The following is a 72089-nucleotide window of genomic DNA, read 5'->3' as shown; positions in this document are numbered from 1 at the left end:
CAAAATATAATATAAATTATTAGAAAGTGTGTATTCTACATCTACATCTACATTGATTCTCCGCAAGCCACCGAACGGTGTGTGGTGGAGGGCACTTTACGTGCCACTGTCATTACCTCCCTTTCCTGTTCCAGTCGCGTATGGTTCGGGGGAAGAACGACTGTCTGAAAGCCTCCGTGCGCGCTCTAATCTCTCTAATTTTACATTCGTGATCTCCTCGGGAGGTATAAGTAGGGGGAAGCAATATATTCGATACCTCATCCAGAAACGCACCCTCTCGAAACCTGGCGAGCAAGCTACACCGCGATGCAGAGCGCCTCTCTTGCAGAGTCTGCCACTTGAGTTTATTAAACATCTCCGTAACGCTATCACGGTTACCAAATAACCCTGTGACGAAACGCGCCGCTCTTCTTTGGATCTTCTCTATCTCCTCCGTCAGACCGATCTCGTACGGATCCCACACTGATGAGCAATACTCAAGTATAGGTCGAACGAGTGTTTTGTAAGCCACCTCCTTTGTTGATGGACTACATTTTCTAAGCACTCTCCCAATGAATCTCAACCTCGTACCCGCCTTACCAACAATTAATTTTATATGGTCATTCCACTTCAAATCGTTCCGCACGCATACTCCCAGATATTTTACAGAAGTAACTGCTACCAGTGTTTGTTCCGCTATCATATAATCATACAATAAAGGATCCTTCTTTCTATGTATTCGCAATACATTACATTTGTCTATGTTAAGGGACAGTTGCCACTCCCTGCACCAAGTGCCTATCCGCTGCAGATCTCCCTGCATTTCGCTACAATTTTCTAATGCTGCAACTTCTCTGTATACTACAGCATCATCCGCGAAAAGCCGCATGGAACTTCCGACACTATCTACTAAGTCATTTATATATATTGTGAAAAGCAATGGTCCCAGAACACTCCCCTGTGGCACGCCAGAGGTTACTTTAACGTCCGTAGACGTCTCTCCATTGATAACAACATGCTGTGTTCTGTTTGCTAAAAACTCTTCAATCCAGCCACACAGCTGGTCTGATATTCCGTAGGCTCTTACTTTGTTTATCAGGCGACAGTGCGGAACTGTATCGAACGCCTTCCGGAAGTCAAGAAAAATAGCATCTACCTGGGAGCCTGTATCTAATATTTTCTGGGTCTCATGAACAAATAAGGCGAGTTGGGTCTCACACGATCGCTGTTTCCGGAATCCATGTTGATTCCTACATAGTAGATTCTGGGTTTCCAGAAATGACATGATACGCGAGCAAAAAACATGTTCTAAAATTCTACAAGAGATCGACGTCAGAGATATAGGTCTATAGTTTTGCGCATCTGCTCGACGACCCTTCTTGAAGACTGGGACTATCTGTGCTCTTTTCCAATCATTTGGAACCCTCCGTTCCTCTAGAGACTTGCGGTACACGGCTGTTAGAAGGGGGGCAAGTTCTTTTGCGTACTCTGTGTAGAATCGAATTGGTATCCCGTCAGGTCCAGTGGACTTTCCTCTATTGAGTGATTCCAGTTGCTTTTCTATTCCTTGGACACTTATTTCGATGTCAGCCATTTTTTCGTTTGTGCGAGGATTTAGAGAAGGAACTGCAGTGCGGTCTTCCTCTGTGAAACAGCTTTGGAAAAAGGTGTTTAGTATTTCAGCTTTACGCGTGTCATCCTCTGTTTCAATGCCATCATCATCCCGTAGTGTCTGGATGTGCTGTTTCGAGCCAGTTACTGATTTAACGTAAGACCAGAACTTCCTAGGATTTTCTGTCAAGTCGGTACATAGAATTTTACTTTCGAATTCAGTGAACGCTTCACGCATAGCCCTCCTTACGCTAACTTTGACATCGTTTAGCTTCTGTTTGTCTGAGAGGTTTTGGCTGCGTTTAAACTTGGAGTGGAGCTCTCTTTGCTTTCGCAGTAGTTTCCTAACTTTGTTGTTGTACCACGGTGGGTTTTTCCCGTCCCTCACAGTTTTACTCGGCACGTACCTGTCTAAAACGCATTTTACGATTGCCTTGAACTTTTTCCATAAACACTCAACATTGTCAGTGTCGGAACAGAAATTTTCGTTTTGATCTGTTAGGTAGTCTGGAATGTGCCTTCTATTACTCTTGCTAAACAGATAAACCTTCCTCCCTTTTTTTATATTCCTATTAACTTCCATATTCAGGGATGCTGCAACGGCCTTATGATCACTGATTCCCTGTTCTGTACATACAGAGTCGAAAAGTTCGGGTCTGTTTGTTATCAGTAGGTCCAAGATGTTATCTCCACGAGTCGGTTCTCTGTTTAATTGCTCGAGGTAATTTTCGGATACTGCACTCAGTATAATGTCACTCGATGCTCTGTCCCTACCACCCGTCCTAAACATCTGAATGTCCCAGTCTATATCTGGTAAATTGAAATCTCCACCTAAGACTATAACATGCTGAGAAAATTTGTGTGAAATGTATTCCAAATTTTCTCTCAGTTGTTCTGCCACTAATGCTGCTGAGTCGGGAGGTCGGTAAAAGGAGCCAATTATTAACCTAGTTCGGTTGTTTAGTGTAACCTCCACCCATAATAATTCACAGGAACTATCCACTTCTACTTCACTACAGGATACACTACTACTAACAGCGACGAACACTCCACCACCGGTTGCATGCAATCTATCCTTTCTAAACACCGTCTGTACCTTTGTAAAAATTTCGGCAGAATTTATCTCTGGCTTAAGCCAGCTTTCTGTACCTATAACGATTTCAGCTTCGGTGCTTTCTATCAGCGCTTGAAGTTCCGGTACTTTACCAACGCAGCTTCGACAGTTGACAATTACAATACCGATTGCTGCTTGGTCCCCGCATGCCCTGACTTTGCCCCGCACCCGTTGAGGCTGTTGCCCTTTCTGTACTTGCCCAAGGCCATCTAACCTAAAAAACCGCCCAGCCCACGCCACACAACCCCTGCTACCCGTGTAGCCGCTTGTTGCGTGTAGTGGACTCCTGATCTATCCAGCGGAACCCGAAACCCCACCACCCTATGGCGCATGTCGAGGAATCTGCAGCCCACACGGTCGCAGAACCGTCTCAGCCTCTGATTCAGACCCTCAACTCGGCTCTGTACCAAAGGTCCGCAGTCAGTCCTGTCGACGATGCTGCAGATGGTGAGCTCTGCTTTCATCCCGCTAGCGAGACTGGCAGTCTTCACCAAATCAGATAGCCGCCGGAAGCCAGAGAGGATTTCCTCCGATCCATAGCGACACACATCATTGGTGCCGACATGAGCGACCACCTGCAGATGGGTGCACCCTGTACCCTTCATGGCATCTGGAAGGACCCTTTCCACATCTGGAATGACTCCCCCCGGTATGCACACGGAGTGCACATTGGTTTTCTTCCCCTCTCTTGCTGCCATTTCCCTAAGGGGCCCCATTACGCGCCTGACGTTGGAGCTCCCAACTACCAGTAAGCCCACCCTCTGCAACTGCCCGGATCTTGCAGACTGAGGGGCAACCTCTGGAACAGGACAAGCAGCCGTGTCAGGCCGAAGATCAGTATCAGCCTGAGACAGAGCCTGAAACCGGTTCGTCAGACAAACTGGAGAGGCTTTCCGTTCAGCCCTCCGGAATGTCTTTCGCCCCCCTGCCACACCTTGAAACGACCTCCCACTCTACCACAGGAGAGGGATCAGCCTCAATGCGGGCAGTATCCCGGGCAACCACAGTCGTAGTCCGACGAGGGGATGCGTGGGACGAGCTGGCCGTCCCCGACAAACCCCCATCCGGACCCCCACAGTGATGCCCATTGGCAACAGCCTCAAGCTGTGTGACCGAAGCCAACACTGCCTGAAGCTGGGAGCGAAGGGATGCCAACTCAGCCTGCATCCGAACACAGCAGTTGCAGTATTATAGGCTTCGTTGTCACCTCTCATCAATAACCAAGTTCTTTCGGAAGATCGGGTTGCAGGGAGCTGTTCTTCTCTAGCAGCATTTGGTCGGCCATTACGCTGACGATCTTTTATAATTAATAATCCATATTATAATATTAAATGGAAATGCGAGAGACTTCTCAATTTTGATCTTTCATTGATTTCAAAGTTAAAGAGTAGCGATGGATTTCATTTACTAAAATTTACAGCACTGAATGAGTTCAGTATGTTTTATTTTGGCCGCTTAACGGCAGATGAGATTCTCTCCAGTTTTGCCTTGCAAATAATGAATAAGAAATATTGCAAATCATTCCATTGATTAAGCTCCGCTATATCTCAGTTAATCTTTGTGAAATTTGGTACATAAATAAGCAGTAGCCCCTGAGACCCATATTAATAATTACAGTTTGAGTAAGAATAGGAATACTTTATTTTCTATATAGCAGCGCTCACAAAAACTATTTATTAGAAGGCGGTGAGTCGCCCGATGTGTTTCAAATGGTTCAAATGGCTGAGAGCACTATGAGACTAAACTTCTGGGGTCATCAGTCCCCTAGAACTTAGAACTACACTACTGGCCATTAAAATTGCTACACCACGAAGATGACGTGCCACAGACGCGAAAATTAACCGACACGAAGAAGATGCTGTGATATGCAAATGCTTAGCTTTTCAGAGAACTCACACAAGGTTGGCGCCGGTGGCGACACCTACAACGTGCTGACGTGAGGAAAGTTACCAACCGATTTCTCATACACAAACAGTAGTTGACCGACGCTGCCTGCTGAAACGTTGTTGTGATGCCTCGTGTAAGGAGGAGAAATGCGTACCATCACGTTTCCGACTTTGAAAAGGTCGGATTGCAGCCTATCGCGATTGCGGTTTATCGTATCGCGACATTGCTGCTCGCGTTGGTCGAGATCCAGTGACTGTTAGCAGAATATGGAATCGGTGGGTTCAGGAGGGTAATACAGAACGACGTGCTGGATCCCAACGGCCTCGTATCACTAGCAGTCGAGATGACAGGTATCTTATCCGCGTGGCTGTAACGGATCGTGCAGCCACGTCTCGATCCCTGAGTCAACAGATGAGGACGTTTGCAAGACAACAACCATCTGCACAAACAGTTCGACGACGTTTGCAGCAGCACGTACTATCAGCTCGGAGACCACGGCTGCAGTTACCGTTGACGCTGCATCGGAGACAGGAGCGCCTGCGATGGTGTACTCGACCTCGAACCTGGGTGCACGAATGGTAAAACGTAATTTTTTCGGATGAATCCAGGTTCTGTTTGTAGCATCATGATGGTCCCATCAGTGTTTGGCGACATCGCGGTAAACGCACATTGGAAGCGTGTATTCGTGATCGCCATACTGGCGTATCACCCGGCGTGATGGTATGGGGGTGCCATTGGTTACACGTCTCGGTCACCTCTTGTTCGCATTGACGGCACTTTGAACAGTGGACGTTACATTTCAGATGTGTTACGACCAGTGGCTCTACCCTTCATTCAATCCCCGCGAAACCCTACATTTCAGCAGGATAATGCACGACCGCATGTTGCAGGTCCTGTACGGGCCTTTCTGGATACAGAAAATGTTCGACTGCTGCCCTGACCAGCACATTCTCCAGATCTCTCACCAATTGAAAACGTATGATCGACGGTGGACGAGCAACTGGTTCGTCACAATACGCCAGTCACTACTCTTGATGAACTGTGGTATCGTGTCGAAGCTGCATGGGCAGCTGTCTCTGTACACGCCATTCAAGCTCTGTTTGACTCAATGCCCAGGCGTATCAAGGCCGTTATTACGGCCATAGGTGGTCGTTCTAGGTACTGATTTCTCAGGATCTATGCACCCAAATTGCGTGAAAATGTCAGTTATAGTATGATATATTTGTCCAATGAATACCCGTTTATCATCTGCCTATCTTCTTGGTGTAGCTATTTTAATGGCCAGTAGTGTACTTATATAGACATCCTAGAGCTGGTTAAGTAATTTACCTTCATCACAGGTAGTGGCGTAACCTGACGCTGCCACCTGTCCACTGTCAAATGCCGTAGCTCTCCACTCTGCCTTCTTAAGTGAGGGCACGTGTCCCTCTTGATTATGCAGACTGTGCGCCAGATGCCGACATTAATGCTGAAGGGCACTCCACGCCGAGGGTGAGCTGTATTGCTGATAACTCCTGCCAGAGTACAGTCACTGCCTTCGCGTACAAAAGAGCCAGCACTCACGCACGAAGCCGAGCACACCACCAACGCACAGTATTCTAAAACATGCACTGACTCGCTCACTGTTTGTCACAAAATAATAGGCAGGAAAGTGACGCTTAAATTATTATTGAGACAATCTGTATACAAATGATATGTTTTTGGGGTTCCGTGCCTTGATCGGTAAAAACGGAACCATTATATGATCGTTTTCTTGACAGTGTGTCTGTCTGCCTGTCTATTTGTCCGACTGTTGAAAACCCTTTTTATCACGAATGGGTTGGTGTATCAAGTTGAAATTTATGTCGTATACTTAGACCTATGGTCCCTTGACCGTGTTCAAAATTGAAGCCTCTAAGTCAATGCAGTCAAAAAATATGACCATTTATTTCACACATTTTGAGACTCGCAAACTCACTCTTCAAAACCTATATGGCACTTCCCAATAACCTAGAAACATGAAGTTTGGCAAGGAGCAGGGTTTAACATTACAACTAAGACAAAAAGTTCAAAATTGTAAATCTGTTAGTACACTCATGCTCATAAATTAAGGATAATACTGATACATGGTGAAACAACGCTCTGGTGGGCGGTTTGCTGGTTTAATTCACCTCGGGGTATGACCATGCGGTGCATTTAACCTGCGGTCGTCGCACGGTGGCGCTGGCAGCAGTCCACATACGCAGAGGTGTTTTGGCGCATGTCGGAGTACGGTGCAGGGAGTACGTGTGCAGACGTTTTCAGACGTGCTAATGATGACTGTGTGTTGAAAATGGCTCAAACAATACTGATAACGTTATGAGGGGTAGAATACTAGGGCGACTGGAGGCTGGTCAAACACAGCAGGTCGTAGCACGGGCCCTCCGTGTGCCACAAAGTGTGATCTCAAGATTATGGCAACGTTTCCAGCAGACAGGAAACATGTACAGGCGCTACAGTACGGGATGTCCACAGTGTACAACATCACAAGAAGACCGAATCTTACCATCAGTGCCCGCAGACGGCCACGGAGTGCCTTGCTCGGGACCTTACCGCAACCACTGGAACAGTTGTTTCCAGACACACAGTCTACAGAGGACTGAACAGACATGCTTTATTCTTCTGGAGCACTGCAAGGTGCATTCCACTGACCCCTGGTCACAGGAGAGCCTGTAAAGCCTGATGTCAGGAACACAGTACATGGTCATTGGAACAGCGGTCCTAGGTTATGTTCACGGACGAGTCCAGGTATAGTCTGAACAGTGATTCTCGCCGGGTTTTCATCTGGCGTGAACCAGGAAGCAGATACCAACCCCTTAATGTCCTTGAAAGGGACCTGTATGGGGGTCGTGGTTTGATAGTGTGGGGTGGTATTATGATTGGTGCACGTACACCGCTGCATTGACTTCTGCCCGACTGTTTGGGATCCTGACTAAAAAAAATTCAAGTAATTTACAATTCAATGGTGCGCTGTCTGTATTCTGGCATACTTTTAACTCTTCTAATTCATCAGTAAGAGAATCGTTCATGGATGCTAAAAAAATCTACATGCCAATAGTATTATTGTTGGTGCACGTACAACCCTGCATGTCTTAGAGGAACTGTAACAGGTCAGGTGCATCGGGACGTCATTTTGCACCAGAATGTCTGCCTTTTCAGGGGTGCAGTGGGTCCCACCTTCCTCCTGATGGATGATAACGCACGGCCCCACCGAGTTGCTATCGTGGAGGAGCACCTTGAAACAGAAGATATCAGATGAATGGAGTGGCCTGTTCGTTCTCTAGATCTATACCCCATCAAGCACGTCTGGAATTCTCTCGGTCGACGTCTGTACACCCCTACGACACCTCAGGAGCTCCGACAGGCACTGGTGCAAGAATGGGAGGCTATACCCCAGCAGCTGCTCGACTACCTGATCCAGAGTATGCCAACCCATTGTGCAGCCTGTGTACTTGTGCATGGTGATCATATCCCATATTGATGTCGGAGTACATGCGCAGGAAACAGATCTGTGACGTGTGTGTTCCCTATGTGCCTATGCTGTTAGCGCCAGTTTTGTGTAGTGCCACGTTGTGTGGCACCACTTTCTGCAATTATCCTTAATTTATGAACATGAGTGTATATAAAACGAAAAAAGTAATTTCTGACACTTGTTTTCTGACTGTCTGTCCGACCGTCCGACCCCCGAATGTATCAAGTTGATATTTATGTCACATACTGAGGCCTACGGTCCAAAACTGAAGCCTTTTAAGTCAATACAATCGAAACATACCGCCATTTATGTCACACATTTTCATATCCATTCATTTTCGTATTCACTCATAAATCTTATAGGGTACTTCTCATTGGCTAGAATCATGACGTTTGCCAGGAAGAAAGCTGAAGTAAAAGGGGAAAAGCTCACAGGAAAAAAGGTTTTTCTCATTTATTATCCGACTTTCTCTGTGTGTTCTTCGGTTAACATACATTTTTCTCAGGAAGAGGTAGACGTATAAAGACGAAATTTGTCACATACTAAGGCCTATTATCCCTCGGTGGTGTATAAACGTTAAGATTCTAAGTCAATGTAATCAAAAGATACGGTCATTTATGTCACATACTTCGACAATAGCAAATTTACTCGTCAAAATCTATAGGGTGCTCCCTGCTGATCAAAAATAATGAAATTCGGCAGGCAACAAGGTTCCACAGTCCAAGTAAAGGAAAAAGAAATCAGAAAATTGCTTATTGTTAATGAAACCGAACGAAAAAATTTTGTTTTGTCATTTGTTATCCTACATAAAACTTAAAATTGAAGTATTTCCGGGACCGATATCCTGCCAGTATCAATGTCGATGATAAAAATCGTCGAGGTTTTCGACTCTCGGTATGGATGAACTGTCTGTATACGTAGTTAAGTATGTACTGAACACTCAGTGTGTGTGACCTATTCTTTTTAATGCTAGTGCGCGTTGGGAAGATATGCATTGTGTCAGACTGTGTTGTAAAAAATAACTGCAGTCTGAAGGCCGCCAAAAACATATTTGTAGAAATGAAGCAATTATACATGCTTTGATAAAAAATTAAGGGAAGTTTTCAGTTTTGTAGGATGTATTAGACCATTTCCGGCGATTTTTTTTCAATTCACGTTTGAAAGTGGCTGTGAGGAATTAGCCACAGTAGATACTTAATCTCTTGTTAGCTGTCAAACAGCGTAGATGTGTTTTGGTACTATCGGTGACGAAGCAGATAATTTGTATTAAATTTTGCTGCAGGAGGATCCATACCATACCTAGTACCAAAGTCACGCTGAACAGTTATTACTGACCCGCAGTACGCAAAACGTAGAACAAAAAACTGTTTTTGTTTTCCGGATAGCATTTTTACTAGAACTGAAGTGGGCGCACACTGCTGCCATCTAGCGGGGACCATGTAAAACTCGAGAGTTCGCTCTTTCCAACAGTATGTTATTCACGTACATATCTCAAATAACATAATAGTTACGATTTTTTTAAAAAAATCGGGCGGTTCTTTTTGATACAGCCGTTATTTTGATCACAACCTATTTACTTTTCTATTGAACTTTTAACAAGAAACGCCAAAAAATGTGTTTTCTACTCACAGTTTCGACAGTCTTATTTTTGATATCGGGCAACCGCAGCCAAAATTCCACATGCTGAATACAGTTTTTCACACTCGCTGTTAAAATACTTCCTTGCCGCGCCATAACTTTTTAAAAAACTGTCACTTGAAGATGCATCCCTGCTGATGCGAAAAAGGATGTGAATTTTTATTAAAAGTTTTTTAACAGCCAGTGCGGAAGATTTTTAACAGCTTTCAGTCAGTCTTTTCTTTAAAACACTCGCAATACAAAAGAGGGTGGCGGGGGTACTTTGTGCCCACTTTTTGAAAATATTGTAATCTAGGCAGTTTCTTTATATTTTAAAATTAAAAAGAAATATTTTTAATGAATCTTTCGGCCAGATGTGTTTAGACTTTTTAGTTAAATTTAACCTACAAGTTTAAGTTTTGGTAGTTTTCACATTTTGCGGTGAAGATCGTATTCAATATTTCCTGGTTCAGGGCCTTAGTTACACATTAGAATTCCTTTAAATTTATGTTTTGGGGGGGGGGGGGGGGGGGAAATCAATCTACAATAAAAAATGAATTTTTGAAGTTTTTTAAGATAATCATAAAGTCGGTGATACACGTTATTGTTAGGGCATTCTTATTGCAGAGAGCGTGGTAAAGGGTATTTCAGACTCTGGATCCGGAATACACATTTTTAAAAATTATTTCAGGCTGGGCAGAAGGTACCCTCCCTTCCCCCACCCTTGGTAATGCTCGTTATGAAAAATGCTTTGGTGTTTCTAGACTTGTTCGTCACAAGCGCAGCGGCAACCTTTCCCTTGTTTGCTCTATTTTCGATCTATTGCCTGGCCTTACTGACAAGGGAACCTTCCATCGCACCCCCCTCAGATTACTTATAAGTTGGCACAGTGGATAGGCCTTGAAAAACTGAACACAGATCAATCGAGAAAACAGGAAGAAGTTGTGTGGAACTATGAGAAAAATAAAATATATAAGCTGAGTAGTCCATGAGCGAGATAGGCAACATCAAGGACAATGTGAGCTCAGGAGCACCGTGGTCCCGTTTTTATCATGAACAGCTACGCAACGAGAGGTCCTTGGTTCAAGTCTTCCCTCGATTGAAAGGTTTAATTTTTTATTTGCAGACCATTATTATCTGACGTGTTTTCCTGTGAAGGAATCGGTTGACCTGTGACCTTGCGATCAAATGTTTTCGCTTCCCATTGGAGAGGCACGTCCTTCCGTCTACTAATCGCATGGTTTTGCGGTGCGGTCGCAAAACACAGACACTAAAGTTATCACAGTGAACAGAGACGTCAATGAACGAACGGACAGATCATAACTCTGCGAAATTAAAGAAAGTAAACTTTTCACTCGAGGGAAGACTTGAACCAAGGACCACGGCTCTCCTGAGCTCATACTGTCCTAGATGTTCCCTATCTTGCGCATGGACTACTCAGTTTGTATATTTTGCTTATTTTTTTCATAGTTCCACACAACTTCTTCCTGTTTTCTCGATTGATATGTGTTCAGTTTTTCAAGGCCTATCCACTGTGCCAACTTATAACTAAATCTGAGGAGGTTGCGGTGGGGAGGTTCCCTTGTGAACAACTCTTCACTAAAGATTAGCTCCACGTCCGGTTTTCGTAATTTGAAGTCATTCTAAATCAAAACGTACCCTTGAGACGCCAAAAAAAAAAACACGCTATACGGTACAAATTATCAGTTGTGCCCTATGGAGAGATGATCAGTTTAGCCAACTCCCGGGAACGGAGACTGAACTCTCATTGGGACAGCGCAGTCTTTGGTATATTTACCCCACATCTAAAATTGTCATTATATTTGCGTAATATTTATTTACTTAGATCCAATTTTTTTTAAAAAAGAAGAAAAAGAAGTACACAAATTTCTACATAAATTGTGCTAAAATTATTATTGCGCCTGCGAAATCTCCATCGCACTGAAGCATCGAACTGTTGTCTTAAGTAGTTCGTCAGCACCAGGTCCACCTTTCGATGAACTCGTAATTTTTTCCAGTTCTTTTTGCAATGAATTTAACGTCTTTAACAACTAAAGCTTATCGACAGCAACTGATCGTACTTCTCCGTTTTCTTTTGGCGATTCCTACATTCGTTTCATTTAACAAACCACAAGACTGGGAAACTTCTAAATATTTCCACTAATTCTCAAACGAAAAGCCCGTTCAGCTGTTTTCGAACCCATTCCTACTCCACAACACAGCAAATTGCGCAAAATAAACACTTTAGAGGGCGAGCCAGAGGTGACCAAGATATGCGATATTAGTCAGAGACTATGAAATCCAAGGACTTTGCACAATAAAATCTAATTTCAGTTGTTGTTGTTGTGGTCTTCAGTCCAGAGACTGGTTTGATGCAGCTCTCCATGCTACTCTATCCTGTGCGTAGATCCGTCAAATTGCACAACCTTCAATATTATCTACAGACGGCCAGTAATGTTGCACAATATGAAATACTACGCAATATTATTGACAGTTAGGATTCACAGGGACAAATATTTTCAGTTTTACTCAGATAAACGTTTTAGTCGGGGCTAGCATCTTAACTGGCCATTGTGCGGTCACTGCTGATTTGTTTTAGACCCCTACTGCTGGAGACAGCATCTGGACTGAAATTAATATTCTTTGAGCTTCCAGGATTGGGATGTCTATAAATTAGACGGACGGTACAATACATCATTCAGTAATCGTCCCCCGATGCGCCGACCACCACAATATGTGTTTCGTACTGTTTTGCCTAGTTGTGCAAGCTCCTAATGTGCAAGATGTGCGTTTCCTGGTAGACCTACCACGGTTGTATCACGTGAATGTTCACATTTATCAACTGGCGTCTCAGTTACCTCAGTACAGATTTTACTTCACTGTTATCTAATCTCATGCCTCGTATAATAATGATAACAGCAATAGACTACAGATTCCGGTGCTGCGACAGATATAAATAGTGGGTCCGAAGTACAGACAAGACAGCCCAAGTGCATTCTCCTTTAGTCACTGGCCTAGCACGAACTCAAGGCAAGGAAGCCATGGACGGCAAACTGCAGTACATCACCTTCTACAATGGTCAGAAGATGCCCATTGTAGGCCTGGGTACTTGGCAGGTATGTTAATCTACAGTGTCACGCACACAGGGTAGCAAAGTGTCCGAGGGGTATTCTAGGGGATTACGGGAATCAACGGTTAAAAAGAATTATCCCGTATCGAACAAATACGGGACGCCAAAAACAGTATTTAGTATTTTTCCGATACTTTCTCTCTTCCGTGTGTCGAAATTATATCAATGTTAGGCCCATATATCCGAACTCAACATAGTGAAATATGAATTTTTCTTACAATACTTTTGTCACACTAAAGATGCAATACATCACGTTACTTATTTGTTATTGGATCATACATTTGACTTATTTAACTGTAGCCTAATTTAATTAATTCAGTCTATCTATTCCTGGAAAACATGCTCTAAGAAGAAGCAAGAAAAACGACGCAACACGATTTATACGAATGGGGCGGAAATCAATAGACGTGATTTACATGTACACATAAAACAAATGATTATAATTTCAGGAAAAAATTGGATGGTTTATACAACAGAAAGGGCTTCACAAATTGAGCAAGTCGATAACGCACTAGTTATGGAAGCCGTTATCCGGCTTGGTATTGATTGATGGAGTTTTTGCATGTCATCCTGAGCGATATCGTGCCAAATTCTGTCCAACTGGTACGTCAGATTGTCAGATCCAAACTGGTTGCAGGACACTGCCCATAATGCTCAAAACGATGTCACCTGGGCAGAGACACAGCGACCTAGCTGACCAAGGTACGGTTTGGCAAGCGAGAACACAAGCAGTAGAAACTCTTGCCGTGTGGGGACGTGCGTTATCTTGCTGAAATGTAAGTGCAGGATGGACTGCCACAAAGGGTAACAGAACGGCGCGTAGAGCATCGTCGACGTAACGCTGTGGTGTCAAGCAAAACGGAGTAGCTGCTTACACAAGGGCCAGATGTGGACGAACGCATTATTGACTTGCTCAATTTGTAGAACACTTTTTCTTGAATAGATCATGCAGTTTTTTTGAAGTTTTAACCTTTTGTTTGTCTGTACATGTAAATCACGTCTATCGGTTTTGTCCGGTTCAGATAATTCCTTTATAGTGCGTCGTTGTTTTTGTCATACAGTGTACGCCGAAAATCTGATACATTGCTTCATTTATACAAGTGAATGCTGCGGACCCGAATGGATGCCAACCACATGCAGACCAAAGACGTCAGTCATCGACCGTCTACGCTTGAATGTCTAGCGAATACGATTAACATCGAATAATAATGTCTAATTTACCTCCGAAGCGGGTTAAGTGACTACATAGTTGTTTGAAAGATGGGTAAATTAATACTGTGTTTTAGACAACATTGATTAGCATTAACTTTTCTATTCATTTCATTGCGTATGTCCTTCCATTAATAAAATAACAGCCGATCGGTGTAAAAGTTTGGAGATGTAATTGACGTCTGCTATTGGGGTGTTACAGAAGTTAGTAAGCCTACACACACATGCTGACCATCACACATTCCCTCTGAACGTGTAGGTGTCTCTCTAAACAGTGTGTTTTATGTTTGGGATCACAGTTACTATGAAACTCATCAAAAAATCCTTTTTCTACATGAGACTATCTCCTACTTGAAATAAAAAATTATCTACGTCCGAAGAGGCCTCTAAATCCCAGCGGTGCTGACTAACAGTCCTGTCTTCCTCAACCGATAGGCATCGCTGGATGTGGATATGGAGGGGTTTATTGCCAGCACAGCATTTCTTGACTGTTGTCGGTACACTGTGGCAAGGCCGTTGACGTTTGAAATAAAGTTATTTTTTTCATTTCGTCGCTTATTAGTTAATTTCATTCGCTTGTGAAATATCAAGCCGTCTGGTAGCAAGAATAACAACAAACGTTTTTTGCAGCTTCATGCAGAAAAGACATAATACTGGAAAGAGCTTATATTCTTGTTAAATGTTTCCCCAATTATTTACTTTTGCCATCTGGGTTTAGGGTTCTTTGACCCATTGCTTAGTATTTCGTTAAGAAAATATAAAAAAAAGTGTTCTTTCTTTCTCCAAATAATGTTCCGCCAGCTACTGTCAGTAAAATCAACAGAAAAAGTAAATATAAAAATGCGTAGAATTTAGTTAAAAAGTCTTTAAAGTGGCACTTTTATGTGATTTAACAAACCGACCCATATAATTTTCTAAGGTTTTATTCGGGGCGTGACTTGCTTGTAGCAAATAACAAGATATAAAGATATTATTTAAAAAGAAAAACAATATCACGCAGGAAACTGGCCTATTTCAAAGTCTCCCCAATTTCCTCCTCCAACAAAATATGCAGACCACAAGACGACCCCAATGTGAACAAATGTGCACTGCTCCAGGTGTAAATAAGTATTCTATAAAACATTGTATGTGAGAAAACTAAATACATTAGATTTCAAAAATTTCCACCTCATGTAAGGTGTACCTAGGTATCGTTTCCTATTGTTGAGCAAAGCTGATGGTTAGACGGCCCTGTGTTGCACAAGTTAACAGTGCCGTGATTTATAACTTTAAGCTTCATGAAATGCAAAATTTCAAATAAAGAAAATGAATCTGATTAAATGCCAGAGGAAAGAAACTGTGTGCTGAACGGAAACTATAACTCTGTACTGAAGAACATAATGAGAGGTCCGTGGTATGAAATGCAATGTAGAACTGAAATAACCATGAAAAATCAATTACTATACAACCTGCCAGCAAATAACTCTTTGGAATGACCAATACTGTTCACTGAAAATAAGGCCGACGCGTGACAATCTTCACTACATACAGTTTGCTCAGGAAGGCTAGGTGAGATCTGCCCTGGAATAAAAGTGACTTACTTCTTGCTCAGCAGGCTGTGTTTGTGTCTGGAGTACTGACGTTCTAGAAAGGAAATACAAATCCGCAGACGCATCAGCTAAAGATAAATAATCTTCTCAAAATTTTTTTGCTTCAAAGAAACAATCTGTCACTCCGCGTGGTGTAGGTGCAATGCACACAGGACACAATATTTAAAGCTTTACTATGAAAATTGAGAGGTGGATTTACTTTAAAGAAAATCGTTTTTGAGAAATCAAACTGATTATTGACAAAAAGACTGCACAGCATAAGAAGACTCTAACAATTACACATCATTACAAAGATAGCACAAACATCTGAATCAGTTGAGTTAATTGTAACATAATGAAAAACAAAGGCATGGAATTAACATTGATCATGAAACTTATTAGTTGTCTTCAGTTAATGGTTTTGAAAAACAAACCTTTCATTCTTGCGCCTGTCTTCATTACCTTTAAAATTCCTTCAAAGTCTTCCAAGTCGATACAAAAAACGAGACCGTTTTTTAACTGCGTTTTCATCTTCGTGATAAGGTGCTCCAGATATTTGCTCCCAAGCCGGCCGTTGTGGGCGAGCAGTTCTAGGCGCAACAGTCCGGAACCGCTCTGTTGCTACGGTCGGAGGTTCGAATCCTGCCTCGGGCATGGATGTGTGTGATGTCCTTAGGTTAGTTAGGTTGAAGTAGTTCTAAGTTCTAGGGGACTGATGACCTCAGATGTTAAGTCCCATAGTGCTTAGAGCCATTTGAACCATTTGAAAGAAATATTTCACTGAAGTATCAGCATCAACATTCTTCCAGGTAAAATTCTAAGCCCGAAACTGAAAGTGTACGGGAGGGGAAGGCTCAAGTTTTTCCTACAATTATTAGTATTTGCTGCCACTCAGTTATGAGGTTACAGTGATGGATTTTAATAGGAAACTGATCATCCAAAATAATACTGAAATGATTAAATTCAGATATAGAAGACCGACAGCTCCAGGAGCTAACAGAACAATCTTTTATTTTACTACACAAGAATAATTTCGCTATATCTACACTATGTGATCTAAAGTATCCAGACAGCCCCAGAAACATACGTTTTTAATATTAGGTGCACTGTGCTGACACCTACTGCCAGGTACCCCATATCAGCGACCTCAGTAGTCATTAGACATAGTGAGTGAGCAGAATGGGGCGCTCCGCGGAACTCAAGGACTTCGAACGTGGTCAGGTGACTGGGTGTCACTTGTGTCATACGTCTGTACGCGTGATATCCACACTCCTAAACATCCCTAGGTCCATTGTTTCCGATGTGATAGTGAGGTGGAAACGTGAAGGGACACGTACAGTACAAAAGCGTACAGGCTGACCTCGTCTGTTGACTGACAGAGAGCGCCGGCAGTTGAGGAGGGTCGTAATGTGTAATAGGCAGACATACATCCAGACCATCACACAGGAATTCCAAACTGCATCAGGATCGAAACCTCCTGGCAGTTAAAACTGTGTGCCGGACCGAGACTCGAATTCGGGACCTTTGTTTTTCGCGGGCAAGTGCTCTACCGATTGGGCTACCCAAGCACGAGTCACGCCCCGTCCTCACAGCTTCACTTCTGCCAGAAGCTGTGAGGACGGGGCGTGAGTCGTGCTTGGGTAGCTCACTCGGTAGAGCACTTGCCCGCGAAAGTCAAAGGTCCCGAGTTCGAGTCTCGGTCCGGCACACAGTTATAATCTGCCAGGAAGTTTCATATCAGCGCACATTCCGCTGCAGAGTGAAAATTTCATTCTGGATGCATCAGGATCCACTGCAAGTACTAAGACAGATAGGTGGGAGATGAGAAAACTAGGATTTCATGGTTGAGCGGCTGCTCATAAGCCGCACATCATGCCGGTAAATGCCAAACGACGCCTCGCTTGGTGTAAGGAGCGTAAACATTGGACGATTGACCAGTGGAAAAATGTTGTGCGGAGTGACGAATCACGGTACACAAAGTGGCGATCGGATGGCAGGGTGTGGGTATGGCGAATGCCCGGTGAACGTCATCTGCCAGCGTGTGTAGTGCCAATAGTAAAATTCGGAGGCGGTGGTTTTATGGTGTCGTCGTGTTTTCCATGGAGGGGCTTTGCATCCCTTGTTGTTTTGCGTGGCGCTATCACAGCACATGCCTACATAGATGTTTTAAGCACCATCTTGCTTCCTGTTGTTGAAGAACAACTCGGGGATGGCGATTGCATCTTTCAACACGATCGAGAACCTGTTCATAATGCCCGGCTTGTGGCGGAGTGGTTACTCGATAATAACATCGCTGTAATAGACTGGCCTGCACAGAGTGCTGACTTGAATCATATAGAACACATTTGGGATGTTTTGGAACGCCGAGTTCGTGCCAGGCCTCACCGACCGACGTGGACACCTCTCCTCAGTGCAGCAGTCCGTGAAGAATGGACTGCCATTCCCAAGAAACCTTCCAGCTCCTTATTGAACGTATGCCTGCGAGAGTGTAAGCTGTAGTGAAGCGTTAAGTGTAGGCCAGCACCAGACTGAATTCCGGTATTACCGATGGAAGGCGCCACCAACTTTTCAGCCAGGTGTCCGGATACTTTTGATCACATGGTGTATTTTCTGTTGTAAAGATTGTGTTACAGAATTCATAACTTGTATGCAGGGTCCCCAAAAACAGTCTGGAAAGCGTTTCGCAGGGGGTTATGCTGAGAAAAAATTGTTAATAAAAAAATTCGATACGTTGCACCGTTTCCGAACTAATTAGCCTAGAAGTTAGCCAATCAGGCGTGCGAATTCAATCGATTTTACATTTTTGTACAGCTTTCTTGTTTGATTTTAGGCGAGGCCGTTTCTGACGGGCTGCTTGAATTTGCTAACATTACTGTCTGACAGTCTAACTTCGGTGCTAATTAACTCTGAAACGGCTAGAAGTATGAAGTTTTTTCTTAACAATTTTTTCTCATCACACAACACATGCAATACCTTCACAGCCTTTTCAGACCGTCTCTGACCACCCCGTATAGCACTGAAATAATCAGGCAAAAACAATAAAGAGACCTGGGTTCGAATCCCGACCTTGACACAAATTTCCATTTGCCGCTTCAGACTGCATATACAGAGTGTTTCCGCAAGAGCGTTTAAAAATTTAATATGGTGTAGGAGAAGCTCCACTGAAAAATTCGGGGTAGGGAACCTGCAGAAGTCAGCTTAAGGAGATAATAGGAATAAAATCACATTACTGTGTATTTTTTTGTTTTCGTTAGTTAACTGCTAATACCATCATTGACCATTTGTACGGTATCTTACAAAACGTGCTGAAACTGACGACTGTCAGCCTCAATGTAAGCATGACATCGACTAACAAGATTCTGACGCACCCTGAAAAATATCCCTGGCGTGTTTCGAATCACATCACAGACAGCTACATTTCTGGCAACTAATTACATCTCGGTATCCACTGGGATACACAAGTGAGACCGCTGCCGCGCAGCTCCTCTGAGCTCGCATGGTCATTGCCGCTCCCTTCATTTAAAAAATGACGGTATATTGGACGTGAATGGTGGGGAGTGGCTACAGGGCAATGCTCAACGTTACCATGTTATAAATAGCATATATTGCCAAAGGACGGACCGATAAGTGGTGCGAAACCGGTCGCAGATTTAATAAAAATCATTGATACAGCCAGTGCGGAATTTTCTTTGAGGCAATAAACATTCCTGTATTGACCGACCACGTGTGGCAGGCATGCAACACCATAGCACAAACGAACATTCGGCACCTGTACATCACGAAGCATCTATGTTTGCATGCTTTCTTTCAACATTCTGGAGTTAGCACCGGTTATTAATGTACCAGCGTTTCACGTTTGCAATGCCCTCTCTCGTGCTTATAATAACCTGTGACGATGCAATGTTACTTACTTAAATATGTTATCTAGACAAATGTATTTCCGAAATTCCATTTGTCTACGTTCATTATTTTTTGGTATTGCTATTTTTTCTGCCAATGTATATATTAATTATATCATACGTTTCACGAATTTTATATTTAAATGACCTAAGTATTCGAAAAAGAAACGAAAAAATTAGTTACCGAAGCGAGACTCGCTCCAGCGATTACCAGTCTCGTGCGCAAACGCTTTTTCCCACATTGCTCGACGTAAATGCTCGCTGAACATCATCCTTTGTTAAAAAAAAATTTGAACTGGTGACAATCGACCCAGGGTCCCGGATAGGGCGGCGAGACCGCTTAAAATCGACCTTATTTTACTGCATTAAAGGTGGTTCAAATGGCTCTGAGTACTATGGGACTTAACATCTGTAGTCATCAGTCCCCTAGAACTTAGAACTACTTAAACTTAACTAACCTAAGGACATCACACACATCCATACCCGAGGCAGGATTCGAACCCGCGACCGTAGCGGCCACGCGCATTAAATGTGGTTGGAAAAGTTAAAAGACGATTCCCTCGAGAATTTCTGAGAGTTGCATCTACCCGATTTTGCTGATCGATATGTAAGTTCTAAACTTCATGTACCATGAACATACAAAGTTACAGTGTTGCGATTGGCCTTGTACGAGGGCTATCCACAAAGTACATTACGTTTTGCAATTAAAAATAAATAAAGTATTGGATTCTTTTTTTATTATATACAGATAAAAGCCACACTTAAATACTACTTTCCTACATAGTTGCCATTTAAATTAAGGCACTTAGCGATGGACGAGCTTGGAAATTCCTTCGTCGTAAAATTCGGTCGCCTGTGCCTTCAACCACGTGGTTACCTCTTCTTGAAGCTGTGCGTCGTCATCAAAACGCTGCATAGCCAACCACTTCTTCATTGCTGGGAATAGGTGGAAGTCGCTCGGTGCCAGATCGAGACTGTACGGCGGATGAGGAAACAACTCTCACTTAAAAGATTCGAGAACTTCATCAGTGGCATTTGCCGTGTGGGCCCGGGCGTTGTCGTGAATCAGCAAGATCTTTGAACCCAACTTTCCCCTGCGCTTGTTTTGTATTGCTCTTCTGAGGTTGTGCAGAGTTTGGCAATACCTTTGAGAGTTTATTTTGGTGCCTCTTTCCAGGAAATCCACAAAAATCACACCTTTTCTGTCCCAAAAGACAGTCGCCAAGTGGTTGAAGGCGCAGGCGGCCGAATTTTACGACGAAGGCATTTCCAAGCTCGTCCATCGCTACGATATGTGCCTTAATTTAAATGGAAACTATGTAGGAAAGTAGTATTTAAGTGTGGCTTTCATCTGTATATAATAAAAAAATTCCAATACTTTATTTATTTATAATTCCAAAGCGTAATATACTTTGTGGATAGCCCTCGTAGTTTCCTTCAAAGAGACTATCTTGCGGCATGGAAACAATTACATGTTGCAGGAGGCCTTGCAGGGGCAGCAAAAATGACTTTCAATCAGTCAATATATCTGTCTATCGCTTGAGCCTTGTCCCGCAGCTACGCAGGGTCAGCCATCGTTAACCGGATTTGGCATGTTAATGGTAAAGTGGTGGCCGGATGCCCTTCCTGCCGCCACCCCGTACCCCCCGGGACGGAATTAGTGTACCCCAGCTGTCTGCGTCGAGTGTAATCCATGGAATAGTGGGAAAGTGATCAGATGTCTGCAAGACGTGTAACTGAGGCGAAACAGGGGGAACCATCCCGGTATTCACCTAGCGGGATGTGGAAAATCGCCTAAAATCCACATCCAGGCTGGCCAGCACATCGGCCCTCGTCGTTAATCCGCCAGGCGGATTCGATCCGGAGCCAGCGCACCTACCCGAGTCCAGGAAGCAACGCATTAGTGCTCTCGGCTACCCTGGCGGGTAAACAAAAATAATTTTCAATATTTCATATAAATATTGACTGAATTTAAAAATAGAAAATGCTGTCATAATCCACTGACTACGTGGCACAAGTTATGTAAAAGACTGAAGACTATCAGTCATTTATTATAAAGCCGGCCAGTGTGGCCGAGCGGTTCTAGGCGCTTCAGTCTGGAACCGCGCGACCGCTATTCTAAGAAACATGTTCTTACTGACTACTACCCTTCCCAACAAAATAATAAAAGGAAAAAAAGTTTATCGCTTACTACATTTTCGTTGTTCATGGAATAAAACTTCACCACCGGGAAAGACGTTTCAATTTGTTACTTCTTCGTTACCAAATCTTGTTGCGACGGATTCTGCAGACACTAGCAACATATGCCACCGAAAATACCCGCAAAATTATTTCTTTCTCCGCCACACGTACAGCCGTGACAAAAGTCGTGGGACGCACTTATACAGATGGCAGCAGTATCGCGTACACATGATACACTCCTGGAAATGGAAAAAAGAACACATTGACACCGGTGTGTCAGACCCACCATACTTGCTCCGGACACTGCGAGAGGGCTGTACAAGCAATGATCACACGCACGGCACAGCGGACACACCAGGAACCGCGGTGTTGGCCGTCGAATGGCGCTAGCTGCGCAGCATTTGTGCACCGCCGCCGTCAGTGTCAGCCAGTTTGCCGTGGCATACGGAGCTCCATCGCAGTCTTTAACACTGGTAGCATGCCGCGACAGCGTGGACGTGAACCGTATGTGCAGTTGACGGACTTTGAGCGAGGGCGTATAGTGGGCATGCGGGAGGCCGGGTGGACGTACCGCCGAATTGCTCAACACGTGGGGCGTGAGGTCTCCACAGTACATCGATGTTGTCGCCAGTGGTCGGCGGAAGGTGCACGTGCCCGTCGACCTGGGACCGGACCGCAGCGACGCACGGATGCACGCCAAGACCGTAGGATCCTACGCAGTGCCGTAGGGGACCGCACCGCCACTTCCCAGCAAATTAGGGACACTGTTGCTCCTGGGGTATCGGCGAGGACCATTCGCAACCGTCTCCATGAAGCTGGGCTACGGTCCCGCACACCGTTAGGCCGTCTTCCGCTCACGCCCCAACATCGTGCAGCCCGCCTCCAGTGGTGTCGCGACAGGCGTGAATGGAGGGACGAATGGAGACGTGTCGTCTTCAGCGATGAGAGTCGCTTCTGCCTTGGTGCCAATGATGGTCGTATGCGTGTTTGGCGCCGTGCAGGTGAGCGCCACAATCAGGATGCATACGACCGAGGCACACAGGGCCAACACCCGGCATCATGGTGTGGGGAGCGATCTCCTATACTGGCCGTACACCACTGGTGATCGTCGAGGGGACACTGAATAGTGCACGGTACATACAAACCGTCATCGAACCCATCGTTCTACCATTCCTAGACCGGCAAGGTAACTTACTGTTCCAACAGGACAATGCACGTCCGCATGTATCCCGTGCCACCCAACGTGCTCTAGAAGGTGTAAGTCAACTACCCTGGCCAGCAAGATCTCCGGATCTGTCCCCCATTGAGCATGTTTGGGACTGGATGAAGCGTCGTCTCACGCGGTCTGCACGTCCAGCACGAACGCTGGTCCAACTGAGGCGCCAGGTGGAAATGGCATGGCAAGCCGTTCCACAGGACTACATCCAGCATCTCCACGATCGTCTCCATGGGAGAATAGCAGCCTGCATTGCTGCGAAAGGTGGATATACACTGTACTAGTGCCGACATCGTGCATGCTCTGTTGCCTGTGTCTATGTGCCTGTGGTTCTGTCAGTGTGATATTGTGATGTATCTGACCCCAGGAATGTGTCAATAAAGTTTCCCATTCCTGGGACAATGAATTCACGGTGTTCTTATTTCAATTTCCAGGAGTGTATAAAAGGGCAGTAGATTGGCGGAGCTGTCACTTGTAATTAGGTGAGTCATGTGAAAAGCTTTCCGGCGTGATTGACTGCACGCCAGTAATTAACAGACTTTGAACGCGAAATCGTAGTTCGAGGTAGACACATGGGACATTTCGTTTCGGAAATCACTAGGTAATGCAGTATCCCGAGATCCACAGTATCTAGAGAACACCAAATTTCAGGCATTACCTCTCACCTCGAACAACACAGTGGCCGTCGGCCTTTGCCAAGCAACCGACGGCAGCGGCGTTGGCATAAAAGTTGTAAATGCTAACAGACAATCAAAACCGCGTGAAATAACCGCAGAAATCAATGTGGGACGTATGACGAACCTATCCGTTAGGACCATGCGACGAAATTTGGCGTTAATGGGCTATGGCAGCAGACGACATCGCCTGCAGTGCTTCTCCTAGGCTCGTGACCATATCGGTTGGACCCTAGACGACTGGAAAACCGTGGCCTGGTCAGGTGGGTCCCAGTTTCAGTTGGTACGAGATGATGCTAGGGTTCGAGTGTGGGACAGACCCTACGAAGACCTGGACGCAAGTTGTCAACGAGACGTTGTGCAGGCTGGTGGTGGCTCAGTAATGGTGTAATCTGTGCATACATGGAATGGACTGGGTCCTGTGATCCAACCCAACTGATCATTGATTGAAAATGATTATTTTCGGCTACTTGGAGAGCATTCGTGGACTTCAAGTCAAAATTTTTATGGATGACAATGCGCCATGTCACCGTGACTCAGTTGTTCACGATTGACTTAAAGAACTTTCTCAACAACTCGTGCGAATGATTTGGCCATCAAGACCGACCAACTTGAATCACATCGAACATTCATGACATATAATCGAAAGCTCAATTGTGCACAAAATGCTGCACCAGGAACACTTCAGCAATTATGGACAGCTATAGAGGCAGCGTGGCTCAATACTTCTGCAGGGGACGAGTTGTAGAGTCCATGCAACATCGCCTTGCACCACCACTCCAGGCAAAACCAGGTCCGACACGACATTAGGAGGTATCGCGTGAATTTCCACTACTGGCCATTAAAATTGCTACACCGCGAAGAAATACAGATGATTAACGGGTATTCATTGGACAAATATATTATACTAGAACTGACATGTGATTACATTTTCACGTAATTTGGATGCATACATCCTGAGAAATCAGTACCCAGAACAACCACCTCTGGCCGTAATAATGGCCTTGATACGCCTGGGCATTGAGTCAAAAGAGCTTCGATGGCGTGTACAGGTAGAGCTGCCCACGCAGCTTCAACATGATACCACGGTTCATCAAGAGTGGTGACTGGCGTATTGTGACGAGCCAGTTGCACAGCCACCACTGACCAGACGTTTTCAATAGGTGAGGGATCTGGAGAATGTGCTGGCCAGGGCAGCAGTCGAACATTTTCTGTAACCCGAAAGGCCCGTACAGGACCTGTAACATATGGTCGTGCATTATCCTGCTGAAATGTAGGGTTTCGCAGGGATTGAATGAAGGGTAGAGACACCGGTCGGTAACACATCTGAAATGTAACGTCCACTGTTCAAAGTGCTGTCAATGCGAACAAGAGATGACTGAGACGTGTAACTAATGGCACCCCATACCATCACGCCGGGTGATACGCCAGTACGGCGGTGACGAATACTCGCTTCCAATGTGCCTTCACCGCGATGTCACCAAACACGGATGCGACCATCATGATGCTGTAAATATAACCTGGATTCATCCGAAAAAGAGTTTTTGCCTTTCGTGCACCTTGGTTTGTTGTCGAGTACACCATCACAGACCCTCCTGTCTGTGATGCAGCGCCAAGGGTAACCGCAGCCATGGTCTTCGATCTGATAGTCCATGCTGCTGTAAACGACGTCGAACTGTTCGTGCAGATGGTTGTTGTCTTGCAAACGTCCCCATCTGTTGATTCAGGGATCAAGATGTGGCTGCACGATCCGTTAGAGCCATGTGGATAAGATGCCTGTCATCGCGACTTCTAGGGATACGAGGCTGTTGGGATCCAGCACGGCGTTCCGTAATACCGTCCTGAACCCACCGATTCCATATTCTGCTAACAATCATTGGATCTCGACCGATGTCGCGATACAATAAACTGCAATCGCGATAGGCTACAATCCGACCTTTATCAAAGTCGGAAACGTGGTGGTACCCATTTCTCCTCCTTACACGGGGTTAGGTTAGGTTAGTGTTGTTTAACTCCCGTCGACAACGAGGTCATTAGAGACGGAGCGCTAGCTCGGGTTAGGGAAGGATGGGGAAGGAAATCGGCCGTGCCCTTTGAAAGGAACCATCCCGGCATTTGCCGTAAACGATTTAGGGAAATCACGGAAAACCTAAATCAGGATGGCTGGAGACGGGATTGAACCGTCGTCCTCCCGAATGCGAGTCCAGTATGCTAACCACTGCGTTACACGGGGTATCACAACAACGTTTCACCAGGCAACTACGGCCAACTTATGTTTGTGTATGAGAAATCGGTTGGAAATGTTCATGTCAGCACGTTGTAGCTGTCGCCATCGGCGCCAACCTTGTGTGAATGCTCTCAAGGAGCTAATCATTTGCATATCACAGCATCTTCTTGGTGTCGGTCAAATTTCGCGTCTGTAGCACGTCATCTTCGTGATGTAGCAATTTTAATGGCCTCATAAACACTGAGTTGCGTGCAGAGTGAACTTTACAGCTACAAACTCTGTTTACTTGTCTGTCTTGAGCGGAATACTGGGAACATATTCTTCCAGTATTTGAGGATGGGATCACTTTTGATCTGCAAAAAACTTTATCTATAATTTCAAAATTTCACGAAATTTTTTTCTCTGTGAAACCACCCAGAAAGCGATGAAAGGGAAAAAAAAAAAGTTTATCATGCCCTGTGACTTCGCAGGCAGTAGAACCATCGCATCAGGGAAGATGTTTTAATTTATTTCTTCTTTATTACTGACTATATTCGCAGTATATTTTGCAGACAGCGTCCACATACAGCAGTGAACATACCTGCAGAATTATGTCACTGTACGACACATTCGTTCACGAGATTTGGCGTCATTTGGATTGAGAGACGTCAAAAATATAGCTTTTGCTTATAAAGGAGCATAAATTTCCGATAATATTCTCATTCAGTGTTTGATAATGAGAGCACTTAGTGTGTAATGTTATGTATGCTTCACTGCGTTTTTTAACTAATCTGCGTCTGATTTTATTCTGAGAAGCTCAGTAATGTATGTAAATACCACAAATGTAAATGTGATTCAAAAAGTACTTGAAGTGAAGTGCAGCTGGACAGCAAGATACCCTTTAGCGCGCAGTCTTTAATCTTTGAGTATGGACTCTAAAAAAAAAGACAATTGATTTATTAAAAAAAGAAAGAGGACTCTTGATATGTATCTTGTGGAAAGAGGACGTGTTGCTAGGCCGTCGCTCAGAACGTATTGTTACATTTAATGAAAAATTGATATTTTAGTGATAAATACAGTCTGGAACCGCGCGACCGCTACGGTCACTGTTTCGAATCCTGCCTCGTGCATGGATGTGTGTGATGTCCTTAGGTCAGTTAGGTTTAAGTAGTTCTAAGTTTTAGGGGACTGATGACCTCAGAAGGTAAGTCCCATAGTGCTCAGAGCCATTTGAACCATTTTAATGATAAAACCGAGTAAAGTAGGCGTAAGAGTTTCCAAACATTTATGTAATTTTCTGGAAGTGAAGACTAGAAATATTTTGCTTTTGGAAAAGGAGGCGAACTTCATTGTCGCCGCCGTCTGTCAATCGACAGAATTGTAAGTGTACAAAGTTCACTAAATACAGGAAAAGAAAGGCATTATCTATAGTTTTCATTAAATACCTAACAACCTCTCACAATTTCTTAATTACTGTAATTGGATTACGTTCTTGTACAATAGTATGGTGCTGAACTCCACTGACCAATATTGATGTAGCAGGACGTGTAGTTTGAACAAGTTTGTGTGCTAAGCAATCTCCTTTTCTCACGAAAACCAGATTGCTGTTTGATATTATTTACTTACAACAGTGGTCCCTTAGGGATGAAAAGCTACGAAAACTGGTGCTCAAAGCTATCCGCAATACGGCCAAGTAACCAACAGAGTCATATTTTAAGCCTTAAAGAACAATAACTTCCCCCAAATTATAATACACTACTGGCCATTAAAATTGCTACAGCAAGAAGAAATGCAGATGATAAACGGGTATTCATTGGACAAATATATTATACTAGAAATGACATGTGATCACATTTTCACGCAATTTGGGTGCATAGATCCTGAGAAATCAGTACCGGAACAACCATCTCTGGCCGTAACAACGGCCTTGATACGCCTGGGCATTGAGTCAAACAGAGCTTCGATGGCGTGTACGGGTGCAGCTGCCCATGCACCTTCAACACTATACCACAGTTCATCAACAGTAGTGACTGGCGTATTGTGACGAGCCAGTTGCTCGGCCACCATCGCAAAGACGTTAACAGTTGGTGAGAGATCTGGAGAATGTGCAGGCCAGGGCAGCAGTCGAACATTTTCTGTATCCAGAAAGGCCCGTACAGGACCTGCAACATGCGGTCGTGCATTATCCTGCTGAAATGTAGGGTTTCGCAGGGATTGAATGAAGGGTAGAGCCACGGGCCGTAACAATTCTCAAATGTAACGTCCACTGTTCAAAGTGCCGTCAATGCGAACAAGAGGTGACCGAGACGTGTAACCACTGGCACCCCCATACCATCACACCGGGATGCTGTAATCAGAACCTGGATTCATACGAAAAAATGACGTTTTGCAATTCGTGCACCCAGGTTCGTCGATGAGTACACCATCGCAGGCGCTCCTGTCTCTGTTTCAGCGTCGAGGGTAACCGCAGCCATCGTCTCAGAGCTGATAGTCCATGCTGCTGCAAACGTCGTCGAACTGTTCGTGCAGATGGTTGTTGTCTTGCAAACGTCCTCATGTGTTGATTCAGGGATCAAGACGTGGCTGCACGATCCATTACAGCCTGTCATCTCGACTGCTAGTGATACGAGGCCGTTGGGATCCAGCACGGCGTTCCGTATTACCCTCCTGAAGCCACCGATTCCATACTCTGCCAACAATCATTGGATCTCGATCAACGCGTGAAGCAATGTCGCGATACGATAAGCCGCAATCGCGATAGACTACAATCCGACCTTTATCAAAGTCGGAAACGTGATGATGCGCATTTCTGCTCCTTACACGAGGCATAACAACAACGTTTCACTAGGCAACGCCGGTCAACTGCTGTTTGTGTATGAGAAATCGGTTGGAAACTTTCCTCATGTCAGCATGTTGTAGGTGTCGCCACCCGCGCCAACCTTGTGTGAATTCTCTGGAAAGCTAATCATTTGCATATCACAGCATCTTCTTCCTGTCAGTTAAATTTCGCGTCTGTAGCATTCATCTTCGTGGTGTAGCAATTTTAATGGCAAGTAGTGTACGTCACCTACTGGTGCAGAAGCTGATCATTCAAGGAGGCAGCGACCAAAATTCGGGTACCAGTTACGACTTAAAGACAAAGTCTCAATCAAAAGTCATTCTCTCTCTCTCCAAGCACATACGTAAATATTCATATCATTAAGATAAAAGTCATTTTATAAGTGACTTCTGAAAATGTTTAAATATAATTTGGAACGTTTTCTAGACTGTTTCTTATTGTAAGTTATGTAACACATTAACTAATCTGTAAAGTAAGGAGAGATTTTGAGCTGTTTAATGGAAGAGAGTGCCATTCTTTAAAGAATCAGGACTTTACTGGTTGTCACAATTTCAGGCCAAGGTGGGAGAAGTGGGGAAAGCTGTGGACGCGGCGCTGGCGGCCGGCTACAGGCACATCGACACCGCCTTCTCCTACCGCAACGAGAAGGAAATAGGCGAAGTGCTGAAGAAGTGGTTCGACTCTGGGAAGCTGAAGAGAGAAGACATCTTCATCGTCACCAAGGTAGGAAGCTAACTAACATATACCCGCGAACTAATGCGGTTCGTATTTTATCTTCACGGTTCACCTGGCCATCCTGTGCTAATAAATCATTCCACTGCTATTCACCTTGCCCCGTAGTGACTTTACACTTCGTTTTAGTTGTAGTCCAAAGCTTGGTTTGGCGCAGCTCTCCACATTACTCTGTCCTGTGCAAGACTCTCCATCTCTGCGTAACTATCGCAACATTCATCCGTTTAATCCACCTTACTGCCGCCCCGGCAGTAGACAACATTCCATTAGAACTACTGACAGCCTTGGGAGAGCCAGTCCTGACAAAACTCTACCATCTAGTGAGCAAGATGTATGAGACAGGCGAAATACCCTCAGACTTCAACAAGAATACAATAATTCCAATCCCAAAGAAAGCAGTCTTGACAGATGTGAAAATTACCGAACTATCAGTTTAATAAGCCACGGCTGTAAAATACTAACACGAATTCTTTACAGACTAATGGAAAAACTGGTAGTAGCCGACCTCGGGGAAGAACAGTTTGGATTCCGTAGAAATGTTGGAACACGTGAGGCAATACTAACCCTACGACTTATCTTAGAAAATAGAGTAAGGAAAGGCAAACCTACGTTTCTAGCATTTGTAGACAGAGAAAGCTTTTGACACTGTTGACTGGTATACCCTCTTTCAAATTCTGAAAGTGGCAGGGGTAAAATACAGGGAGCGAAAGGCTATTTACAATTTTTACAGAAACCAGATGGCAGTTATGAGTCGAGGGGCATGAAAGGGAAGCAGTGTTTACGAAGGGAGTGAGACAGGGTTGTAGCCTATCCCCGATGTTATTGGTATATTGAGCAAGCAGTAAAGGAAACAAAAGAAAAATTCGGAGTAGGAATTAAAATCCGTTGAGAAGAAATAAAAACTTTGAGGTTCGCCGATGACATTGTAATTCTGTCAGAGACAGCAAAGGACTTGGAAGAGCAGTTGCCGGCCGGTGTGGCCGTGAGGTACTAGGCGCTTCAGTCTGGATCCGCGTGACCACTACGGTCGCAGGTTCGAATCCTGCTTCGGGCATGGATGTGTGTGATGTCCTTAGGATAGTTAGGTTTAAGTAGTTCTATGTTCTAGAGGACTGATGACCACAGATGTTAAGTCACATAGTGCTCAGAGCCATTTGAACCATTTACCATTTTGAAGAACAGTTGAACGGAATGGACAGTGTCTTGAAAGGAGGATATAAGATGAACATCAACAAAAGCAAAACGAGGATAATGGAATGTAGTCGAATTAAGTCGAGCGATGCTGAGGGAATTAGATGAGGAAATGACACTTAAAGTAGTAAAGGAGTTTTGCTATTTGGGGAGTAAAATAACTGATGATTGTCGAAGTAGAGAGGATATAAAATGTAGACTGGCAATGGCAAGGAAAGCGTTTCTGACGAAGAGGAATCTGTTAACATCGAGTATAGATTTAAGCGTCAGGAGGTCGTTTCTGAAAGTATTTGTTTGGAGTGTAGCCATGTATGGAAGTGAAACGTGGACGATAAACAGTTTAGACAAGAAGAGAATAGAAGCTTTTGAAATATGGTGCTACAGAAGAATGCTGAAGATTAGATGGGTGGATCACATGACTAATGAGGAGGTATTGAATAGAATTCTGGAGAAGAGCAGTTTGTAGCACAACTTGACTAGAAGAAAGGATCGGTTGGTAGGACATGTTCTGAGGCGTCAAGAGTTCACCAATTTTGTATTGGAGGGCGGCGTGGAGGGTAAAAATCGTAGAGGGAATCCAAGAGATAAATACATTAAACAGATTCAGAAGGATGTCAGTTATAGTATAATATATTTGTCCTATGAAAAACCGTTTATCATCTGCATTTCTTCTTGGTGTAGCAATTTTAATGGCCAGTAGTGTAACAAGAGCTCAATCAGCACGAATCTGTGAGAAGGTCAATTGTAAAAACAGTATAACAGTGCTAGACATTCCTTTTACAACAGTGTCATATAGAATCACATTCTGTATGAATTGTTCACAATTACTGTAGAGAGCATCACATCCGATAGGGATTTAATTAAAATAATTATTTTTCAATAAAGCAACCGTTAATTGGATGGGGAAAAAGCAACAAGAATCCCCATATAGCTATTTTTTTTTTAATTTTCTTTATATCAAAACCTTCTTCCATTATGGGTGAGGATAACTGCGACTGTGACGAATAGAGGTTTCTTGAAATTACTGCAACCAGTCGCCTTTTGTTTTGTTCTTCAATTTTTATTATCCCATTAGCGGATTCGAAACACCTATCGATTCATTATCAGATGGTGGAAATTTGTTGTTTGTCTGCCAGCAGTGTGGGAGTCGTGTAGTGTTATTAGTATCCGTCAGTTGGTTGCTGGTGCACACAGTATTCTGGAAAACATAATGAATATTTTCCAGTGACGCTAATTTCATTGCACACTTAGCCACAGGTGAAGCATGTGGAACGTGTTACCTGTGGCTAAGTGTGTGAAGTGCAATAAAATTAACGTCACTGGAAAACACTCGTTATGTTTTCCAGAATAACTGTACACGACTCCCACACTGCTGCAGACAATCAATAAATATATACCATCGGGTGATGAATAACTAGGCTGTTGGAAACCGGTAATGGGATGATAAAAATTTAAGAGCAAGACAAAAGGAGACTGGTTGCAGTAACTTCAAGAAATTTTTCTCTATATTTTATAGAATTCTCAGTGACAATATGTAATTTTATTAGCGAACAGTTTTTCTTAAGTCATATTACAAACGTAAAGGCGACGTGTAACAGTAAGTTTGTTTTGTGAAATCTGCACTATTGTACTGTGTTTTACTGCTGACTTTCCTGCACAACTGTGCTGGTGAAAATGAAATAATTATTTTTCTTAATTTTTATTGCAAAATTGTCGAGTCGGTTGTGTGTAACTATTTTCGCTGTGGCTGTCGCATTTTTAATGTTATTCGTAATTATTTCTAAAATTGTGAACCTCAGATTCAGACTGATGCACCATACATTCGCCGGTAGAGGCAGGGTACTTGATGGTGCGGCGTTGTTTCAGTAAACAAATTTCTGCCTCATGACTTTGCATAAGACCTTTACGTTTTTGTCTGTTACGAGTCACGAAGCACTGAGCACAAGCTATAACTTTAGAACACTAAGAGCTCCAATGGATTTTGATTTGCCGTCCTTTTGCGGGGCGGAGCTGTTCTTAGACCCATGATGGGTTTTACCCGTCCTGCCGATACTTGAGTGATCGATTCATTGTTACTGTGAAAATCTGTCCGGAAAACCACGATTCCTCTGCGTTAGAGAGCGTTCTCCATTTGTGTACTCTGTTCACTGGACTGAATATCCAATAAAACTCCGCCAATGTGGGACTATTCAAAGGAATAATACAACTACGCACTCTGCATCTGAAGCATGAACGATGAGCATATTCCTAACCACTGTACCGGCAGAAGAAAAATCGCAGTCGTAGTTTTCGCACTTGAATTTACAATCTCGAGTGAGATGTTGCAACATGCAGTCCATTCTTTGAATTGAATTTTATCCATATTTTGCAGCTGCAAACGTCACTGTATTTAATACACTGAAAGTATGAATTAAACAAAAACCTTCGTTCGCAAATTTTCGTGTTTTACTAACCCATTAAGTCCCAAATTAATTTTTTTTAAATTGAATTTTTTATTCCTTAATTATAATGTACACAGTGTATGAACCACAATAAGTACAAAGAGAGCCAAAGAATATTTATACATGCTTATATAATGGCCGTCCTCAAAATAGGACGCTGGGATCTAACAGTATCGTATAGCATACTTAACTGTATTCAGGTCTTTACTATTTATTTCTTGTGAAATGGTACAAAACACTTCACACACACTGTTACACGGCATTTAACACAATATGTGTTTGGTTTCCCGTTGCATTTAGCTCTTACACGTCTTCTTTGCGTGCTTCTTCTGTCAATCATATGACCAATTCCATCAAACCTGATGTCCGGTATCACTCTCAATTGACTTGATGGGTATTCCATTGACCGTCCAATATTCGGTCTTCCAGTGTCCGATTTCTGGTATGTAACTGTAACAGCACGTCTGAAATCCAGTAAATCTAGTGCATTTGTCCCATGTACTACTCTGTAGAAGAGCCAGGCATTTACGAGGGCCATTTCCAGCATACGTGTAAATAGGACCCAATACCATTTTTTTCCCTCTAATTATCGTCGCGCATTTACCAAGTAACCAGTCATGGTGGTCAACACCTCCCATGTACGTGCTATAAGACTTCAAAACGGCAGGTTGTTGCACTTGTATCTTCTTACTTGCTTGTCTACTGTACCGCGTAGCCGCTCCCAAAGGTTCAACTTTGTCAAAATTTGTACCAATTGTAACGCATCTGTTGTCATGTCATCGAACAAATAAAATTTCACCATTCTTGTCGAACTGGTAGTCATAGTTTCCTCGAACTGTCTTTTTAAGTTCGTTGCTGCTCAGTAGTGGACAGTCACCAACTCGATTCTCTCTGACAGTCCCAGTTGATCGAAAACCCAAATTTGCAACACGGCAGTCCATTCTTTGAATTGAATTTTATCCATATTTTGCAGCTGCAAACGTCACTGTATTTAATACACTGGAAGTATGAATTAAAGAAAAACCTTTGGTCGCAAATTTTCGTGTCATTAAATACACGATTCATTTCTGTCCCTGTGGGTTTATCATCAGGTGTAACTTGTCTTAATACATGATTTATTTTTGCTCTTGAATGGGGTTAAATGAATGACCCTGTCATGAAAAGGTTCGCTATTGCGTCATGAGTTTCGTAAATCAAATGCGGAAAATATATGGGAAACAGTGGAAAAAATGAAGAGTGCAAACTTACCACATAATTGAAGGAGAGCGTTTTTAATTTTTTAATAAGTTACACAGCTGGAGCATTCTCGTGGTTATCCCACGCATCTTGGCTGCAAATCTCGTTAATCTGGGAATTCGGCCTGTTGTGCTGCTGTTCATCAACTGAATTCCAAGTGGTGCTTTCAAACAGGATAACGCCCGCCCACATACCGCTGTTGCAACCCGGCATGCTCTGCACAGTGTCGACATGTTTCTTTGGCCGGCTCGATCTCTGTCTCCAGTCGTGCACATGTGGGACATCACTGGACGAGGAATCCAGCCTCATCCACGACCAGTATTAACCGTCCCTGTGTTGATCGTCGAAGTCCAGTTGGCATGGACGTCCATCCCATCAGCTGACATACGGCGTCTGTACAACACAATGTATGCACCTTCGGATAATTGCGTTCAATATTCTGGTGGTTACACCCGTTATTAATGTAGCATCATTTGACATTTTCTGCTCCCAAAGGTTCAACTTACATTAAACTGTCATTTTGCAATGCTAATCACTTACATATATTATCTAGACCGTTGTATTGCCGAAATTTCATTACTGCATGTTAATTGCGAGGGGCACTCCAAGAGAAATGCACATTATTTTTTTTTTCAATCCATCTTTTATTCTACATGTTTGAAAGTCTTACAGTGTGTAGATACATCCTTTAGGATCAATATTTTCATTTCTCCACATAATTTCCATCCCTCTCAATTGCCTTACGCCATCTTGGAACCAGCGCCTGTATACCTGCACAGTAAAATTCTGGACCAACCTGTTGGAGCCACTGTTTGGCAGCGTGCACAAGGGAGTCATCACCTTCAAACCTTGTTCCACGAAGAGAGTCTTACAGTTTCCCAAAGAGATGATAGTCACATGGAGCCAGGTCAGGACTGTAAGACGGGTGTTTCACTGTTGTCCACACGAGTTTTGTGATCGCTTCCATGGTTTTTTGACTGACATGTCGCTGGGCATTGTCGTGCAAAGCAAAACATCCTGCTTTTGCCGATGTGGTCGAACACGACTCAGTCGAGCTTAAGTTTCTTCAGTGTCGTCGCATATGGATCAGAATTTATGGTGGTTCCACTTAGCATGATGTCCACAAGCAAGAGTCCTTCGGAATCGAAAAAGCACCGTAGCCATAACTTTTCCAGCAGAAGGTGAGGTTTTGAATTTTTTTTCTTGGGTGAATTTGCATGATGCCACTCCATTGATTGCCTCTTCGTTTCTGGTGAAAAATGGAGCCATGTTTCGTCATCTGTCACAATTCTTCCAAGAAATTCATCTCCACCATTCTCGTACTGTTCGCTGCATACCGTTTTTCTTGTTTCTTTGTGAGCCACTGTCAACACCCTAGGAACCCACCTGGCACAAGCCTTTTTTAACGCCAACACTTTCAGTGTTGTGCAAACACTTCCCCTATCCCAACGTAGCGTGACAATTCGTTCACTGTGATGGGTCTGTCAGCAGTCACCAATTCGTTAATTCTCTGCACATTGTCTGGAGTGTGTGCAGTACGAGGCCTGCCGCTGCGAGGACAGTCCTCAATATTGCCGCGCCCGCTTTCATCACGTAACCTGCTTGCCCACCGACTAACTGTACTGCGATCGACATCAGCATCTCCATACACCTTTTTCAACCTCTTGTGGGTGTTTCCCACTGTCTCGTTTTCACAGCATAGGAATTCTATGATAGCACGTTGCTTCTGACGAACGTCAAGTGTAGCAGCCATCTTGAAGACATGCTGTGACGGCGCCACTCACGGGAACAGGTTGAATTAAGTTTGAAAACAAGCGGGAAGGATGTATCTACACACTGTAAAAGTTCCACACGTGCAGAATGAAAACTGTATTTTTACAAAAATAGTGTGCTTTTCTTTTGTAGTGACCCTCGTACTTTTGGTGTACCGATTTTTTTCCGTGTCAGTGTATTTATAGTGCAATAACTCCTTTGTTGTTGACATTCTTTAGCGAAGATACTGAGTGGGTAACTTCTTTTCCAGCTGCCGATGATGGGTATGCGACAGTCGTCGGTCGAGAAGTACCTCAAGAAGTCCCTGGCCGATCTCCAGTTGGACTACGTAGACCTGTACCTGGTGCACAACCCTGTCGGCATGCAGGACGTGGACGACGGGACCTTTCCCCCCAAGGGCAAAGACGGGAATGTGCTCCTGGACCTAAACACAGACCACGTCAGCATATGGAAGGTAATGCATTTATTGCAGGTAACTGCAGCATAACTGGGCACGAGCAGGGAGTAAAAGTACCGGGCTTCTGACACCCAGAGGAATATTTTTTGGACAAACGTGGCAGCACTGCGCTCAAGGACAGTGTACTGGCAGTGGAGGGCACGGTCGTTCGTCTCTGTTGCGAATCCCCCAAGCTGCGAGGTGAGGCGAGTAATCTGTTTTCCTCTTTGCAAGAAAAAACGCACCGTTCCCTAGTGTTAACACGGATCGTCGGACGAATGATATTAATGTTTAAAAGTGATGTAAATTTAAAGCTGGCAGAATGAGTGTGCATGGTGAACAATGTAGTGGCCGTCCCTCAACCGTGACTGTTGCTGTGGTGAAAAACATCGCAGAAATGATTGACACGGGACTAGATAAAAACAACGTTTCCAAATGTATCGCCGAGCGGTGTGGGCGCGCGGTTTGAGGCGCCATGTCACGGACTGGGCAGCTCCTCCCACCGGAGGTTCGCGCCCTCCTTCGGGCATGGATGTGTCTTAGCATAAGTTACTTTAAGTAGTGTATAAGTCTAGGGACTGATAACCTCAGCAGTTTGGTCTCTTAAGAATTCACACACATTTGAACATTTTCCAAATGTATCGAGATCTCATCTGCTATAAAATCATTACTAACACACTTTATATATGAAAATTGTTTGCCAGGTGGGTACTAGAACTTCACAGACTAACACAAAGACAGCAAAATCACGACTTCAATGGAATTTCTCGAACACTTCCAAATGGAATGTTAGTTCCTTGAATTTGCACCCCCGAGATGAATAACAATCTGTGCTCTGGCGGCATCCCTGTTCATCATCAGCTAAGCAATTTAAAACCGTCGTTTTGCCCCGAAAAATGATGGCCACTGTCTTTTGCGCTAGTGAAAGGCGTCTCCTCATTCAATTTTTGCCCTATGAGGAAACAGCGCTGCGTGGTGCTGAAATTTTCTAAAAAGAAAATCTTACGGCGGGAAATGGTAGAACGAAACAAGGGGGATGTTATCGAAAGCAGTCTACTTGTTCTATGACAAAGCACATCCCTCAATAGTAAATCCCACAAAGCAGTTTTTGGATTCATTCGGTTAGGAGTTCATCAACAACCCTGCTCGCAACACTTCACATTTTCATCTTTTGAACTCTCTGACGTTGTTTGAGTGCTAACAGGTTTTCTGCAGATGGTTTAGGTCTAGATTTCTGTCGACAGTTGGCCGAAAAAGCATTGGATAACTTTTTTGATGAACATACTGGAGAGCTCTTTCATTACCTCAGAAAGTTCAGTAAGGATGATGACCAAGTCGAAATATGAGCCGGCCGCTCGTGGCCGAGCGGTTCTAGGTGCTTCAGTCTGGAACCGCGCGACCACTACGGTTGCAGGTTCGAATCCTGCCTCGGGCATGGATGTGTGTGATGTCCTTAGGTTAGTTAGGTTTAAGTAGTTCTAAGTTCTAGGGGACTGATGACCTGAGATGTTAAGTCCCATAGTGCTTAGAGCCATTTGAACCATTTGAACCATTCGAAATATAATCGTTGATAAATATAGCTGTGACTTCCAAATTTTTCGTACATATTCCTTTTGTTTATTAAACAATTCAAATGTTCAAATGTGTGTGAGTTCCTAAGGGACCAAACTGCAGAGATCATCGGTCCCTAGACTTACACACTACTTACACTAACTTAAACTAACCTATGCTAAAAACAACACACACACGCATGCCCTAGGGAGGACTCGAACCTCTGGCGGGAGGGGACTATTAAACAATTCAGTACACTTAATTCCTGAATATGATACAGCCATAAAGACCTTCCTGAAGAATTTGATGGTTAGACCGGTCTCTGCAAGCGTTTCCCTGAAATGTATTCAGAATTCCAAGCTTTAGATTATACTCGTCATTTGCGAAGCAGCTGAATGTGACGGAATTTCGCAGATCTTCATGTTTCAGTGGTATCCCTGAGATCAGAGATGATATCCGATTTTATTGAAAAATTTGAGGAGAAAAAGTGTTGCATACTCGTAAAGTATAGTTGTGGTACACGCAACCGTAGAGAACAGTAATAAGACTTCGCCGACCATTCTGAAGGAACTATGACGTCAAAGATATTTATCTAAGAAAATTTAATGCGAGTATAATACCCAAGTTTGCCCCACGTCTGGCATCTTTCACCAAGAACATGTGATGAATGTTTGATCACTTTCCTTTGTCAAAAAACATTTGATAGTGTGACACCGGCCATAGCCAAGAATCAGTAACCTAATTTTGTGCTCAGTATGAGTAATGCCAAATGCCAAACACATGCAGGAACGTCTGGAACTGTCGAAATATCATTTGAAGCGGTTAGAAGAGAAAGGAGGTTCAAATGTGGTTCAAATGGCTCTGAGCACTGTGGGAGGTCATCAGTCCCCTAGAACTATTTGAACATAACTGACGTAAGGACATCACACACATCAATGCCCGAGGGAGGATTCGAACCTGCGACCGTAGCAGCAGCGCGGATCAGGACTGAAGCGCCTAGAACCACTCCGCCACAGCGGCAGGCGAGAAAGGAGGATACTTCGTCAGTCACAAAGCAACTGTTGATGAGACATGGATATACGACCACGAACTACAGAGAAACTGGCACAGCATAGAGTCATAACATCGGTCCTTATCCGCAGCAAGGAATTTCAAAGCCAAGCTTCTGCAGGAAAGTGGATAATGACAGTATTTTGAGATGTGAAACGTTAATAGTTGATTAATTACACTCCAAAGGCCCAAAGGTGAACAGTAGCAGCAGTTGTGAGTTATTGCGAAATTTCAAATACTAAATAAAACGAAAGTGAGATTTAGCTTGAGGGTAGTGACTCCCTTTTACTGATGGTGAAAAAGTCCACTGGATTCCAAATCCTGGTTCTGACCTGATGGACCTCCCTCCGTATAGTCCTGATAGAGTTTCAGGTGATTTTCCGGTTTCTGATCCAGTGAAGGGTCACCTCCATGAATCCAATGTTTACTTGGATGACGAAGTTGTGGAGACAGTGCAAGTGTGCAAGTGCATAAAGCCACAGAGCTTCCTCAAGGGCGGAATTAGAAACATTGGTAAGGGTTGGGCCAGGAGACTGGGTGTTGAAGGACCTTATGTACGACTTGCAGTGGCATACATTGCATAGTGCACTTAAAATTGTACTCATTTGTATCAGCGACTCCTTTCCCATCTGTGCCGAATTTTTGTCCATTCTTAAGGGGACCACACCCTGCCTCTCCAATCCATGTTAATTTAGGCAAGCATTTGACCCATTTCCGAAGAAAACTATTTGATGCAGGACCTTAATATTTTTACTGTATGTTACATGATGCTACTAGGGTCAACTGTACTAAAAATCTACTTTATCCATTTTATAGTTTGTAAGAAATACTTTTTTAAATTTATTAGTAAAGAATATAAAGTTTTTCTGCAGAAAATATTTTTTATCAACTTCCTAATGGAGGAATATTAATGAATGTAGTACCAGAGGTGGCTTTTTATGTTATGCAAAGTCTCTGAAAATTTTATTCGTTTATCTATGATAGTTTCTGATATAATGGGGCATATAAAGGGAAAGTTTTAGTTTGCAGGAAATTGACTTTGAAGAAAGAACATTTGAAATTTGTTACTTACAGTTAATTAAAACTGTCCTGCTGCATATGATGGCCCTTCTTTGGCCTCCAGCAGGTCTTCCAGCTTCTTTTTCACCTTCCTGGATGTTTGTCTTGCTTTCTTGGCCATATAAGATGCATCGGCTATCCTTATTTTATCGCAATGTTGCAGCCTAGTGATCATATTTTCACCAGGATTAAATCCCATCTTTTTCAGTACCCAACACTTTCCAATATTACCACAACTCAATGTAATAACAGCATAATCAACTCCTAGTTTCATTGTATGCATGCCTACAAATATAGTTTTAGGAAGGCAGTTCTAAATTATGCTGTTGAAACATTCATTTGGGTTCTGTGTCTGCCCATGCAGACATTTCCTTAGAAGATCAAGATGAGTGAAGTCTCTCAAAATAGGTATAATTGCTGTAATAACAGCAACAGGAAGAGAATGCTGGTGAGAATAACATTCTCCAGTTACCTCAGCCCTATTCTATTTGCACCACGAATTTTCTCCTGACGGACGCAATCCATGACGTGGCTTACCATCAGCAGAGGACTTACGGAAGAATATGGCTCAAACATGTTCATTGACTCCAAATTTTCTTTATTTTTCCTAATTGCCTGCCCATAGTATACCTGCAAATTTTCAATCACACTTGAACAAAACTAACCGCGTGTTTGAAAGCGTTTTCTTTACAAACAGCACAAACAAAAGAATACCGACCGCTGCATTCCAAGGATAGCCAACACACTCAGGAGTAAGAATGAAATCCCTAACGTGCAATTTAAGGGGATATAAAGATCTAAAATACACTAATGGCCATTAAAATTGCTACACTAAGAAGAAATGCAGATGATAAACGGGTATTCATTGGACAAATATATTATACTAGAACTGACACGTGATTACATTTTCACGCAATTTGGGAGCATAGATCTTGAGAAATCAGTACCGGAACAACCACCTCTGGCCGTAATAACAGACTTGATACGCCTGGGCATTGAGTCAGAGCTTCGATGGCGTGTACAGGTACAGCTGCTCATATGCAGCTTCAACACGATACCACAGTTCATCAAGAGTAGTGACTGGCGTATTGTGACGAGCCAGTTGCTCGGCCACCATTCCAAAGACGTTTTCAATTGGTGAGAGATCTGGAGAATGTGCTGGCCAGGGCAGCAGTCGAACATTTTCTGTATCGAGAGAGGCCCGTACAGGACCTGCAACATGCGGTCGTGCATTATCCTGCTGAAATGTAGGGTTTCGCAGGGATCGAATCAAGGGTAGAGCCACGGGTCGTAACACGTCTGAAATGTAACGTCCACTGTTCAAAGTGTCGTCAATGCGAACAAGAGGTGACCGAGACGTGTAACCAGTGGCACCCCATACCATCACGCCGGATGATACGCCAGTATGGCGATGACGAATACACGCTTCCAATGTGCGTTCACCGCGATGTCGCCAAACACGGATGCGACCATCATGATGCTGTAAACGGAACCTGGCTGGATTCATCTGAGAAAATGACGTTTTGCCATTCGTGCAGCCAGGTTCGTCGTTGAGTACACCATCGCAGACGCTCCTGTCTGTGATGCAGCGTCAAGGGTAACTGGACAAATGGTCTCCGAGCTGATAGTCCATGCTGCTGCAAAAGTTGTCGAATTGATCGTGCAGAGGGTTGTTGTCTTGCAAACGTCCCCATCTGTTGACTCGGGGATCTAGACGTGGCTGCACGATCCGTTACAGCCATGTGGATAAGATGCCTGTCATCTCGACTGCTAGTGATACGAGGCCGTTGTAATCCAGCACGGCGTTCCGTATTACCCTCGTGAACCCACCGATTCCATATTCTGCTAACAGTCATTGGATCTCGACCAACGCGAGCAGCAATGTCGCGGTACGATGAACCGCAATCGCGATAGGCTAGAATCCCACCTTTATCAAAGTCGGAAACGTGATGGTACGCATTTCTCCTCCTTACACGAGGCATCACAACAACGTTTCACCAGGCAACGCCGGTCAACTGCTGTTTGTGTATGAGAAATCGATTCGAAACTTTCCTCAAGTCAGAACATTGTAGGTGTCACCACCGGCGCCAACCTAGTGTGAATGCTCTGAAAAGCTAATCATTTGCATATCACAGCATCTTCTTCCTGCTGGTTAAATTTCGCGTCTGTAGCGTGTCATCTTCGTGGTGTAGTAATTTTTATGGCCAGTAGTGTATATGCAGAAAAGTTGGTGACAGAAAAGTCGGCGTGGCACGTAAACACACGTGGTAGGAAAATGCTCTTTAAATGCTCGAAAAAAAATTTTTTTCAGACAAATACTTTTCAGAGTATTTTAATAAAACCTTAATCTATATCGAAATGTGATGAAAACCGGAAATCGATTTTTTTCGACGTGAACCACGGTGTGGTCCCCTTAACGCCACACATGGGTACAGCGTGCTGTTAATGTAACGGTGTGGTGCAGTCGGTGCGCTGATCTGCACGTTGGGCTTGCTCTGTGCAGGGGATGGAGGCCCAGGTGGACGCTGGACGGGCGCGCTCCATAGGGCTGTCCAACTTCACTGCGCGCCAGATCAAGCGCGTGTGGCAGTCGGCGCGCATCAAACCCGCCAACCTGCAGGTGGAGATGCACGCCTACTTCCAGCAGCGCGAGCTCAGGGCCTTCTGCCGGGCCCTGGACATCACACTCTGCGCCTGGGGTCCGCTGGGCACCCCTGGCATCTACACCTTCGTCGAGAGGCAAGGCGGCGATGTCAACAAGTACGTACTTCCTAATCTCCCATTAACAGGCGACTTACGCACAGTGTGGACGAAAGTCATTTGAAGGCACGAGGGCACGACTCGATCGTTGTCTGCTGAGTCATCTGCGGTGCATTTTTCTCCGCGCAGTTCTGATGAAAATGGATTTCTAACGCCCAAAATTCAAATCTGCAACTATACGACTCGCGGTAGACCGTCAGTTGTCACTTGTGATTACGCAGAGGCGACGAGATGTCCATTGTGATGTTTAAAGCTTTCCCGGAGTACTGATTGTTCCATAAAAACACGGGAGAACTGCCGGATATCAGTAACGTCCTGCCACAGGCAGTCACACGTTACTGATGTCCGGCAGTTCTCCCGTGTTCTTATGGAACGCGATGTCCATTCAGCTGGAAGAGTAGAAGGAATGACGTAACTCTCTGTTGATCTATTCTAGAATTGGGACAGCGGCTGGTCAAATATTTAACAAAAAAATTCGCTGAACAGCCATTCATGTCCGAAGTCGCCGAGCGGTTCTAGGCGCTACAGTCTGCAACCGCGCGACCGTTACGGTCGCAGGTTCGAATCCTGCTTCGGGCATGGTTGTGTGTGATGTCCTTAGGTTAGTTAGGTTTAAGTAGTTCGAAGTTCTAGGGGACTGATGACCTCAAAAGTTAAGTCCCATAGTGCTCAGAGCCATTTGAACCATTTGTCCATTCATCGAACACTTGTGTTTATCCTAGACCCAGCTGACCTTGGAAACCTGAATTCACGTCTGTCCTCTGACACACTATGACCCGTACATCTTGCACCGATTTTCAATCCCACATTCACAAACTTGCGACATGCTGCCCTGTTCATTTCACTCCTTTCTATTATAGGCTACTGAAGTATCGTTTCGACAGTAGCAGCCAAGTAATTACTACACTGAAAACTCATTGCAAGCTAAAAATATCTACCAGGCTGTGATTGGTAATAAAAATTTCTCATTCTTCGTAGTGAAGCACCAATCATCAACGCTCAAGCTGAAACTTTAGTACAGCCCTCTGTGGACTCAACTTGGAGACAACTTCCCATAAAAATTCTCATGTCCGTATGAATAATATTCTCTGCTGCTAGTGTAAAAATTCGTGGTCTGCTTCATCTCAGCTCTCAATCAACTCTTCAGCTCTCTGTGCACTACTAAATGATTAATTTTTTCTTTAATTTCAAAACGGTACTTACTTAAAAAACACGCCTCGTAGTGATAAGCACACTGTGATGACGTTTCTGGCTCAGCCCGTAGGGACTTGTAGGAAAATATATGCAGAAGAAAGGGTAAAGGGTCGTACCTTTTATGTTAGCAGTCAAACTGGTTTAAGGGACAAGTTGTACCTTATTACCTCGGCAGACCAGCGCAGTATAAATCCCGTCTTATCTACCTTGCTACAAGAACTTGTCATTTGTTCCTACGCTGCCTACACCACCTTACGTAGCCCAGGACGTTCTATTCCCTCTCATCTTCGTTGTAAAGGTCACTGCGGTAATTACAGACTCACAGAGTCGTTAACATCCTGATTGCGCCACGCAGGTCATACCGACACTTTATTGGTAACCTGGTCGCGTGCCGGGATGCGACTCATGCTCACAAGAGCAGCAAACGAAATGACGACCACTTCCACGTTTCCGAGATGCTCGTCCCCAAAGCCAATTCACAACAATCCACCTTGCGTCAAAGTCTCTTCTGTCAACGGATTTCCCCATTTGTGTCGCTTACCACCGCTAGAATGATTACCCACTCGCCTATCCTCTGCTTGCATGTATTGTTTGACACGTTACGTGACTGCATCTTCACCAGTCGGCAACGTTGTCCCGGTGGACAGCGGTCACAACGTTTTGCTTATCAGTGCACGCTTGCAATTCCAGTCTGCCGAGATACGACCTGCTGGGAGATGAAGTCGTGAAGCGCATCGCGCAGAAACACGGCAAGACCACCGCCCACGTCCTGTTGCGCTTCCTCATGCAGCTGGAGGTCGTCGTCATTCCCAAGAGCTCCAACCCCGCTCGCGTTAAAGAGAACTTCAAGGTGAGTGTACACTACTAACATATTGCCCAGACTACATCCCCTAGGCCTAGAATAACCAAGCTGTTTTATCACTATAGGCACTTGAGGTGAATCTGGTGTTTTTTTCGTAATGTTATCTTTCATCTGTTATAAATTATTATATTATATTGTTAGACTTAAGTTCTGTAAAATTTCTGTTTCTGTGTCTTGTTTTAAAACAAAGGAGTTGTTGCACTTCACTATTTAGGTTCAATACTCACCAAAGACGTTTCTCCTGCAATTGCTACAAACAATTTTCTGCATCCTTTCGTCTTTAGAGTCACACATATAACAACGCTTCTTCATCGCTGGAGCTTTTTCTTTCACTACTGCACTTTCCATGCAATGAATAACAGTTTCCTGAAGTCCTAATTTCGGTCTTCGTTTGACATGGGGTGGAACCAAATCTTTATCGAATTCGGCAAGAAGTGTCTGATCCCTGGTTTTCACATTTTTGACGTGATATGTCTGGTTTTTATTTAAAAAATAGCACATTTGCTGAAACTCCACACACATCAACTGAGTTCGTGAATAGTGTCAGGTACCATCTTACTTTCCTTTTGCAGGAGTAAGTAAGCACCATCTGATCTAATGATTCTACCCCGCGTTACGTCTCATTATAGTATTTTATTACGTCAGCTTTAAAAGCATCTTCACTAAATACAGTTAATTTATGATGCATTGTGGAGAACAGTACTACATTTTTACACTTTTTTAGAATGTATAACAGTAGAGTACGAACGCTCTCCTTTTGGCAAAAATTCTCTAGGGAAGAAAATTTTATTTTGTCGAACTGTTCCTACAAGCGTCTACTTATCTTGTAGCAGGAAATCTGCCATATCAGTGGATGTGAAGAAATTATCCATTGTGGTATTTCGACAACTGCCGCAATAGTCTGTTGGAAGATGACTGACAACATCGAAATTAACATTTTCATCTCTCTCATTTTCATCTTTTCCGAGATATGGTAACCGTTTCCGCGTATAGAAATTTTTAGTGTCACTCATATAGAATATTTTCATTCTATATTTATCAGGATTTCAACTCATACATGGAGCAAATTTTTCATCGATAGCCAGTTCCGTTTGGTAAATAACATTGTCTAATATTATGATTTATGTTCTCCTAAATATCTCTAAATGTAGGCAATTTATCTTTCACTCTTCCAACATTTCTTGTAGCTTTATCATTGACCCACAGAAACAATAACAAGTCTTCGAAACTCTGACGACCCAATGTGGTTCTAAATATTGGTGGACTGTACTTTTTGCTCCACAGTACTCCTATACTGGACAAATTGCTTTTTAATGACCAGCTGCTGTCAAAAGACTACGCAGTGTTCTTATTTCTATACTACCATATTTTCTCCAATTCTTCTCGAGATTCTTTTCCTTAGATATCCTTTCAGACCTGTCGCTAGTAAACTGTACAATTTCTTCTGTAATATCTGAACAAAAGTATAGTTCAAATCCGCCTGTCGGAATTACAATAGTTTTCAAAGGGGGAGTTTGGCTGTATCAACTTCACATTTTATTATATTACGTTTCCTTAGCTTTGTTTCCTTACGTGCAGTTTTATTCGATACTTTGAATACTTTCGGTGCTATTGGTATTACCTTCATCTTCTAGGTTTGAAATATTTGGTAAGTCATACTCATCTACGTTTGAAATATTTGCTAATTCATGTACATCACTTTCTTCACTGACAATACTTACATTACAATGTTCCCGGTCTTTATCTTCATCATTTAGTATGTAGTCCGAATCTTTATCAATAAAATCGCTGAGATCATCAGATTCTACCCATATTTCAAGAATTACTTGATCTCTCAATTTTCTGTTAGGTATGTTGTAAAAATAACAGTAAATATGACATGTGGAATAATCGGGTCTACTGCCGGATGCTTGTGTCGCTCTAGCACAATATTTCGGCCACGTAACTCGTCTCAGGTAGCAACTGAAGAAGGCAACGACTTACGTGGCCGAAATATTGTGCCGGAGCGACACAAGCATCCGGCAGTAGACCCGATTATTCCACATGTCAAGATCTCGCCGGGAAAGCCCAAAGAGTTAAAACAGTAAATATGTTTCGTTGCTACCATATACCATTCAGCAATGGACAATTACATTGCAGAATAAGGAATAAGAAGACATGAAATGAGTCTGAGAGACTCGACTCAGGTGCCAATGCATGAATATTTTTAAAAATCAATTTAAGCATACATACAAAACGACATTAAATCTTGGTGCTTACCGTTTATAGGACGAAAACATGGACAATAGCTAAATGACGAAATTGCAGTACAAATACTTATGACTCATAAAAAAGACAATATGCAATAATGAATCACAGTGAATGATCTTAGGTGTTCTAGGGGTTAATAAGGATGACTGTTGATTGTTATAGCCCACAAGTGACTTTTCTATGGCAGTTATAACGGGAAGTAACAAATACAATTTGCTCTACATGGAGCATATCTCCTGGACGCTTGGTGCGTCTAGAAAAGGTAGCATCAAAACCGGTATTGCTGTTGTTGTTCTACATCAAATCACTTGAAAATAATTACATATTATTTGTATTATTTAATGCAGAAGTACGGGGTACCGTAGATAACACAGTAGGATGAGGGTAAGTTTGGGTGATGAGAAGGGAATGGGCTGAAACAATAACGTGAACTAATGAGAGGAATGTGGAGAGGATCATTATGGAGCAATGTGGTAATATTAGGAAACCAGCTCTAACAAACAGATCCTCTGATTAAAGGAGGAGTGCCGCAGTGTACCAATATGACTATTACTTTCCATTATAGGGTGGTAATAGGGCGAGTAACAGTAATATTTCACTAAAGGAAAGAACATGACGGTACCGTGTGGTAACATTGGGATAATTGAGGGCAACAAGCAATTCCAATGATTAAAAGAGGCATGCGGTAATATAATAGTCTGACCGTCAGATTAAAACTGTGTCTTGGACCGAGACTCGAACTCGGGACCTTTGCCTTGCGCGGGCAAGTGCTCTACCAACTGAGCTACCCAAGCACGACTCACGACTGGTAGAGCACTTGCCCGGATCCCGAATTCGAGTCTCGGTCCGGCACACAGTTTTAATCTGCCAGGAAGTTTCATATCAGCGCACACTCCGCTGCAGAGTGAAAATCTCATTCTAATAGTGTGACTATTGTTACGGGCGATGTAACCCAGTAGGATGTGAGTAGAGGACGGAAATTAGGGCATCGTGGTAGGATAATGTCATAACGTTAGTGTTATTGCTGGAAATAACTGGATCACGACATTATAGAGCGGGTAAGGCAATACGACATGGTAACTGGACGTAACAGGAGGTTAATCCTGTAACACAGGACAAAGGCCATTTAGTAGTGGACACAGACAGGTCAGTACCAGCGCTGTGGGTTGAGCGAATTATGTGGACTAAGCTGCACATTCTGTTTCACCCATATGGGCAACACAACAGCCATACTACAAGTCTGATTTACTACCTGAACGTTGTAGCGTTCAGTCCTCATCAGTATTCTAGTGCCACAACAAGCAAGCGAGCGCGCGCGCGCGCGCGCGCACACACACACACACACACACACACACACACACACATGCCGCGTGCAATGTTCATCATCTCCTACGATTTTTTTTCATGCAGGTTCCACAGTTGCTATGCATTTTTTGAATGACCCCTGCAACTATTACTTTCTTTTCAATTTTCGTACTATCGCACAAGGCCATTTTCAGTTACCTAGATATACACCACTGGCCATTAAAATTGCTACACTTAAAATTGCTAAACCACGAAGATGACGTGCTACAGACGCGAAATTTAACCGATAGGAAGAAGATGCTGTGATATGCAAATGATTAGCTTTTCAGAGCATTCACACAAGGTTGGCGCCGGTGGCGACACCTACAACGTGCTGGCATGAGGAAAGTTTCCAACCGATTTCTCATACGCAAACAGCAGTTGACCGGCGTTGCCTGGTCAAACGTTGTTGTGATGCCTCGTGTAAGGAGGAGAAATGTGTACCATCACGTTTCCGACTTTGATAAAAGTCGTATTGTAGCCTATCGCGTTGGTCGAGTTCCAATGACTTTTAGCAGAATATGGAATCGATGGGTTCAGGAGGGTAATTCGGAACGCCGTGCTGGATTCCAACGGCCTCGTATCACTAGCAGTCGAGGTGACAGGCATCTTATACGCATGGCTGTAACGGATCGTGCAGCCACGTCTCGATCCCCGAGTCAACAGATGGGGACGTCTGCAAGACAACAACCATCTGCACGAACAGTTAGACGACGTTTGCAGCAGCATGGACTATCAGCTCGGAGACCATGGCTGCGGTTACCCTTGACGCTGCATCACTGACAGGAGCGCATGCGATGGTGCACTCAATGACGAACCTGGGTGCACGAATGGCAAAACCTCATTTTTTTCGGATGAATCCTGGTTCTGTTTACATGATGGTCGCATCCGTGTTTGGCGACATCGTGGTGAACGCACATTGGAAGCGTGTATTCGTCATCGCCATACTGGCGTATCACCCGGCGTGATGATATGGGGTGCCATTGGTTACACGTCTCGGTTACCTCTTGTTCTCATTAACGGCAATTTGAACAGTAGACGTTACATTTCAGATGTGTTACGACCCGTGGCTCTACCCTCCATTCGATCCCTGCGAAACCCTACATTTCAGTAGGATAATGCACGACCGCATGTTGCAGGTCCTGTACGGCCCTTTCTGGATACAGAAAATGTTCGACAGCTGCCCTGGTCATCACATTCTCCAGATGTCTCACCAACTGAAACGTCTGGTCAATGGTGGCCGAGCAACTGGCTCGTCACAATGCGCCAGTCTCTACTCTTGATGAATTGTGGTATCGTGTTGAAGCTGCATGGGCAGCTGTACCTGTAGACGCCATCCAAGCTCTGTTTGACTCAATGCCTAGGCGTATCAAGGCCGTTATTACGGCCAGAGGTGGTTGTTCTGGGTACTGATTTCTCAGGATCTATGCACCGAAACTGCGTGATAATGTAATCACATGTCAGTTCTAGTGTAATATATTTATTCAATGAATACCCGTTTATCATTTACAGTTCTTCTTGGTGTATCAATTTTAATGGCGAGTAGTGTATCTGTTAGTCGTTTGATCATAAAATATATGCGCTGACAAATATTGCCTTTTTTGCTGCATTGTATCTGCATTATCATCTGTCTTGCTAAACGATATGCTTACCCTGTGAAACATATATAACTGATATAATAAGTAACTTACGAACTTGCAGGTGTTTGATTTCGAGCTCTCCGCAGAAGACATGGAAGCCCTGGAAGCGTTAGACAAGGGACGGAAAGGCAGACTGGGGACCGGAAACCTCCTCCCTGGGTAACTATATTATAATACTCGTATTTATTTCATCTTGGCAATAAGATATTTTTTCGCTCAACTTCTCTTTTCGAACATCATTGTTACATCTTTCAAACCTATTTCTCAAGAACGAACATTACAGTACTCACTAGTTACTGATTCAGATAGTTCAGCGAAATCTCAGACATGTCCATTAATAAGGAATTGAGTGCGTAATCAGTAATGTTAATAGTAATATTAATAGTAACAGGAACACAATAAAAATAGTAGCAGTAACAGAGGGACATCAGAACTGACTCAGTTATAATACATCTGTCAGGAGGAGATCCGAAGTGCAGTATCTGCAAAGAAGCTGAGAAAAAAATCGGCCACGTGTTGAGCCGTTGCAAATAACATCGCTTAGGCTGGTTACAGGTAGAGGCACAGTGCTGTAGCTGAAGTGATCCACTGGAGCTTGTGTCAAAATTACCGTCGGCCTGTGGCAAGCAACTAGTGGGACCAAAAGTCAGAAAAAGATGTTGGAAACTCTAACAATACCACCACTAAATAGTAGATTAGAAATCAGATTAATAATGTTGCTCTCGCAGCATATGTTCGCTTAATCGGGCAACAACTAAGTTATTCACTGTGGATGGTATCGTCAGAGTAGAAATAATGAAGTCACTGTAAATAAGTCATTAATTTGGCACTTATCTTGAATGGATTCCCACGTAGATTTCGTCATGTCGTTATGGCTCATCTTGTTGATTCTAGGGTGATTCCACTTTGGCTGCTAGAAGGTCCGTATCTGTATTTTAGCAATATTTGAAGATCTAACAAATGCGTTTGTCAGGAAATTCTTAATGATCAAACAATTCCAGATCGGAACAATGGCATGGTAGAAATAATTTTTGACTTGGTGTTCACGATCCACATTTTTAATAAATTTCTTGTAAATTCACATATACTTCTTATTAATTGCCACATCATCAAGAAAACAGTTTTATATCAATCTTCCACATATTTAATTTCCACTTTAAACAAACACAAGACTTGACTGTTCTTTTACAAAGCGAAATAACAACATAACTTCTGCAAAGTCAAAGAAAGACTGCTCTGTGCGCATTCACACCAAAACGGTTACAAGTAAGTCAAAGATTATGACAGTCTCCCAGAAATGAATACACACAAGAACCATGTCTGTAATATATCGATACATCGGAGTACCTATACATTAATAAAACCAAATGTGAATATTGTCACAAAAATATGTCTGTTACTTCGCAGAAAAGTAGTTCGATATTACTGGTATCGAGAACTGGGGTTGGAGTGCCGTAATGGTCACGTAAATAAAGAACCGTTACAAAGCGAACATACCAGTCTACTGTGGGAGACCTCAACTTCAGACAGATCTAATGCTTTAACACAGTTCGTGAGCCATCACAATAATTTGTAGAGAAAAAGGAAGTCTGGATTACTGACATTGTCAACCCAAGTACTAGGAGTATGGACAATAAACAAGTGAAAACTTTGCCAGATAAGACGACCTGAAAATCGAACTGAGCGACTCTGTCATAAACTAGCGAAAGTGATCCCGTTGGGAGCAGTGCCAAATGACCTCTCTTACCGTTTGAAAACGATTGGACGTGACTACATATCCATCTGATAAGTACAAAAAGCCAAGTTTACTGAGATATGCACGAACTATCCACCGATACATCAAGCATTCCTAGACACTTAGGAAGTGTCCGATTTGTGATAACCTACGAAATCCAGAATACTGATCTCAACTGCTGTGTTTACTGAAACAATAATAGTAATAATAATAAAATAAATATCCAAGAATTTCTTGTCTATTATTTATAAAATTTCCCATATTATTTGTCAAGTATGAATGTGCCATACGCTTTAGTAGTTACTGGCGTTTCACCAACTGCCATATATCTGTTCCAGGATTGATAAACATCCCGAATTCCCATGGTACGAACGCTACTAGTTCAGAGGAGAGGAAGAGTGACAATTAGCAGTGGTGTGGCTGGCTTCGACTGAAATGTACCCTTGTCACAAATTCTCTACTTTAATTAGCGAGTATTTTTGTTATATTAAAACTGTACGAATAAAGTATGTTATAAAAACAAATTTGCTAAGAAACCGCAACGAGCAATTTTTTCTGGAATTGCCACACAACATCCAAACTGGGATGAAATTTATAAAGAACAAAATGTTACTATAAAATTTAATCTATTCCATGACAAATTCATATCAGTATTTGAAAATACCTCTCCGCAGAAGCTAATCAGAAGGGACACTAAACAGTCATGTAAAAAACCATGGATCACTAAGGAGAGTAAATTATCCTTTGAACGGAAAAGGGAAATGGCAAGAACAAGTAGAGACCCTGCAGTTGTTGCGCGCTACAAAAACTACTCAAAATTACTAGGAAAGGTTATTAAAAAATCAAGAAACCTGCACATAATGTCAGACATCAGTACGTCTGACAACAAAGTTAAGACCGTATGGAATATAGTGAAGCAAGAGACAGGACAACCAACCACAGAACAGGATAACATTACCGTTGAATTGAATGAAATGGTTATAAATGGCAAGTCACAGGTAGCAAAAGTACTTAATAATCATTTCTTAAACATAGTAGAAGGCATAGGCACCAACAGTTCAAGAGAAAGATCATAGCAATATGTTGAAGAAGTAACTCTCGTAAAGCCGGCCGCTGGTGGCCGAGCGGTCCTGGCGCTACAGTCTGGAACCGCGCGACTGCTACGGTCCCAGGTTCGAATCCTGCCTCGGGCATGGATGCGTGTGTTGTCCTTAGGTTAGTTAGGTTTAAGTAGTTCTAAGTTCTAGGGGACTTATGACCTCAGCAGTTGAGTCCCATAGTGCTCAGAGCCATTTGAACCATTTTTTGAACTCTCGTAAAATGACGTTATATAAATCCATCACCAGCCTCTTCTTCTGAAATTAAGAGACTCATACATTCTCTCAAGAATAAAAGCTCTTCTGATTTTGATGGTGTTTCCAATAGAGTACTAAAGATTTGTTCCATATAATAAGTCCAATATTGTCCGAAATATGTCATGCATCAGAAACTCAAGGCATGTTTCCAGAGAGATTAAAATATGCCATTGTTAAACTCCTCTTTAAGAAAGGTGCTAAGAGAGACGTCAGTAACTATCGACCTATTTCACTGCTGGCATAATTTTCCAAAATATTTGAGATGGTGATGTATTCTAGAATAGTATCCCACCTTGGTAACAATAATATCCTCAACAAATCACAGTTTGGGTTTCAGAAGGGTTGCTTTACCGAGAATGCCATTTAAATGTTCCCACACTAGATATTACAAGCAACAAATAACAAAATAGCACTGGTAGGTATTTTCTGTGACCTATCCCAAGGCATTTGATTGTGTGAATCATAGTATACTCCCAGAAAAATTGACGTTTTATGGGATTGATGGTATAGCCAACCAATGGTTCGTGTCATACCTAAGCAAAAGAATACCGAAAGTTATACTTAGTGGTAATTCAACCAACAGAATCCAGGGACATAATTCTGACTGGAAAGCAATCACGTACGAGATTCCCCAAGGCTCAATCTTAAGTCCACTGCTGTTTCTCATATATGTGGAGGATCTACCCTCTAATGTACAACAAGCAGAATTATATCTTTCTGTAGGTGACACCAGTATTGTAGTCACTCCCATTCTACACACACAAATGGAAGAAATGGTGAACAAAGTTCTCAAAAGTGTCATAGACTGGTTTTCTGCGAATGGTCTCACCTTGAATTTAAAAAAGACACATATTCAGTTCTGCACCTCTAGAGGTACTGCACCAGCGATAAGTGTAACACATAGTGATGAAATAATACGTAGGGTGGAAACTTCAGAATTCTTAGATATCCATATGATGAGAATTTAAACTGGAAAAACACAAACTCCTAAAACAACTTAGTTCAGCCACGTTTGCACTTAGAATCAAAGCAAATTTTGGGTAGAGAGAAATCAGTAAATTGACATATTTTGCTTATTTTCACTCAGTAATGTCATATGGAATGATGTTCTGGGGTATATCTTTAAGAAAGGAGGTCCTCACTGCCCAAAAACGTGCTACAAGAATAATATGTGGTGCTCACCCGTGATCATCTTGTAGACATCTGTTTAAGGAGTTGGCCATTCTGACTAGTGCTTCGCAGTATATTTATCCCCTCATGAAGTAAATCTTGTGAATAATCCACTACAGTTCAAAAGGAACAGTGAGGTACATAACTACACTACTAGAAGAAAAAATGAGATTCATTGCTCAACGTTAAGGTTGTCCTTAGCACAGAAAGGGGTGAACGACGTTGTAACAAAAAATTTTGACCACTTAAAATGTCTAACAGACAGCAAGGTAAAATTTGAAAAAATCGAAAAAGTTTCTCTTTGACAACTCCTTCTATTCCGTAGAATAATTTCTATATTCGGAATGTGTAAAAGGTGGTGGATGGGAATTGCTTACTCAGTCCGTTTTAATTTCGGGGGAAAATTATATGGTGATGTTTAGATAACAAATAGATGTACAAAATAATTTCTAATATGAATGTAAAATGACTCGTTCCACATCACGACGATTTATCGTGCAAAATGATCCATGGAACATGAAAGTAACTAACTGACTTTCGTACATTGAAAATAACTCATTTCTACCGACAGTTGTCGCATTGTGCTTCATATTCAGAATGAGTGAATCCGTTATTACTTGTTACTTTGTAATATACTTTTACAGTAAGGAGTTAATCCCTGTCCGTGCCTGCCTGTGCAACTGTGTTCATCAACGTAATATAGAGAGAGATCGATTTTGACCTACAATTAATTGACTGTAGTCATGCTGTATAACAAGACAGGATGCTGACCTAAATTTAAATATTATTTTATGTGTGTGTCACATGAAGCACAGGAAAAATACCCGGCTAATAACTGCATAAGCCGCGCGGGGTAGCCGCGCTGTTTGAGGCGCCTTGTCACGGTCCGTGCGGCTCCCCCCGTAGGAGGTTCGAGTCCTCCCTCAGGCATGGGTGTCTGTGTTGTCCATAGCGTAAGTTAAAGTTAGATTAAGTAGTGTGTGAGCCTAGGGACGGATGACCTGAGCAGTATGGTCCCATAAAACCCTACCACAATTAAAAAAAAAACCACACACACACAAAGAGCCTTCTCTCAGAGGTATTAGTTTGGAACAAGATAATTAAAAAAAAGTCGCTTCTTGATTATTCAAATGGTTCAAATGGCTCTGAGCACTATGGGACTTAACATCTGAGGTCATCAGTCCCCTAGATCTTAGAACTACTTAAACCTAACTAACCTAAGGACATCACACACATCCATGCCTAAGGCAGGATTCGATCCTGCGACCGTAGCGGGCGCGCGGTTCCAGACAGAAGCGCCTAGAACCGCTCGGTCATCTTGATTATTGAAAGAACAATATCTGCAGGCTGAAGACTTGAACATGACAGTTCCAAAATCCAACGTCCATACACAAAGCGAGTCACAATCAAAGTCCAGAGAGGAAGAGCAAAATTTGAAAGCCCGAAGGAATACACAAGAGTTTACGTTCAGAATACTGCTGATGAAAATCGAACAGATATATTACAAAGTCCAATTGTGTTCTTGATGTCAGAGGCAACGTATCTTCTGTGTGGAGGTGTAGGCCCATGGCCATCAGCTCCTTCAGACGAAAGTCGCCACGGACGTCAGCGTGGTCGTAGTGATGACTGCAGAATGAGATCCTAGAAGTGGGAATGGTTTCTCATTTGGCTATGACCAGGAAACAGATTTGGAGGGAACTGCTCGTGTGCAGCCCATGCATCGGCCTAAGTACTAACAGGGCACCAGGATACTGAAGGGATTCCTTCCAGTCACGTGGCCTGCAGAGGAGAAATGATCCTCTGGTGGTGCTTGGGTTGCTAGCTGGGGGTTGGGTGGAGCCCAGCCAGCTTTTTTTCTGGAGTCTGAAGAGGTTTCTCCTGCGAGGTGCCTGACTGTAAAACTCGCCTGTGTTGTTGGTTGCTGGCTGTGTAGGCGCAAGGCCTCGATACAGCAGTGTAAATCACAGTGTAATCAACTGGCGAACTAACCTGAAAACAAATAATGTGGTGTTCATATACTTAACCTCTACCTCTACACAAGCACGTAAAAGCAGACTCTAGAAAAATAAGTAAAAGTTATTGGCTGTTGTATAATAAGTGTGCAGCCATGCCACTTGCAATACATTGACATATCCAACCAGCACCTGCATGTACACCCAATGCAACTCACAAAATACTGTAAACGAAGGAGCGCGAGAGACTTGTAAATCAGCTGTCAGCTTTGAGTGCAGCACCTGTTGTGATTCTTGACTGATCAGAGCAAAACACGTTTATGATAGGCTCGTGTACATGTCGTACAACGGTGGATTTCAATTTTGCCCACTTCACAATTTAAATTATGTACTACATGACAAATCAGAATCTATGAAACTTGGGAAATACACCCAAAAAATGAGAGCATGTGTGACTACTATTTTATAAATTAACACAAAGATGTGTGGAGGTATGTGACCAACGTTGCATTTATATGCTACAACTGTTGACACAATTCGAGACTGCAATGTTTCTCTAAGATACTGCGACAAGTGATCTTAAAGAGGAAAGACATTATATACAACTAGTACAACTGACAGATTGATCCTATTTAGCAGACTCTGCTTCCAAAATCTCCGATTTGGAGCCTCACCGTGTTCATGATAAATAAAAAGAAAGATACACTATGAAGGAGCGGTCACAAACTGACATTGGATGAAGATTCGAAATGGTAAGCTTTGGTAGCCGATGGATAAACGTGTGATGCAATTTCACCATGCAGCTGGCGAGAATAGTAAACACGGGACATGTCGGTATCAGGGCATACAGTCTTTGCGAATTTCACTCCGTATACTTAGTTGAAAAGTAACTAAGCCTCATAGACAGGCATGTGGATAATATGCACAGATTTCAGCATTGACGAGACGACATGTAACTGGGCTCAAATAATCCGGTTGGAGTAATTGACGAATCGCCCTGCGTTTGAATAGGACCGATGGTACTATTCGACGATGTTGTCAGGAAAGTGTGTGTGGTATCGATAGCAACGATGCCACGTCCTAGGTGCAAGAAGATAAGTTTGCACTACGAGACACCAACGACAGCGCCCTCTAGCCGGCGCTGTGGAGCTCTACGAGCGTCGCTCCGGATTCAGCCCATTTGATCAAGAGCAGACGGCCTGGAAACATCGTTTCATCTTCAGAGGGTGTTGGCTTGCTATTGAGACTTTGTACTACTTATGACGGGTCTAAGGCTTGCTCATAATTGCAAAATTATGTAAGCATTTACTAACTTGTTTTTGCCTACAGTAAACATCTATAATTTGACACGCAGTACCGACGTGTTTTACCTTTTCCTGCTCCTACTCACTTCCTACATTCGGCCTACCCTTCAGTTTACAGGAGAAGACCCACGCGCCGACTTCCAGGCGGGATACAAAAGTGTGAACCACGGCGGAACAGAGTATGGAGAAGGAAGTGGTCGACCTATAAGACGACAAAACGGGAACACCGAGCAAACATTGGAGAGGCACTCAGAGCTTCGGATTCTACATTTACATTTATACTCCGCAAGCCACCCAACTGTGTGTGGCGGAGGGCACTTTACGTCCACTGTCATTACCTCCCTTTCCTGTTCCAGTCGCGTATGGTTCGCGGGAAGAACGACTGCCGGAAAGCCTCCGTGCGCGCTTGAATCTCTCTAATTTTACATTCGTGATCTCCTCGGGAGGTATAAGTAGGGGGAAGCAATATATTCGATACCTCATCCAGAAACGCACCCTCTCGAAACCTGGACAGCAAGCTACACCGCGATGCAGAGCGCCTCTCTTGCAGAGTCTGCCACTTGAGTTTGCTAAACATCTCCGTAACACTATCACGCTTACCAAATAACCCTGTGACGAAACGCGCCGCTCTTCTTTGGATCTTCTCTATCTCCTCCCTCAAGCTGACCTGGTACGGATCCCACACTGATGAGCAATGCTCAAGTATACATAGATCGAACGGGTGTTTTGTAAGCCACCTCATTTGATGATGGACTACATTTTCTAAGGACTCTCCCAATGAATCACAACCTAGTACCCGCCTTACCAACAATTAATTTTACATGATCATTCCACTTCAAATCGTTCCGCACGCATACTCCCAGATATTTTACAGCAGTAACTGCTACCAGTGTTGGTTCCGCTATCATATAATCATACAATAAAGGATCCTTCTCCCTATGTATTCGCAATACATTACATTTGTCTATGTTACGGGTCAGTTGCCACTCCCTGCACCAAGTGCCTATCCGCTGCAGATCTTCCTGCATTTCGCTGCAATTTTCTAATGCTGCAACTTCCCTGTATAGTACAGCATCATCCGCGAAAAGCCGCATGGAACTTCCGACACTATCTACTAGGTCATTTATATATATATATTGTGAAAAGCAATGGTCTCATAACACTCCCCTGTGGCACGCCAGAGGTTACTTTAACGTCTGTAGACGTCTCTCCATTGAGAACAACATGCTGTGTTCTGTTTGCTAAAAACTCTTCAATCCAGCCACACAGCTGGTCTGATATTCCGTAGGCTCTTACTTTGTTTATCAGGCGACAGTGCGGAACTGTATCGAACGCCTTCCGGAAGTCAAGAAAAATAGCATCTACCTGGGAGCCTGTATCTAATATTTTCTGGGTGTCATGAACAAATAAAGCGAGTTGGGTCTCACACGTGCTGTTTCCGGAATCCAGGTTGATTCCTATAGATTAGATTCTGGGTTTCCAGAAACGACATGATACGTGAGCAAAAAACATGTTCTAAAATTCTACAACAGATCGATGTCAGAGATATAGGTCTATAGTTTTGCGCATCTGCTCGACGACCCTTCTTGAAAACTGGGACTACCTGTGCTCTTTTCCAATCATTTGTAACCTTCCGTTCCTCTAGTGACTAGCGGTACACGGCTGTTAGAAGGGGGGCAAGTTCTTTCGCGTACTCTGTGTAGAATCGAATTGGTATCCCGTCAGGTCCAGTGAACTTTCCTCTGTTGAGTGATTCCAGTTGCTTTTCTATTCCTTGGACGCTTATTTCGATGTCAGCCATTTTTTCGTTTGCGCGAGGATTTAGAGAAGGAACTGCAGTGCGGTCTTCCTCTGCGAAACAGCTTTGGAAAAAGGTGTTTAGTATTTCGGCTTTACGCCTCTCATCCTCTGTTTCAATGCCATCATCATCCCGGAGTGTCTGGATATGCTGTTTCGAGCCACTTACTGATTTAACGTAAGACCAAAACTTCCTAGGATTTTCTGTCAAGTCGGTAGATAGAATTTTACTTTGGTATTCACTGAACGCTTCACGCGTAGCCCTCCTTGCGCTAACTTTGACATCGTTTAGCTTCTGTTTGTCTGAGAGGTTTTGGCTGCGTTTAAACTTGCAGTGACTCTCTCTTTGCTTTTGCTTTCATCATTATCATCAATCCGACATGAAACTTTCAGTGCCACAAAGACCATTAAGAAGTGGCTCACAGAAAGGTTTTTGAGCTCACAGCGTCCCTTATCATGAGTACCATTGACATCTGTACACCAACAAGCCCATTTGCAGTCACGTCGGGCACATTCGACTTGAAATCTCATTGAATGAAGTGGAACTGTCATCAGTGCCCTTTCGAACTGTGTTCCGATGATCAGTGAAGTCGTGTCTACAGACGTCCCAGAAAATGGTGTGATGCCAACTCGACAGTCGCCCGCCGTATAGCCCGACAACCAGGAATGTTGGTCTGGGGAGCCATTTCATTTCTTGGTAGGACCCGTTTGGTTGTCATCCGCGGTAACCTTACAGCACAGCGATACGTCGACGAGATTCCACGTCCCTTTTTCTCGTCTTCGTTATTGAGTCCTGCTGCGGCTCGCGTTGGTGCCGTGTGTAGGTTTCTTCCGAGACCGTATCGTTTAGTTGGCATGGTTGCGCTGTTTATCTTCTTCTCGTGTTCACTGTCGCCACTCGGTTTCGTAAGCGTTGCCTGTGCGCTAGTGGCAGCAGCGGCGCTTATCGATATGTAGCTCTGCTGCCCTATGTTTGGGGCGACTTCGTTCTTGTAGCGTGTCGTGTGAGTGCGGAGGTTGGTTGGGGGGCGCAGGAGCAGAGCGACAACACGCCGCGACTGCTGGCGGTGCGCATGGATTGCTGGATGGAAGGCCTGTGGTCACGAGGGTGCACGACCTCGTCCTAAACCGGATCCAGCAAGCTCTAAGATGAGTGCATTTCAATCCAAGTAGAGAAACCTCCACCATTGTGAAATCTCGCGATTCTCCACTGACTAGGGTTCGTGTTGCTGCTCGTAGTGTCGCTGAGGCGAAGAGCAGCGAGTGGAGTACCTGGGGGTGGCGGATCTGATTAGCCTTCCTGAGTTTCTAATTTTCAGCATCTTACATTGTTAACTTCAACCAGCGATATTTTTGCTGTCTTGTGGCCGCTAACGCCCCAGTTACCTGCCCGGGGGGTTAGTGTATGTAACGGCAGTGTATATTTCCTCGCCTTGCCGCCGTTGACCGGTGAGGCGTGGAAGTTTGACAGCTTCTTGATTGCAGGTTGGGCGGCGTTCTTCTACCATAGTGGTAGTCATTCCTTCTTGTTCTGGGCGCTCTAAGCACGGTATTCTGCGGGCGGGGCCCAGACTGCCGGTTCCGGCTTTGGCGTAATCTTACATCTTGCATTTGTTTTGTTGGATGTTAGGTAGCCTCAACAAGATTATCATTAGCCACTCGTTACACTGCCACTAGTCCGAGTTACCGTCTTGTGATCTGAACGCAACTCTTGGCTGCCTTTCTCTTCGGTCGCGAAATTGTTTTTGGTGTGACCTACTCAGAGTCCGATTATTATTGAATTATTAACTTACCATAATTTATCTTACCTGTTTGCTGATATGCTGTTCTTTAATTAAATTTTGCTATGCCATTCGCCATCTTACAGTATATTCTTAAATTTTTGATAATTGCCATTATGGCGTTAAAGGCCCTCAGCCGTGATTGTGGTTACTTGCTTAAAATTCTGGTTGCGACCACATTGGCTTGTTTTCCAAAATTATTTACTTTCTGTACTTTATGTATGTTTGCTAGTTTTTTTAATGATTGCCATTTTGGGCGTTAAAGGCCTTCAGCCGCGATAGTGCATTAAAATTCTGATTGTGATCTCATTGGGTTGTTTCAAAAATTATTTGCTGTCTGTATTTTATGTATTTGTTAAATTTTAAATTACTGCCATTTTTCGCGTTAAAGGCGAACCATCTAGGGCACCAGTTGGACAAAATTTGGGATGATGTAGCACAGGAAGACATCCACGACTCTATCAATCAGTGCCAAGTAGAATAACTGCTTGCATACATGCCAGAGGTGGAACAATAAGTTACTGACTCGCACATTCTGTGAGGCTCTTCCTCTTGATCAAAAGATCCGACTCTTCTGGAACTGTAGTTATTTGTTTGCCTGTACATGTACACTACATCTACCCATTTCCGTCCCATTTGGGTAATTCCTTCGTGGCACGTCGTTGTTTATCTTTTTCCTTTTTTGTCTTAGAGTGTACGTACTTTAGCGGCGATGAAGCGCGATACCATTTTCTGACGACTTTGATTTGAAAGCAGTGTCTTCAGATCCCTTATATTTCTATTCTAGGTAAAGGTACGGCTTCCGTATTGCCAAAGTGAGAAATTGACTTCGCGGGGCTGCAGTTCCAGAGTGTGCACAAGTACAAACACGCGCCACCGACCTACCTATTTACAGAGTACATTTGTCTGTAGCAGAAGTGGTCAGTAGGGCACCCATTTAGCCTAGCCCAGGACAGCCGGGCAGGCCTAACGTAACTGCGGGCAGCTTACCAGCGAGCATACGTCACGGTGTTGTGAGGCGGTGCGTGAGGGTTTGCAGGTAGGCACTGCGACAAGTGTGTCGTACACGGACGTGACAGGCTTTCCTGTGGTGGAAGGTGAAATCTAATAATACAAAACCAAACATGCACTTTCTAACTGTCCATTTCACATGTAGTTGAAGAAGCCTATCCCGTCGAAGCTAACAATAAAACTGAATGATCTCATTCGCCATTCTAAACTTCTCCTTAATAATGCGGTCACATTGAAATTCTGTTAATTCTAATTGCACCTCAGAAGTCAACCGACCATGATGAGATGAAGATACCAAAATCCGCCTCAAGTGGCCTCAAATTTTCGAGTGTTTTCGCGAAAGCTACTTCTAAATAATCGACAGACTGAACGAATGACTCAAAAAGACATTAACGTTGTCTACGAATGTTGGCAAATTTTGAAAATGTGTGAAACTACGGTTCTGTAACTGATTTCTCCATACGTTCACTTTCATTTGCATTGTGCTATGTTACAGAGATACAATTAATTGAATTTTTCCTTACACAGAAGCATTAATAGTATGCAAATGACTTATGTCAGTAATAAATGTTAGATTAATAGTTTATTGAGGTTCAAAAAGCTCAACAACAGACCTCACTTTTTTATCCATAAAAAAATTTTACCTGATCAGGCAAAAGGAGGAAACATCAAGGGTTTTACCTCTGCTTAGTCCTCTTACAAAATCGGAAATAAATAGGGCCTATCATTGACATCAGATTCCAGCAAATCCACTAACACTCTAAATGGTCTGTGATTCAATGTAGCGGATAGTATGAAATTTACAATACCAACCATATAGACTGTAGAGTCTAGGCACAAACTACAGGTTGAAGAATCACACATTGCGCTGTGTGAAAGTTCTGTCCTGGCTTCAACTTATCTTTTAGAAGTCTCACGAATGCCACACTACAGCCGATCATATTTGGGGTACAATCAGTGGCAACGGAAACCAGCTTATTTTAGGCCAGACTGATATTCTCAAGAGCACACTTCTACTCTATAGAGGAATATCTTAACGGGGACTGTTAAACAAGGTTAAGTAAAAATGTCTGTTACATTTCAGTTTTGACAGCAGTTGGTCACAACAGTCAAGATTACGTATTTTCTGTATGATAAATTTATTAAAACAGCATAACAATGTTTCATTTTGACGGTGTATTAATTCTGTAAATATTAGCAGTTGCAGTTTACTGTAATATGTTCACCTATTTTGACAAACTTCTGACAAATGGTTCAAATGGCTCTGAGCACTATGGGACTCAACTGCTGAGGTCATTAGTCCCCTAGAACTTAGAACTAGTTAAACCTAACTAACCTAAGGACATCACAAACATCCATGCCCGAGGCAGGATTCGAACCTGCGACCGTAGCGGTCTTGCGGTTCCAGACTGCAGCGCCTTTAACCGCACGGCCACTTCGGCCGGCTTCTGACAAATCATGAGGATAGTAAGTATTATATTAAAATGTTTTGTGTTATACTTTGTGACATGTTCCACACCCACGAGAATCATCTCATTTCTGGGTCTATGGAACAAAAACTGGAATCTAATCAAATCTTATCTAATAGGATTTTGTCAAGCAATATATCCTCTCCACTTCTCCAGTACCTGAACGTCGCACTGAGATTAAATGCTGAAGCTCTTCTGTGATATTCGGGTTTTTATCTACTCGTAGCACAAAAAGACTCAACTGTGCTATATCAATAACGTCAGTACTTTCTTCAGCGCACAGAGAATATGCAACGGGCAGTCACCCTCTTAGCTGTCGTTTCAAAATGTACACTATGGTCTTCTATATGACGTGCAATTAGATGGCGTAGTAGAGAAATTGCATTAAATTGTTGTTTACTCAATGGAGATACAGATTTATTGGCAATGTCTACATCTACATCTACATCCATTCTCCGCAAGCCACCTGACGATGTGTGGCGGAGGGTACCTTGAGTACCTCTATCGGTTCTCCCTTCTATTCCAGTCTCGTACTGTTCGTGGAAAGAAGCATTGTCGGTATGCCTCTGTGTGGGCTCTAATCTCTCTGATTTTATCCTCATGGTCTCTTCGCGAGATATACGTAGCAGGGAGCAATATACTGCTTGACTCTTCGGTGAAGGTATGTTCTCGAAACTTCAACAAAAGCCCGTACCGAGCTACTGAGCGTCTCTCCTGCAGAGTCTTCCACTGGAATTAATCTGTCATCTCCGTAACGCTTTTGCGATTACTAAATGGTCCTGTAACGAAGCGCGCTGCTCTCCGTTGGATCTTCTCTATCTCTTCTATCAACCCTATCTGGTACGGATCCTACACTGCTGAGCAGTGTTCAAGCAGTGGGCGAACAAGCGTACTGTAACCTACTTCCTTTGTTTTCGGATTGCATTTCCTTAGGATTCTTCCAATGACTCTCAGTCTGGCTTCTGTTTTACCAACGATCAACTTTATATGATTATTCCATTTTAAATCATTCCTAATGCGTACTCCCAGATAATTTATGGAATTAACTGCTTCCAGTTGCTGACCTGCTATTTTGTAGCTAAATGATAAGGGATCTATCTTTCTATGTATTCGCAGCACATTACACTTGTCTACATTGAGATTCAATTGCCATTCCCTGCACCATGTGTCAATTCGCTGCAGATCCTGTTGCACTTCAGTACAATTTTCCATTGTTACAACCTCTCGATATACCACAGCATTATCCGCAAAAAGCCTCAGTGAACTTCCGATGTCATCCACAAGGTCATTTATGTATATTGTGAATAGCAACGGTCCTACGACACTCCCCTGCGGCACACCTGAAATCACTCTTACTCCGGAAGACTTCTCTCCGTTGAGAATGACATACTGCGTTCTGCTATCTAGGAACTCCTCAATCCAATCACACAATTGGTCTGATAGTCCATATGCTCTTACTTTGCTCATTAAACGACTGTGAGGAACTGTATCGAACGCCTTTCGGAAGTCAAGAAACACGTCATCTACCAGTGAACCCGTGTCTATGGCCCTCTGAGTCTCGTGGACGAATAGCGCGAGCTGGGTTTCACACGACCGTCTTTTTCGACACTCATGCTGATTCCTACAGAGTAGATTTCTAGTGTCCAGAAAAGTCATTATACTCGAACATAATAATACGTTTTCCAAAATTCTACAACTGATCGACGTTAGAGATATAGGTCTATAGTTCTGCTCATCTGTTCGACGTTCCTTCTTGAGAACGGGGATGACCTGTGCCCTTTTCCAGTCTTCTGGAACGCTACGCTCTTCTAGAGACCTACGGTACACCGCTGCAAGAAGGGGAGGCAAGTTCCTTCGCGTACTCTGTGTAAAACCGAACTGGTATCCCATCAGGTCCAGTGGCCTTTCCTCTATCCCTCTGTCGTCTATTTCTATATCTACCCATTTTGTCATCTGTGCGACAATCTAGAGAAGGAACTACAGTACAGTCTTCCTCTGTGAAACAGCTTTGGAAAAAGGCATTTAGTATTTCGGCCTTTAGTCTGTCATCCTCTGTTTCAGTACCATTTTGGTCACAGCGTGTCTGGGCATTCTTTCACAAATGGCCCAGTGGAGAACCGTTGAAGTTTCCGAGCAATTAGGGGAGACGTTTTACAGCTCGCCCTCACTGCACCATGGATTATAGGTTGAAAGTCCTAGAAATAAAACTGCCGGGTAAATAACATTGTAATATAACTTTAATAATACACTCTTGGAAATTGAAATAAGAACACCGTGAATTCATTGTCCCAGGAAGGGGAAACTTTATTGACACATTCCTGGGGTCAGATACATCACATGATCACACTGACAGAACCACAGGCACATAGACACAGGCAACAGAGCACGCACAATGTCGGCACTAGTACAGTGTATATCCACCTTTCGCAGCAATGCAGGCTGCTATTCTCACATGGAGACGATCGTAGAGATGCTGGATGTAGTCCTGTGGAACGGCTTGCCATGCCATTTCCACCTGGCGCCTCAGTTGGACCAGCGTTCGTGCTGGACGTGCAGACCGCGTGAGACGACGCTTCATCCAGTCCCAAACATGCTCAATGGGGGACAGATCCGGAGATCTTGCTGGCCAGGGTAGTTGACTTACACCTTCTAGAGCACGTTGGGTGGCACGGGATACATGCGGACGTGCATTGTCCTGTTGGAACAGCAAGTTCCCTTGCCGGTCTAGGAATGGTAGAACGATGGGTTCGATGACGGTTTGGATGTACCGTGCACTATTCAGTGTCCCCTCGACGATCACCAGTGGTGTACGGCCAGTGTAGGAGATCGCTCCCCACACCATGATGCCGGGTGTTGGCCCTGTGTGCCTCGGTCGTATACAGTCCTGAATGTGGCGCTCACCTGCACGGCGCCAAACACGCATATGACCATCATTGGCACCAAGGCAGAAGCGACTCTCATCGCTGAAGACGACACGTCTCCATTCGTCCCTCCATTCACGCCTGTCGCGACACCACTGGAGGCGGGCTGCACGATGTTGGGGCGTGAGCGAAAGACGGCCTGACGGTGTGCGGGACCGTAGCCCAGCTTCATGGAGACGGTTGCGAATGGTCCTCGCCGATACCCCAGGAGCAACAGTGTCCCTAATTTGCTGGGAAGTGGCGGTGCGGTCCCCTACGGCACTGCGTAGGATCCTACGGTCTTGGCGTGCATCCGTGCGTCGCTGCGGTCCGGTCCCAGGTCGACGGGCACGTGCACCTTCCGCCGACCACTGGCGACAACATCGATGTACTGTGGAGACCTCACGCCCCACGTGTTGAGCAATTCGGCGGTACGTCCACCCGGCCTCCCGCATGCCCACTATACGCCCTCGCTCAAAGTCCGTCAACTGCACATACGGCTCACGTCCACGCTGTCGCGGCATGCTACCAGTGTTAAAGACTGCGATGGAGCTCCGTATGCCACGGCAAACTGGCTGACACTGACGGCGGCGGTGCACAAATGCTGCGCAGCTAGCGCCATTCGACGGCCAACACCGCGGTTCCTGGTGTGTCCGCTGTGCCGTGCGTGTGATCATTGCTTGTACAGCCTTCTCGCAGTGTCCGGAGCAAGTATGGTGGGTCTGACACACCGGTGTCAATGTGTTCTTTTTTCCATTTCCAGGAGTGTAGTAATAGTCGATATCAAGTTACCTGTAACGTAAGAGTTTTCGTTATTGCTGACTGATTCTTTTAACTTCGCAATTAGCTGCAAACACCCGTCTCCCTAAACACACTTATCCATGCCACAGTGTTCTTAATTGTAGTGCCGCTCAATGCTATATTTGTTTGCTACAACGGACTGTCCACATGTGAAACTTTTAGCACGTTCTCTGATTTTCACAGGAAGCCACTACCCTTCATATCTGAGATTCTTGTTGCACGCTATTTGCGCTAGACCATTTCGCAGCTTTTTCCATCTTCACAGCACCAGCTGTCACTACAACCAGGCAATAAGTTTGTTTACGCTGCCAAGAGCGATAAAACGCAACAACGCTGCCCGCTCGCCGCCCGTGTCCTGATTGGGCGTACAATACACGGAAAACTTGGTTTCAGCAAAGCTGGTTATAGACCACCCGGCTAGCCTCGCGGTCTAACACGCTGCTTCCCGAGCGGGAAGGCGTGCCGGTCCCCGGCACGAATCCGCCCGGCGGATTAGTGTCGAGGTCCGGTGTGCCGGCCAGCCGGTGGATGGTTTTTAGGCGGTTTTCCATCTGCCTATGCGAATGCGGGCTGGTTCCCCTTATTCCGCCTCAGTTACACTATGTCAGCGATTGCTGCGCAAACACCGTTTCCACAGATGCGTACACCATAATTATTCCACTGGGGCTACACTGGTGTGGTATGAGACGTGACAAAGGAGTTAGTTGGCGCCTTGGCCATGGATTATGGATTAAGTTATGTACATGATAGCTGTGCTAAAGTTATTATGTTTAAATGTTTCTGTTAAAATGCATCGCTTAATTTGCTTGTCACTTGGCAATCGAACTGCGTTTAAGTGTGTGGCTAGCAGTATTTTCTTACATCTGTGCGGCTTCACGAAATTCATTTAATAACGTTTTTATCTCTGTAAATTATTACGAGGCAGATACTGAATGATGGTTTTACGATTTAGACCAGCTGTTTGTTTAGAGAAATGATTGTTTCAGAAATGGAGTTACTGACGGTCTGATTTGTGTTGATATTCTTTATGTTATAAATTTAATCAGTCATTTCCTTCACGTTTAAGTTTTGGCACGAATTCAGGGAGTTGCTAATAGTTCAAGTTGTTGATTCTCTCAATAACTGCTAGGTATGTAAAGCAAAGATCTGTTTACAATACCGTTATTCTGAACATTTTCTTGGAATCTGATAAAGTTATTTATGATATGGGATGTTAAAGAAAATTTTACCGTCTTTAAGGAGATCTTTATTTTTACCCATTTTATAAGAAATAATTATTTTAAATATCTCTGAGATCCTTCAAGCTGAGTGAGACCTGAAAAAAATTGTCATTCTTAAGATTTCATTATCATAAATACATGCAATCATGTAGCTTACTATTTCAAGTTAAGCTTGCCAATCGTTAAATAAATCTTCTGTTAAATTTCTTTAACTGAGAATAGTGTAGCTGTTGTGTTACCCCTGGGTTCCCCTTGCACACCACAGTCTCTGTGCTGGCTTTTACCTTGACCCCGTAAAACACATTTCACCACCCGTTGCGTCAGCAATCCTCGTCTCATGAAATGTATTCGCAGCTGCGAATACTAACAACCATCAGCTGGACAATGGAATGACGACAATGAAAATTTGTGCCGGCACTGGAACTCGATCCCGGAATTCCTGCATTACGCCAGCGGTCGCCTTAACCGCTTTGGCTGTCAATGCACGACTCACGGCCACAACCGAACTCCCATATGTCATCGATTCGACGTCACAACCTGTACTCGTACACGAACCGCACTGAGGTGAAAAAAGTCATAGCATACCACCCCCTTTTGCCCGGTATAGTGTTTCCCCGCCACGTAGCATGGTTTCAAGAAGTCGTTGGAAGAAATAGTGAGCCATACTGCCTCTATAGCTGCCACAGTTTCTAAAGTATTGCGAGTGCAGAATTTTGTGCTCGAGGTGACCCTTCGATTATATTCCATAAATGTTCAATGGGATTCATGTCTGGCGATCTGTGGTGGCCAAATTATTAGCTAGAATTGTCCAGAATTTCCTCAAAACCAATCGCGAAATCTGCTCAGCTGGACCATAGAACGCAGTCCATTCTATATATACACAGCCCAGATTGTTATGGACGCACTACCAGCTTGCGCAGTCCCGTGTTAATAACTTGGGTACATGGGTTCGCGAGGTCTGCGCCACTCTCCGACCCCACGATCTGCTCTTATCGACTGAGATCGTGACTCATGTGACCGAGCCACGGTTTTGTAGGCGTCTAGGGTGCAACCGATTTGGTCAGAAGCACAGAAGAGGCGCTGCAGACGGTGGCGAGCTCTCGCATAGGTCGTCCGCTGCCATAGCCCATTAACTCCAACTTTCGCCGCACTGTCCCAGCGGATACGTTCCTCGTATGTCCCACATTGATTTCTACGGTTATTTCAGTGCTACGTGTCTGTCAGCACTGACAACCTTACACAAACGCCAGCTGTGCGGGGTAGCTGTGCGGTCTAGAGCGCAGTTCCCGCGGCTCTCCCGTCGGAGGTTCGAGTCCTCCCTCGGGCATGGGTGTGTGCGTGTTGTCCTTAGCATAAAGCACTCCGTCTTCAGGCCACAAGTGGCCCATCGGGACCATCCGACCGCCGTATCATCCTCAGATGAGGATGCGGATAGGAGGGGCGTGTGGTGAGCACACCGCTCTCCCGGTCGTTACGATGGTTTTCTTTGACCGGAGCCGCTACTATTCGGTCGAGTAGCTCCGCAATTGGCATCACGAGGCTGAGTGCACCCCGAAAAATGGCAACAGCGCATCGTGGCTGGATGGTCACCCATCCAAGCGCCGGCCACGCCCGACAGTGCTCAACTTCGGTGTCTCACGGGAACCGGTGTATCCACTGCGGCAAGGCCGTTGCCTTGTCCTTAGCGTAAGTTAGTTTAAGTAGTGTATAAGCCTAGGGACCGTTGAGCTAAGCAGTTTGGTCCCATAGGAGCTATATATATATTTATATAATAATAATAATAACAATAATAATAATAATAATAATAACTCCCCGTGGAGGCCCGGGAAAAGAATAGGCCTCCGGTATGTTCTGCCAGTCGTAAAAGGCGACGAAAAGAACAAACCACTAATAGGGCTAACCCCCCTTTTAGTGTGATTACTTGGTTCAGGACTGAACTAAAGAAGCCTCGGACAAGCGCCGTCATGGTCGGGGACGACGCTTGAACCCTATGCCCGCCCACAATGGTAACGACACTGCTAGCCAACTGGAAAATGATTTAAATCCAAATAGAGGTGTTTTGCAGGATATGCTTCCTGCAACCACCCTAGAAGGAAAACAAAGACAGAGGATGAGATGGTCAGATGAAGTTAATCGACACCTCATGTTATGTTATTACCAAGCAACAAACCTAGGAACCAACACAACTGGATACAGATCACAAGTATACACAACATTTATTACCAGATACCCAGAATTAAAATTTTTAACAGAACAACGACTAGCTGATCAGATCCGTGTAATAATAAAAAATAACAGGATACCCCAGTCAGAATTAGAAAACATCAAACAACAAGTACAACAAATACTGGAACAAAATAATGTGCAATCAGAAGAAGAAGAAAATACAGTAATGGACTCAAACATCCCAGAGCAAACAAACAAAGAACAACACGCACCAATTAAACAATCAGAGGAAAACGAAATCTTAAGACAGCCACCAGAACAAGCACAAATAGAACACGAAGTGACACAGATGTTAGATATAGAAGAAAAATTTCAGCTAACATATATAGAATACAAAGACACAAATACAGACATTAGACCATTCTTGCATAGACCACCAAATAACCCACAAGTCGAAACAACAATAAAAACTATCAACACAATCACACAGAACAAAATAAATGAAAACACAACTATGGAAGAGTTACAACTACTGGTTTATATAGGAGCACTCACTACACTAAATATACACACTAGGCAGAGATCAGAACCAACCAACACACAGAAGAAACCCACAAAACCAGCATGGCAACACAGGCTACAGATCAAAATAGAAAAACTGAGAAAAGACATCGGACAGCTAACACAATTTATAAGAAATGAAATCTCGGAAAAAAAACGAAAAAGGTTGGGTAAAATCTCACAACAAGAAGCGACAGAGCAATTAGACGAAAAGAAGCAGAAATTACAAGCATTAGCCAAACGACTCAGAAGATACAAAAAAAGTGAAAATAGAAGGAAACAAAACCAAACATTCAACACAAACCAAAAGAAATTTTACCAGACAATAGATAACACACACATTAAAATAGAGAATCCACCAAACATAACAGACATGGAACACTTCTGGAGCAACATATGGTCAAACCCGGTACAACATAACAGGCATGCACGATGGATACAAGCAGAAACAGACACATACAAGATGATACCACAAATGCCTGAAGTGATAATTTTGCAACATGAAGTCCCCCAAGCAATTAATTCTACTCACAATTGGAAAGCCCCTGGAAATGATAAAATTGCAAATTTCTGGTTAAAGAAGTTCACCTCAACACATTCACATCTAACTAAATTATTTAACAGTTACATTGCAGACCCATACACATTCCCTGATACACTTACACACGGAATAACATATCTGAAACCTAAAGATCAAGCAGACACAGCGAACCCAGCTAAATATCGCC

The 72089-nt window shown here is 43.6% G+C and overlaps 1 protein-coding gene and 1 non-coding gene across 2 annotated transcripts; one reads left to right on the top strand and one right to left on the bottom strand.

Moving 5' to 3' along the window:
* The first annotated feature begins 12739 nt into the window (after positions 1-12739).
* On the top strand, positions 12740-52323 carry LOC124550636 (1,5-anhydro-D-fructose reductase-like). The gene is made up of 7 exons (XM_047125359.1): positions 12740-12814; positions 29176-29343; positions 36244-36447; positions 42593-42849; positions 44734-44893; positions 50201-50298; positions 52213-52323. Exons 1-7 carry the CDS (start codon positions 12740-12742, stop codon positions 52253-52255), a joined length of 1005 nt encoding a protein of 334 aa, XP_046981315.1. The 3' UTR covers positions 52256-52323.
* Positions 47875-47949, bottom strand: Trnaa-cgc. The gene has a single exon. It is a non-coding gene; the product is annotated as a tRNA-Ala (tRNA).
* Positions 52324-72089: the final 19766 nt, after the last annotated feature.

The sequence above is a fragment of the Schistocerca americana genome, chromosome 9, assembly GCF_021461395.2.
Source record: "Schistocerca americana isolate TAMUIC-IGC-003095 chromosome 9, iqSchAmer2.1, whole genome shotgun sequence".
NCBI classification, from domain to species: Eukaryota; Metazoa; Arthropoda; class Insecta; order Orthoptera; family Acrididae; genus Schistocerca; species Schistocerca americana.
Note: the sequence above shows the minus strand (reverse complement) of the source record. Positions and strands in the feature narration are given on the sequence as shown.

What these genes read in the sequence shown, in the direction of transcription:
- LOC124550636 (XM_047125359.1), top strand. Translation starts at nt 12,740, where the DNA reads ATGGACGGCAAACTGCAGTACATCACCTTCTACAATGGTCAGAAGATG. An exon ending in TAGGCCTGGGTACTTGGCAG is followed by an intron (nt 12,815 to 29,175) that starts GTATGTTAATCT and finishes TCACAATTTCAG; the next exon opens with GCCAAGGTGGGAGAAGTGGG. An exon ending in ACCACGTCAGCATATGGAAG is followed by an intron (nt 36,448 to 42,592) that starts GTAATGCATTTA and finishes TGCTCTGTGCAG; the next exon opens with GGGATGGAGGCCCAGGTGGA.